The sequence below is a fragment of the Zosterops lateralis genome, assembly GCF_965231275.1.
Source record: "Zosterops lateralis genome assembly, chromosome: 1".
NCBI lineage: Eukaryota > Metazoa > Chordata > Aves > Passeriformes > Zosteropidae > Zosterops > Zosterops lateralis.
Genome location: NC_139762.1, coordinates 84120531 through 84192619, shown reverse-complemented (window position 1 = coordinate 84192619; position 72089 = coordinate 84120531). Strand labels below are relative to the sequence as shown.

The following is a 72089-nucleotide window of genomic DNA, read 5'->3' as shown; positions in this document are numbered from 1 at the left end:
ATTTCAAGCCATAGTCCATGCTTTTGTCCCTTTCTCCTTATGGGAAGGGGTAGGGGAAGAGAAGTGGCTTGAAACTTATTTGGAGTTTAATTTTCAGCTGGTGTTAAATCCACCACACACAATTTATGAAAACATAAGTCTTTGTTATTTTACTTTTTTAAAACCAGGCTATAAAACCAGCTCTTGAATCTGGTAAAGTTTCTGGCTACTTTCCAGAGAATTGACATTCCAGTAGGAAAATAGAATACCTTTACTATATCCATTCAGTGCAGGAATAAATTTAAGGATTTATTTCATGATTCCTGTGGGTTGCTGCACATGACTAGCAATATTTTTCAGAGATTTTGAATCAGGCCCAGTGAAGCAGATAAGTTCAGTAAAGAATTTCATAAGTGCCTCTGATTATTGTCTCTCAGAGTTTCAGTTTGTGACAGTATCGCTAACAAAAGGGGAAAAAATCCTTTTCTTAGCTTTTCACCACTATTATGTAAAGAAACTATTCAATACAGTCACATTCCAAATAAAATTAAGTGCTTCTAAAAATGGGGAAAAAAGAATTTTTTCCATGTTTAGCCATTATACATTTTACTAGTACTTTTTTTTGGAAAACTGACTGCAACTACAGAACAAAAAGTGTTTTGACAGGTAAACACTTCATTTAGGCTACTATTTAAATGGTGTTGGAAGGATAGAAGACATCTGCTGCTGGGGCATGGACTTCACTGCTGATATTTACCAGAAAGAGAGAAAAGGTCAAGAAATGTTGAGATTATTATTTTGTTAATCTGAATTTTATAGTCAAGAATAGCTTTAAGAAATGGGAAAATTGATTCATTTTTTTTCTGTTTAGTTACTGTTAATTGTAACATTTCGAGTATGGTAAAACTATGCTGTGTACATGAGCGGTCATTTTGAAGCTGTTAATGATACAAAGAAATTAAATTATTTGTTTTCTTTGGAAGAACACCATTCAAGAAGGAATAATTAATGAATGCATTGGTGTGGCCCTGACATATTTTAGACTGCATTAGACTGTAAAATTTATTTGAGACTTATATGCCTTACATTAAAAATGTGAATGCAAACACCTAACATACTGAAGCAAAAAAAAAAAAAAATAATGTTGCACACAGGAAGCTATTATTATTATTTTCCTGCTTGAGCACCTGATTCATTAGAAAAAATATGCTTTGCACATATGAATACCGGTTAAGGATGCTGTAATGGAAGTATGACACAACATAAAGTGGCTTTCCATCGAATATTTCCCTACTTATTGTTGTTCCCAACTATATATATTTAAACTCAGCATGCCTAAAGTAGTCTTTGCAAAACAAGGTCTTTACAGATGCAGAAAATATTATCTTTTTCTGTCACTGAATGGTCTAATACAGGATATGTCAGTTGAGCTGCCTCTGAGGAAAGCCAACAGCTTCTAATCACCTGAAAAAGAGAAGTCTTCTGCAGGAGGTGGTTTAAATGCATGATTGCAGTGTGATATAATGGAGGAAATAGAGCTAAATTAAAACCGTATAGACACTGCAGGAAAATTCATGAGGACACATAACATTATTGCCATTCGGCAATTCCATGGCATAAGAGAAATAAAAAAAGGCAGTTCCTATTTTCTTTAGGTCATATTAAAATGATCCAAAGTCGTTCTGTGGAAACAATACAAGGAAATTCCCTAAGGAAATGTAAAATCCAAGGGGGTAAAAAACCCCAAACATATCAGGAAACCTCTCTCCAGAATTAATACCAGCACATTCAGTAATCAGACCTGCAGCTTTAAATTGTTATTCTTTCTCTCATTTCCATCTCTACAAGACATAGAGAATGACCATTAAGTTTTCAATTGCTTTGCACAGCTATTTCTCACTTGATCTCTGACTTTTGTACCTTCATAATATTACATGAGAAAATCCAAATTATTTCTCCTGTGAATTATGTTCTGATTTTCTCTGTAATCTCACACTTATTAGTTTTGTTATAATTTTATTGCCTGAACAAAAATAATTTTTTTCTTTTGTTTCTTTTTTGCAGTCACTTGAATGTATGAAAGTGAGTTAGGTATTTTGTTGAATGCTTTGGTTTGCAGAAAATAAAATTATCTGCTATGTATGCTCAGATAGCATACTCAGCATTTGAGTGTTCAAAACAAGTGCTTGAAAATATCTGCATTGTATTAGGAAACACATTACTGGCACTACTAGTGGCACAAAAAGTTTTTACATGGAGATTCAACCTCATTTTTTAAGTATATATAGTATATATGTTTCTTCCTACATATTTGAATCTTTGACCATATATAAAATAGAATTTTGGGGACAAGTTCACTGAAAAAAAATTACATTTAAATAGAAATTTATGATTATAGGTTCCAAAAAGGTTACTTTCTGTGCTATAGAGCATTATGTTCTATAAAAAAAACATACAAGAGAAGCTCTATTGAAACTATATAGAACAAGAGATGCTGTGCTAACAAAAAAAACTTTCTACTAAAGCTAGTCTAGCTCTTAGTCCACAGAAAAATTACTTTAGAGAGGAAGGTTTAACAGAAATATCTCCTTTACTCAGAGGTTGTTTTAAAATGCCATCTCTGTGGTTTTTTTTTTTTTTTTTTACTGAAAGCACAGAAATAATCCAGTTTGTACCTCATCATATGATTTAAGAAAGTACTTAAAAAAATTAATACACCCTCACCAGTCTTTTTTCTTTCCTTTTTTTTGATGGTTAGTTAGTGATGGAATGGACCCTATGCAAAATAGATGGCTAAAAATCATGCTTTTGAAAGGTTTCCCAACACTTCTCCCAGTAATGATTTTTATATCAATCCTCTATTATGTAACTGTAGTAAAATGGGCAATAATCTCTATATTCTTTGCAAAATGTTATAAATCCTAATGGAAAGACCAGACTGCTGCTATACTATATATATATATATATATATGCAATATCCACAAAGAAAGAATTTTTATCCTAATATTTTTTCAATTTAAATTAGTTTAGACTTACATAAATAAATAAATAAATAAATAAAAGGTTCCCAATAAGAGGACTAAAGCACAGGCTGTCACAGATCCAAAAAAACATCTCTCCCAAAGGAGAAGATCTAGAAATTCCTGATTTCCTTGAAGGTGTATGATGCCTACCAAAACATTGCAAAATGGGTGTGTTTGCAAATACATAGACAGCAGTGAGTATACTGCAAAGATTGTACTTAAAGCCAGTGTCCAAAGCAGGACTTGTGGCATAACTGTGAATTTAGGAGGCAATGGGTATGGACTACACGTGTGTCAACTCATGAAACGCAAGCATTAATGTATACAGTACCCACTTTACATTTTGACAAGCAGTGTATTTGCATCCTGGGTGCTCCATGTGATTAGTGCAGCTCATACTCTCCACAGGAAAATGATTTCTCTCTAGAGTGTCCTCTATATAGTAAAAATAGTAGAAAAAAAAATGAAGGGGAAAGTGCTATAATAACTTATGGATATTGAAACTGTCACTAGGGTCTTTCTTATATTAAACAGCATGGATGATAGAAATCTGATTGTACTATCCACCAGCAGTAGAGATAGTGACTGATTCACAACAGTCTGGAAGTTTGTATTGAGCAAGACCCACTGGTCACCTACTAAAACCAGGAGGCATCAGATTTGACCTGAATGAAGTGAAACATCCAAATGATTTAAAAACTTTTATCAAAGAAGCATTAACATGCATGACAAATGTGACTTAATCAAGATCAATACTGACATTAGACAAATGATATGATGTCGCTGAAGAGTTGAAAAAGCAGAAGAAAGAAAAAGTGTAGCGTCAATTTGGCTTCCCCTCAATAGGAACTGCCACTTTAAAATCAGATGACAATAAAGCAACACAAGAGTTGTTGCAGGACAGAGGCCAGCTGACCTCAATATCAATGATAGCAGTGAAATTAAATTAAACTGAGAGAAAAAAGTAGTATTTGTCACAGTTGCAGAAGCCTCGTGAGTATACACTGTACATCTTGCTTGGACACTAAGTATGAGCCTGAGCAGATCACAGCCCCTTAGAGAACATTCCTGACAATCTGATGCCCTCCATACTGAGAAGTCTGCAGTGTAAGACCACAGAATGACAAAGGTCTGATGTGAAAGTAATACAGAATCCCAGAAGTGAAATTCCTGTAGCAATTTCCTTTGCACCATTTCACAGAAGGACAAAATATGAAAAAAAAAAAAATCAGATTAACAGATGGCTATGATACTAAAAGATTTTCCAAGCACTTAGTAGAAAAGCATTCTCTGAACAGTGTTAATAAACTATAGAAATCCATGAAAAAGGTTGGTCCCTGGACTACCAGAAATTAGTGTCTTCAAAGAGTTGTTATGTGAAGGATGGATCAGCTCTGTAAGATGTATTATGATTCTCAAGATTACATTTGCTGTCATTTAGTATAACACAGATGGGTACAATTCCTATGTTGTTAAGAAAGCAGAGAACAAGGAATGGATAGATTGTTGCAAAGCTCAGGAAAAAGACTGCATGCACCTTGTTCATGATACGTCACACAAGGCTGGCTCCAGATCCCAACACAATTAAAACCAACACAGGCACAATCATGAGATAATACTACGGCTGCAACTACAAAAAGTAAAATTCCAGGTGTGCAACAACTCAAAACAAGCAAGCACACAAACATCCTAATGCAGTTACTCAGCAGGAACATAGGTAATAACTACTCCAAACAACCTGTATTTACAGGAGGGATATTTTGCATCTCTTGGCAGTGAAATGGCAAAACCATTGTTCCTTTAAAAAGAGAAATTAAAAACACCTCTGATATAGCTTTGCCGTCAGCCTCTCTGTTGACATACTCTACTGAGACTGCTGGCAATACCATAAGTCTTTGAAACACCTGTTACTCAACCCACTTGAATTTACACCATGTGTCTTGTTTAATCCCCACATTTTGGAGTTACCATATTATTTAGTTTATATATTTTATATTTTTAACTAATTATATTTTTATGTGGTTATGTTTTAATAGAAAATGGGACTAAAAATACTAGAACTCCATTTTCCAGCAAGAAAAGAAGGAAAAAAAAGAGGAGGTTTCATAAGATACATCACTCAGACAATTATTTCTGAAATTACTATCTTGCAGTGTCAAATGATCAACAGAAACAAGAATAGAATCAAAATCTCATCTAAGAATGACCTTAATATGAAGATCTTTTCAGATACGATTGACCGTCTTTCTTTGTTACTGAGGTTAAGTACAGCTGAGCTGTGAAGAACAATTTGTTGGAGCCACATCCTGCATCCTGTCATCAGAGTCTCTTCCAAACAGGTGTCCCTCTTCTATGCTGAAAAACAAATATTCATCCAGCATGTTCTACTGTGTTCCAATAAGTCCTTCTGATCATGAGAGCAGCTGACTACATGGGGCCAGGAAACTGAGTAGGTTCTGTAAACACTTGTAAATCACTAGAGAATATTAAATCTGGCTTTCCTATTTTATCAGTACTCCTGACCTGTGTTTGGTATCTTCCCAGAATTTAATCTGTACCCTTGTTTTCCATTGTGATGCTAAATGTGATAAATGTGATATTTGCCATGTGAAACAGACACAAATGTGTCCTGAAATAGATTGCAAAGACAGGAAAACTGAAAAAATTCAATCACTGCAGCAAGGTGTACTATTGTAAATATGATGAGCTGGATGGTTGTTAATATCTGTAAGAACTCAAAGGAAGAGAGACAAGGTACAAGAAATACTGATGTTATGCTATGTGCTTTATTAAAGAGAATTTCCCCCTGAGTTTGTACTAACTCTATTCATTTCCCCTATGCCCTAAACCAAGATTTTCACCACATAAGCAATGGTGTTTAGAAGAAAATTTTATTACAGAAATAAGCATTATACAAGTGTGTCTTGCTTTCACTGCTTTTCAGCTAGGCAGTCCTCGCTACTCAGTTTCCTTATTCTGACCCCAGGGATTTCTAGCCTAATACAATTTAGTGAATTACAGAAAGTGTTTATAAATCTGTTTACAAGTTAGTGTGTTCAAATTATAAAAACATATGCAGATAATTTCAGACTACTTTGGGGAAGTGTTTTGTTCCTAATGTTAGGAAAAATATGAATAAAAAATAATCAGATTTTGATGAAGAATATCAAGTTTTTATTTAATCATTAATGTGGCCTCAATAGCAAGTATTTTGTGGGCTGCATCTGAAGATTCTCATTTACATATATATATCTTTTTTATGTATGTCAGATAAGACTGACTGAGAACCATATGGACTAAATTTTCATGGGGTAGTATAACCCATGGATGAAGCTTTATTCTAAGTGGAATAATGAAGAGTTTCAGTCAGCGAGAAATGAGTAAACTCAGCAAGAAGACACAAACTATTGACAGAGCTCAGGCTCTTCAAATTTCTACCTGAACTTGCCTTGCATTAGTTTTCAGTTTAACACTATACAATATCCTGGCAGACATCCTAATTCCAATGAGCACTTGGTCTAACAAAAACTGCATGGGCCTGCATCTGATTGCAGAATTAGTATCTACTGAAAAGCGAATTTTAACACTTTTTCAGAAAAATTGTATTGAAAGCTTACTGGGGGTGCCTTTCACTTTGTGTTAGGTTGGACATCAGGAGGAACTTCTTCATGGAAAGGGTGGTCAGGAACTGAAAAGGGCTGCACAGGAAGGTGGTGAGTCTCCATTCCTGGAGGTGTCCAAGGAAGGATGTGCCACTCAGTGCTCTGGTCTTGTTTATAAGGTGAGAATCTGTCACAGGTTGGACTTGATGCCTTGGAGGTCTTTTTCAACCTCAATGATTCTGGGATTCTGTATTAGTGAGGAGGGCAATACAAAGTTCAGGAAGCCTAGAAAAGAAGGAAATTAAAAAATATGAAAACTATTTTTAAAGAATTGCAAAAAGTGATTGAAATCACTTTTTGCAACACAGAGGAAAAAGTTGAAAGTTCTTGTTCTGACAAAAATGGGCAAATGTAAACACAGGACAAAAAAATTCTAAACTTGATTCCCATTGAAAAAAATATTTTTGTTCTGAAGCATATCTTTATCATTTTAAACTGCAAACAGTTTATGTCAACTTAGAACACTTCAAAGTATTTAAAAGATGACTTTCATTTGTTCAGAAGCAATTCTCAATACTAATTTGTAAGAAATAACCAAAGTCATAAGTTGGAGGTTTAATAAAGAATGTTCCTATGATAAATCATCTATTAAGTGTACATTTTCAATTTGCATTGGGTGTTGGTTTCCTCATGATGACACATGACATTTCCCTGATCATTACAGAAATCTTTATGGTTTTTTTTATTCTATACAATCAACTTAGTTCATTTTCTATGACTTTCTCCTTCCTGGTAAGATTTTCTATGAGGTTTTATAAACATTAGCATCTGAATTCAAATCTAGCCAAGTTTTTTGAATAATTCCATGATTAATTGTTTTTGCCAATTATAATAGTTTATAGATTTCAATTAGAAAAATTGAACTGCATACTATATTATAATAAAAATTAAAATGTCCTGCTTTGAAGGATCAGAATGTTTCAAGAACAATCCCTGGGTAACTAATAAAAATAAGTCTTCTCTTACTTTTTGCCTATTAGTTTTTTAAATGCAGCAATGTTGCTAAAGAAAATTAATATGCTGTGGGATGTGGAAGTTATACCACAAGATATATGGTAAAGGTAGCACAGGACTAAAGAAGTTCCAAAAGAATGCAGTGCATCACCACTTTTTCTATACAATTGAGCAAGATTTTTCTCATTCTCTTTAAAGTTTCTGACTGAATAACCATAGAGAAAGAGCTAGAAATTAATATTTCCTCTATGCCATAGTGAAGAGACTAATTTTCTTCAAACTATTGATAAGAGCTTGAACTTGTACTAGATTTGCTTTGCCTGAGAACCTTTTGCTATGTCTATTTGAAGGAGATTCTAATGCCTGTCTTTTCTATCTCTCTCACCCATCTTGGCACTGGTCGGCACTACAACACAACAGAATGCCAAATCATTGTCCTTCTTGGATGTAATTCCCATATTCTCTTAAAGACCAACTAATCCCACTTAACTGAAGGCAACCTGAAGATGACATCTAAAAAATAAATTTACACAGCCTGATACTTCTGTTTGAATCACCTCACTCTGTTTGACATCTATTCCAGGAGCAGGTCTGCTCAGCACAAAATGTAGCTGGTCAGCTTCAACTTGTGAAAAGGTTTTGGGATATAGTGTGTGGCCAAATTCATTTCATCATTACTATATCTTATGGTTCTGTAACACTGTACTGGGAAAATAAATTCAGTTCTTGTTTACAAATATAGAAATTATGGAAGGAAAAATATCAGGCAAAGGATGAATTCCATGGCTGGAAAAGAGAATTAGAGTATTAATCTTTTATGTGTCTTGTCTCCTGGGCCACCTGGATATGTTGACCTTATTATGCTGTATTTTACAACTAAAACAATGCTTTTATCCTAGTCTGTAATGAAGGCTTCTGGGTACATTCAAAAAACTCAATTATGCTACTATGAAGATATAAGACACTGGTATATAATTCTTACAGAATTATAACCCAATTACTTCTCTACATGTAAATAAAGCCTTCTGATTTAGTAAAACCTGCATTTGCCTAACTCAAATCACCTCTAAGCCTCTTCAATACTGTACTCTGCCTCTGGTTGGAACAAATTTCATATGTTATGTGAGGATTATATCTGTCATGAACTTTGGTGCTGCTTGTAGAAAATGATAGGACAAGCCCCATCCCACGTCAGACAAAAGGTCTGCAGCAAAGCATATTGCTAGTAGCAAAAGAAAGATTTTAGTGAACTGCTAAGATGGAGTGCCAGTCTGTCTCCTCTCAGTGATGGAGATGCTTCTTATCTGCTTTCTCAAAGCTTGACATGAATTAGTATGCCAGACACTCATACCAGCAAACTCTGCACAGGGTAGCATATAACATGTACCCACAGGTGACTGGTTAATATAATTTCCTTCATTTTCAATCAAGACATATTCAGTTTAATTTAGATACCTGTTCCTTCTTTGCCACTGGGGCCTGTGTCAAGCTTATACAGGAGATGCAGCAAGCTTTATTAGCATAGATATTAAAGTCACTCATTACAAGTGACATAGCAGAGAAAGCAATCCTGCACTTGCTCAGTGTCACTAGGTAGAGCTGTGTTAAACTTGATCTGAAACTGCTCTTCTCTATCTGAAGATATAATAGTTACAAACTATCAGCATCACTCCAGAGCAGCAACTTAAATGCATTATATGTATTTCAGCTGGTACTTTAGCCTGCAGAGATATTAAAAATTAAATAAAGCTGCCTATGTGTTTCTGATACTTAGTTTATTCTTCCTTAGCAAAAAAAGAAAAGTATCTTTCTTGTATTCACTGAAAACTTTCTTGCCTCCTTACAGAGACTTTGTTGCCATTGTGTACCATGGCCACAGCAAGATACCTAGATCCAGATTAGGAATTTATTAACTTTATACTTTACTAGCATCAATTACAAAGAATAAGAGACAGTCATGGCCTTAAAAACCTATAATTGCAGTGAACAGAACACTTAAACAAGTAGGAGAGGAACAGAGTATTAAGGGGGTGAAATTATCTGCTTGAAGTTACTAAACAAAGCACAACCAAAGTAATAAAAGCCTTCATGTCATCTAATTCCTTATCACTAGGTTAAGATGTCCTCCCTCAAACTGAAAAATAAAATGGTTTTGGCTGCCTGCATTTAATGACAATCTGATCAAACCACCATCCTCAAGCTGTTGCTGTTGCTTCTGTGTGTGGTAAGAATAAATGATGTTCTGTAAGTTTGAGGACTCCTTTTGTTAGTATATATGAGATGAAATTATATGGCACCATTTACATTTGCATATTTTATAATACCTTGTAACAGCTGAAGACATTATTTGTGGACACTCCTGAAGAGCGGTTAGAATAAAAGATCTGAGTCATGGACCCACCTCCCAGAGGGTTAGAAATTACTAGCTTTAGTAGGATGCCCACATGACATGTTAAGAGGAAAGCACTTGTATGATTTCCTTAAATAAGCTACTTTCCTTAGAAAAACCCTTTTTATAGTCTAAGAGTTTATGTTCCTGCAAAACCATCCAAATTCAACCTTTATCTTATGGTATTGCAGTCAATGTCTTGATGATGAGCACATCTTATATATATGTGTGTGTATATATATGTATTTATGGTATAAATATATACACACACAAGTCAAGAATGCAATGTCACTATAATTGAAGTCTTAAAATTCTAATAATTATTGGTCTAGATTGATTTTTATTAGTTATGATGCCTTAAGCATTAGCTTTCATATTTTCAGATTCTCTGCTGCATAGGAATGCACTTCTGATCCCCATATTAAGTGCCAGTAAGCTCTCTTCACAGAGTAGGGAGACAAATCCTTTTTTCTGCTGGAGAGCAAGGACAACTTTCAGCCCAACAGCATAAACAACGGTGGACTGAAGGGAGGAAACAAGAAGGATGGGACCTCACAACCTGAAGCTGTAATTGGACAATTAAACCCCAATATGCAAATGAACAAAAACTTATAAAAATGTAAGATCTCATAACAGATCAGCCATTTTGTGACCATTCTTGGTCCACTCTGGGTGTAGCTCAGGTCAGGCTCCTGTCCTGCCCAAGGTGGATCCTGGAGGCTTTTCAATAAATACCTACTTTGTTCACTAGCTCTGTCCAGTCTCTGTTTCAAATCAGCCATCCCAAGGCATCAGTTACTGTAAAAGAAGGCATTCTACAGTTAGAATGCTTTTATACAGGAAAAGTGTCAATAACAATAATATGATTATGCTTGTTACATACATACTTTTGGTTTCTGTCTCTTTTCTAGGATGGTGTCCGTGCTGCCCCTGCTTTTGTTCCTGAGGCCAGTGGTTTCATCTGATTGAAGAAGAAGGTGTGTTTGTGGGAAGAGGGGGAAGAAGAGTGTTGCAATAAATTATCACTATCTTCGGTCATTCATCATCTCTGAATTTAGATGATTACCCATAAAACCAGATTTGTCCAGCTCCAGGTCTGGATATATCCACCACTCTCCAAATTTTCTTGCTGTCTGAAATTACCTTTGTAGTGCCTGACAGTTACTTTTGATAATTCCAGAGGGATTTATTCTGTTTTAAGTATCAGAGAATTTGGAACATGATATGGAGATGGTTGAGCACACACATCAATACAGTTAATTTTTTTAGGGAGTTGATCTGTGCATCTGGTTGCAAGGGCAAAGGGGCTGTATAGCTGTATTTTCCCATTTGAGTATATAACCAGAGCATCCTTGAAAATTATATAAGTGTCATTAAGATTCCTTTAATCCAGTAAATGGTACCAGCAATTTTACTGAACTATTTTAATGATTTAAAATGAAGTCTCAGATTGCTATCTTCAGCAGGAAAAAACCCAGCAGACTTAGTTGTGTATGTTACTCTAGACACAGTTGCATTTTCTTTTCTTCTAAGGACAAACTCCTTATCTGTACATACCAGGTGAATTGTTTCCAAATCCTTTCCCAGGTGTGAATCTAGAAATGCAAGGTGATAGGTCTGGTCACAGTTAGAAACTTGCTTTGTCCCTCCTGCTCTGCAGTACCCTCAGGAATCAACATATTAGCAGATGATTCCATAGGTCCAGCAGCAGTTTTTGCCCTTGCTTGTTCTGGGTTTTAATCCTCTCGTCAGTGAGAGCAATCAAATGTCCTCTTGTCCCTTTTTCCCTCATGATGAAAGGGATCAGCTTGCCAAAATTGTTTCCTTCTTTCATGTTTCATCTAGCTTTCTACTTTTTGTTGTCAGATGTGCAAGGGAAACACAAAGCTAGATCTGTAAGACTAAACAAATCCTCTTTTTCTTTGCACTGTTAAAAATGCAAAGTCTAGAGGAATGTGTGCATGTGTGTTTTCTCTAAGCAATTCAGAGCTATGTCTAGGTCACTGTGTACTTAGAAGTAAATTTTACCAGATACACACTTGGTTCTTCCTCCCTGGAACTTTGTGCAGTAAACTGTAGGTACAATGAATCCGCCAGTCACAATTCACTCTCCATTCTGCTGCAGTGATTCCCACAAGCTGCGTTTTTGGGGTCTCAGCAGCAAGGAGTTCTGTTTTTATAGTAATCCCCTTGTTTCTGGTTTAGACGCTAACTATATGCATTGCATCTATATTATTAGAGACTTCTGGAAGATCTGATAAACACCTCTTCTTGACATTTTAGGACTCTCAAATGAAGTAATCAAAGATAAGAAGTTGCTATAAACAGTCTAACAGGACACTCTAATGGTCACTGAACATGCAAGTATGTTACTTTTAAAAGTAACTTACAGATAATTTTAATCATCAATCACTGGAAGAGTTATTGATTGACTATTCTTATAAATGAGCTAACTGAAGAGTGATGAAAATTTAGGAAGCATGCACACTGATATGAAAACCAGAATTACACTGATTATGAATAATAAATATGTTGGGAAAAAAATTAATCGGTTTTAGTCAGAAAAGCCTTTGAAATACGAGAGAGAACTAATGTGTCCCATAGAATCCTTCTGGATTCCTATGTAGAGATCATTGGTTACTGATGCATAATTCTGCTATGTGGCATTTGGGCAAACAAACTGGCTAAAGCTCTACAACTGAAGATGAGGAAATTTCAGATTTTGCTGATGACGGTGGTATGTTCTAAATACCAGTTCACTAATAAAGATTATACTTCAAGTGATGGGTGATAGGAGAGAAATAAAGAGGAAGAACAAAAAGGTTCTTTGAGTGTGAGAAAAGTTAGGTCATCAAGGTATATTTTAAATCCTGCAGATAAGAGTATCTTTTTCTCCAGCCAACATTATACTCAAATCAATTGAGCATACAGAACTATTTTTTCAGAGTATTTTTGGGAGAAATCCATGTTTTCCGTAATGCGTTAGACAATATTTCTGTAGTTTTTCTTGATAATATAAAAAAAAATAAAATCATAAAGCGTGCTTACTCTGAATATTTGCTGTGCACCAATGAAAAAGATGTCTCTGAAAATTACAGAAGTCATGCAAGGTTATGCACACATTGGGGTTTCTGAGTGACTCTGACTAGAATTTTGCTATTGCAGCCTGTTGTGTGCCATATTGCATTATCTTTTGTTGTATAGATACTTACTGGAGTGACTGGTTCAACAACTTGTTCAACAGACATATGAAGTCATAACCTCATCTGAATGCAGATATGAAAGAAACTAGAATAAATTAAAACCCACATCCTTCAAAGATACTTTGTATTACTTTATCAATAAACTCTTCATAGCCTGATTCATGTTGGTATTAAATTGTCATTGCTAATTTTTGAAAAGTAGAAAATCACTTTTTAGAGGTTTGGGTGTTGGGTTGTTGGGGATTTTTTTGTTTGGTTTTGACTTTTGTCATCTCTGAGCCAGGGGGGATCCTGCTCCCACCCAGCTCCCTCCCAGCCATCAGGGCCAGGTCCCATCACTGCATCTCGTGTGGCTTGATACCTACTACCAACACCTGGTTAGGAATAGCTACTCAGGAATAATAGTTGATATTTTTGCTTGATTGTTTGTTGTCCTCTTGTGCTGTGTGTTTCTAATCCCTGATGTGTTATGATTTAAACCTTGCAGATGGGCTATGTTGTTCTCCAAATGAGCATTTGCCTACAGTCTCCACAGAGGCCTGTGCCGACAAATTGCTGAAAAGGGCTGCACGATGAATACTGTAGAAGTGCAACAGCATAATCTGCAAGCAAGATGATAGAGCCCATGTTTATCTCCTTGAGTTGAAAAATTTACAGTGGAAGTTTGAACAGCTGCACTACTTTGTCTAGCCACCAGCGCTGAAGTCTTACATAAATCTTTTTGACTCAAAGAAATATTGGGAAATGCTTGCATTTTTAGTTCATGGAAAAAAGAGGGGAACACTGGAATGGAAATGATGCTATGGCACATGCAGTAAGGATTGTGGGTGGCATCACTTTGGAGTATATTGATAACCCATAATAAATAGAAATATAAATGTGATCAGTGAAGAATAATGAATAAATACACAGTGAAATATGCCTTGTTATCCGTTTAAAACTGACTTTAGGTTGTGTAGACATAAATATATGTATCTGTTGGAACATAAAAGGAAAGACAAAGAGTCATAAAGGAATAAAAATACAAAGACAAAATGCCCAGTCCGAGTACACTTACTTGTGTAATAAGCTCTACAAACTCATTAGAACTTAGGCATTTTGGGGGTAAAAAAATGACCCATTTTGGAATGTAATCCAAAATTTGAGAAGTTCCTGAATAGAGGAAATAATTGAATATTCTGTTTTAAAGATAGTTCAGTAAAAGAACGTTTTGAATTGTCTGTATTTCCTTTGTGACATGGAGATCAGAAGCCAGAAAGCCCTTACTGTTTTCTAAATCATTAATGGAAAGGTTGAAAAGCCAGAAAGCAGCCATATTCTTCCTCAGAGCTCTGATCTGAGAACCTAAATTCTGACCCTAATTACATACATACAAACATCTTCAAACATAAAGAGTTAGGAAATAACATTGAGTCTACAGAGTCACATGCTGACTACATTCAGGCTGCCTAACTCCTGCCACTGGATTACCTCTAGAGCACAAGTAGTGACCTAAGGTAATGGGGCTGGGGGGTTAATTTTTAAATTAATTACTGTATAAAATAATGCTAGCAGCACTGCTACCCCTGAAGTGGAGTAGGTATGGGGGTTTACAGCATTAGCCCACATTGTATGCCTTGGGGCATTCAAAAAAGTATGCTTGAATCTCCAAAATACATTATGGAATAGTGATGAAGTGCCACACAAATTGGAGAACAATATAAATGTTAAAACTTGGCCATACCACCTGTTATATTGGTCCCTGATCTGGACATCTCCCAAACCAGCTAGAGACATTGTCTCCAAAAGTTTTAAATGTTGTGGGTTCAAACAGAGGGTGCAGTCAAGGACAACCTCCATTGGCTCTATTAGTGGTACCACGGTTGAGCTGTCCATTTGCAAAAATAGACACATGGAGCTGTCTCATTGGGCTGTTGGACTTTTCATTAAATTGGCATATTTCACTAAAATGTCTTGCCCTTCAAAAGCCCAACTTTCAAAAATACCTTTTTAACCACTGTTAAAAAGGCTCATTGAGGAAAAAATAGGAGGTTGGTGTTATACAGAGGAAAAACGAATTTCTCTGAGGAAATCAGATTGTACAATGGTTAAATAAATGGAGTTGCTTCTACATCTCCCTCATTGAAGAGCTAGGCAGTAACACAAATGGTTAACAAGGCATAGGTTTGAAGCTAAGTTATTTCCTAGTGGGAGGTTGTTAGTCAACAAAATTTTATACTGTCATAAATTCCCAGCTGTTAATGATCCCAGCATTATATGATGCAACTGAATCACTTCACTAAGAACATATGCACTATTACAGAGAAAAACTGTCTTTAAAATAGAATTCTCAGAACTATCAATAGGAAGGGTAGTCAAGGCCTGGTCTGTATGTATATCCTGTATCCAATTGACAGAATTTTTCTTCCAGGCAAAATATGAAGGTTATATATCTTGAAGGCTATCACACTAATTCCACAAACAGAAAATTTAGGAGCCATAGCAAGTCATTCACATCCTCTTGCCCCTGAAAATAATAAATTCAACAGTAATCAAAATGGCCAGGAAAGAAGCAGAAACTTCATGAAGGGAAAGAAAGAAAGATGTAGGACTGCCTGATCTTGCACTAACCATGTATCTGAGGCTGCTGAAGGGGTATTTTTGGAGTAAAACACGAACAAACAACAACCCACAAGCAAACAAACATATTCAGAAGCTGCTGAAGGTCTTTCAGCCACGGGAATACAATGGATACAAATTAAACTAAAAAACAGTACCAGGGACACTTTTGATTATGTTGTTCTATTTTATTTACCATTTGGGAGAGAGTTAATTTATAAACTCTTAATCCTTTATATTGCAGGAAACGTCACAAAAAAGAGGCAGTTGATCACGAAGGCAGAATATTGTTCACCCAAGAAACTTTCATGCTATCTACTCTTGCTTACACTCAGTAGCAGAATTAAAATTGGATGAAAAAATGGTTTTTACTTTCCTTTAGTCTGTCAGCACATTTGTAACAGTATTGGTTTTTGCTGCCTGTCTTGGGAATGTAGGACTGGAAATATCCGTAGAGAGCAACTGTATAATAAAAGTTGAATCAACAGAACCTGACTTCCACACTACAAGACTAGAACTTAAAATAACCCTATGACCTCATATTCCTTAGATGTTTCTCTTTCTCCGGTGCTTTTAAAGTGCAGTAGAGGGGATCGTGGACATGTTTGCAGTTTCTTCTGCCAGTCTGTCAGATCAGCCTAAGCTGTAAAAAGGAGTGACGGAAAGGGAAAAGAAGGAAAGGCAGCTTGTATGGATACCAGAGCCAAACTTCTTCTTCAGGAGCCCAGGATGTCAGTTGTGTCCAAGCCTACAAGTACAAAAAAACCCACATAATACTTGCATAATTCTACATCATAACAGCCAGATCTGATAAATTTAAAAGGAGAGACCTTCAACAAATAATGGCAATGCATAGATGGATTATGACAAAATTTGAATTAATAATAACCACATCAATAACAACAATGATGAATAATAAGCCAAAAATAGCAGCAATAATAATAATAAGACACTTTTACATTGTAGCTACAATTATTACTAAATGACTTAACAAAGCTGTGGTCCAGATTATTAGATCTTTGGTCTGTTTTACATGCAGATAAAAACATGGAACAAAGTATAAGAGGGTGATACAAACAAGTAGACGATACTAGCGTTCATTCTGGAGTAGGGTAAAATTTTGTATGTGATTAGTAAAAACAGCATAATCTGGCCTAGTCTTTCGGAAAGATGTGAGGTTTCCCAAAATATCTCTGATTGTATCCCTTCTAATCTAAATGTATGACCTGACTCTTCTTTTCATGATAATGATCAAGGCAAAATATAAAGAATATCGGTAATTTCTCCTATTATTTATTATTTTTAGCTTGGGGTAGAATGCAAGACAGATAACGAAAAACTTAACAGTTCTATAAAGTAAAAAATTCTATACAGAAGCAAAGTACCATCTCCTCCATCCTCTATTTCAGCCTAATGCTTTAGACCCCCTTCATACAAATGCACACAAAAGTCTGCCCAGCCAAGTGACTAATGCAGACAATTTTTAAAAATTTGATTGTTGATGATCCTAGCTTAATTTTATTTTTCATTTAAAAGAAATATTTTAGTAGACTTTAATCAAGGGGGAAAAAGAAGATTTTTACTTTCATGACCCTTGCAGAGATATCACCTTGAGCTATGAATCACTGTTCCTGGTCGATGTATTGCATTTATGCTAAACAAAAGCATTCATAGATACACTATAGAAAATGCAGAGCTTTGTTTATTTGTTGTGCAGTGTTAATTTTCTTACCAAGACAATTTCTTTGATAAATATAGATATACTACATATATAAATAAAAAACATCTGTACGATTATACATGAATGTAGAAATATGTGAAATAGATTCATAGAACTCACTGTCCTAACTCTAGTCGTTTGCCTTTAAAAAAGTAATTTTCTAATATATTTCAAATTAAAAACTGGGTTGGTTGAGGTTTTTTAGTCTGTTTATAATTTAGAGATCGGAAGATTTTCCTGTTTGGCAATAAACATCTAGAATAATATTTTTCTTCAAATACTTTAAAATATTTTTTCATACTCTTATTTTTGGCATTCATTTTCAGGCATTTTTTTGTCATTTTAGCTGTTAGATTTTGTATTCCAGTGTTATACAAAATATCATATTTGTTCTAACAAGAAGAATGCATGAAAGAAATACAGTTAATGTTGTCAATGTTTAACTTGTGGTCTCAATGATCATTTTAAGGTATGCTGCCATAAATCCATGGCCACTGAACAATGTTTTAAGGAAAAAGTGTTTGATAACTGTAATTTACTTTCCAGCTATTCATTTAAACTGTGCACTTCCATGGAAAATTTTTAATTATTGTTATGTTAGCTGGCTAGAAATAAAACCTGAGAAATGGTAGTAGACTAAGTAAAAAACTGTACTTAACTGTGTGTATTTCTTTATGAGATCATTTCAAATTGTGTTACCTTCATAGAACTTCTTATTCTCGACCTTAATTTTGTACCATGTATTTGACATACAATGATAAGAGAAGAAAGTTAAGCAGAACTTTCTAGTTAATCCAAAAGTGATTTCATGTAGCAATAAAGTTTATTTTATACAAACAAATATAAATATAAATATTTTTCTGTTTAAATGCATAAGTTTGCTAAATTGAAACAGATGAAAAATGTCTTTTTGTATTTGCAAAAGATACTTCATAGTCTACTGTGTTTTCAAACTGTAGTTGCAAAAGCTTTTGTTCTTTTTATTTACTTTAATTATGAAGCTGAGGCACTCATTAAAGAATAATAATTTAATATTAGATGACATAGCTTCAGTCTTTTAAGTGATCTATATTCATAGTAAACTGAGCTCAGTGAAACTTTGCCAAATTATACCCAGGTAGAATAAAAGAGAACCCATATTTTTATTTTGTGATTGGTTAGCAAACAAGTTTTCTTGAATGTATTGTTTCCTTCATTTCTTTGGTGTGATACAGCATCTGTACATCCTACATTATAACTCTGCTTCAAAAGCAAAAAATCTGGTGGCCCATAGGTAATCCCTTGGGCATCTCTCTGTGTCAACTGTTACCCTTGTTCATGCAGACACACTAATGGGAACAATGGAAGCACTTTTATCCTAGTATCCCACATGAACTTATAGTGCCATTTGACCTAGAGTAGTTGAATTAGTCCCATCTGCATGACTTCATAAATTACATAGCAGCCTGGGAAAATATCACTTGATTCCTGAAATATCTGTACTTCTGATCTGATAAATGTACATGTGAGTATGTATTTTCCCAGCTCTTCCAAATATACTAGTCAGAAGATTTGACATTGTAAAGGATTACAGTCACCATCACTTCTCTGAAAGTTGTCTTCACAGTGAGAGCATCAGAAATGACCACAAATGGTAGTCTGAGAGAAGCTGGGATTTTGGGGGATTGATGTTTTGGGGGTTTTGGGGAGTCGATATTTTGGGGGTTTTGGGGGGCGGGGGTTTTGACTTGCTTGGGTTTATATGGGTAAGGAAAGATCTATCCATGTTACATGTGTCAAAGTGCTTCTTGTTTTTTCTCAAGGTTAAAAAGGGTGGAACTAGCAGACTGGTCTATTTGCATATAGCATAACTTGTCAAAGATAATAAAAACATCGTGCAGTTTCCCGACATTCTGCAATCATTATCAACTGCATTTGCATTTCCCATCAGAGATGCACCCAAATGTGTGGAATTGGAAATAGTTTTTCAGAAATCTTTAAAAGTGAGATAGCCATGTTCCATTTAAAAAATGAACTTTGAAAGACTGGCCATGGATTATGCTTTGCATAATCAGCCTAATGGATTAAGAAGCTCATTTACAATATAAAGAATCTAAAATGGGTCTGATAAAGCCCTGATTATTCTTATAGTTACTTCTGAAAGAGATGACATCTGTTTCTGCCTGAGACTAAACCTATGATTTGGACCCAGCAAGTAAAGGAAAATGCTGTCTTAAAACAAGTTTTAACAACATGTGAGGTTGCTTTCAGGTTCTGTAAAACATTGTTTCACAGATTGGAGCTTCTAGGAAAAAAAGTCAAAAAGAAACTTTGGTCTGTTTGCGTCATTTATCGTTTACCCCTCTAAAGCATTGATTTTCTACTGTTTCATGTTTGCTTGTGCTGCGAAGTGAAAGTGCAATGTAGACACAGAATTCACTCACATGAAATAATGAACTACTATGTAGCATTCAAATAATACACAGGGAAACTTAAGGACCTCTAATTACTTATCATTTTAAATCTAGTGAAATAAAGATACCTCGATAGACAAGGAAATATGAAGTGCTGCTTTTTCTCTCTAAAGTTTTCTTCTTATAAGAAAAAAAAATTTAAAATTAATTGTTTTAAAACATCAGGCATTCACTTTATTTGTCGTGTTTAAAGAAAAATTTGCTGCAAATTGCCATGCATATCCACAATGCTGGGTGTTGGTTTTTTCGGGAGGTTTTCAATATCAAGCTTCAATGAACATCAACCTCAGTTTTACAGGTAAACTTTGAAATTAAATTCTCATTGGAAAAATTCTGCTATTCCCATATCAACATTAAAAGGTAGTTGAAAATTATATTACCAATTTTTAACTTCTCTTTTTCTCTGCTCAGGATAGAGTCATAAGGAACTCTGAAAGAACAGAAAAAGGGATAGAATATTTTAATTTTCAGAGAAATAAACTTTTTGTAATTTTGAAAAATTCCAGCTACTCAGAATGTTTGGTTTCAGTGTGTTTGGGGTTTTGTTGTTGTTGTTGTTGTTTTGTTTGTTTTTCAATAAAACTGAGGGCTTTATTTCTTGCTAATTGTCAATAACAATTATCAAGATTTATTCTTGATATTCATCTCTCCACAAGATGTTACATAACGAAGTTTGAATCCAGACACTTAAAATCAATATATGGCTGAAGGAGACTTTTTGATAAGGTTTTCTTGAGAGACAAATAAGGAACAACCCCTGGTATATCTCTCAGGTATAGAAGAAATGATAGCTTGAAAAGTTTTATATGTCAGCCCTGTGACTGAGGAGTGACATAATGTGAATCAGGAAAATCTCTTTGCTTTACTTTTTTAATTAAGAGAATACAACATATTTGACTTTATGCCAGCAGCTTTTATTCTCCTGCCTAATCTTATGGAAACAGATGATCTAATTGTTTCAACCTTTGAACAAGGAGTATTTAGCAATGTAGCACTACTTGGACTTCAGGTTTCTATACATCATTTTTTATAATGTCTGCACTACTAGAAATATTCTGTTGTTATTTAGATCATTTAACCTCTAATGTGTACTAATGTTGGTTTATAGCCCTACAACAGGTCTCTTTGTTGTTTCTTTAACTATCCCTTATATTACACAGATAACAAAACCAGACCAAAGCCAACCCTCCCTCCACAGTGGAATTTCAAGCCTATTCTGACATAATTATTAGATGTTTATTTATAAAATAGTTCCCATTAAGATATTTACTTTTGGTTGACACATTCTTTTTCTGAACATTTAGTGGTGAATCCATGAAATCACTCAAGAATTTAAACAAATCAAAGCAGGTTCCTTTAGGATATTCAACATTCGTGTCAGCCAGATGTTCACCTCAAAGGATTTTAATAATAAATTGTTATGCAGGCAATTACATTTTTCCATTAAATAAATTAAAATAGTAAAAGTTAAAATATTTAAAATTAGCTGTATTTTACATGGTTATTAAGAGCACATGTTAATTTCAATTGTTGTATCTAATGGTTATAACTATACAGAATTTGTAAGCTATTGTTAACAAATTAGAGATCTCTTCTTGGGTCATCCAAAGAAATTGCAGTTACTGTAATCATTTGGTCTCTTTTATGTACATTTAATTGCTTATGGTGAAAATCCTGCTAGGAGGAGTAAGGCAGCCCAGCACCTTATAAAGTCTGGATCTCAGTGATACAATTTCATAAGAAATGTTAGCAAACACAGCTCTAAACCGGCAGCAAATGTGCTGATGTCTTCTGTGAAAATTCCTTCCAGTGCAAAAGCGCATTTTCTGCAAAATTTATAATAACCAAGTGCCGGAACATACTGTGAGCATGTCACGTGATTCAAAACATATAAGCAGGAAATTCAATAGCTCCCTACTGTCTTCTTGGAAAGAACTAGAGAAACAAGAATTTAATTTGGTAAAATCAGATGCTAAATTCTACATCAATTATGTGTAGTTGAACTATACATATATTTATATAACTATATATATGCATATATATATAGTTATACATAACTATACATTATATACTATAATAGCATGTAGCATAACACAGCATGACATATATTTGCTGTTACATAAAAACCCTATGAAAACTAAAACCACAATGATTTGGAAACAAGCATAGGAAGAAAAAAAAAAAAAAAAAAAAAAAAAAAAAAAAAAAAAATTAGTTGTTAAAAAAAACCAACTAGGCAGTACTGAGTCAAATTTAAACAAATATTTGCTTATACCAGACCATTATATCTGTGTCTTAATGTGAGGAACCTCTTCTTTTTTTGTTTTCATTTTTTTGTTGGACAAAAACAATTTAAAGTTAGTTATGTATGGAATCTCTTAAACAAGCTGTGTCATCATAGCACAAAATGGAGATCTGATAACATCAGCTGACCTGTATTTTCAATCTTTAGTTAGGGTACTCTTCAAAATCTGGAACATGGGCATATTCTTTACTCTTTTATGTGAAAGCAGTGATTATCCTTGAATCAAGATTAAAAGTAGAAATGCATAATAAATCATGCATTCCTTTCTCTCCCTTTATCCCTTTTCTTCAATTCCAAGCATTAAACAACAGATTAGGCAAAGAACTGTTGGGATAAGTATTTTCTAGTCTATTGATCAGTTCTTTTCTTTCAGTGACCAGACACTCTCAGAAGATGTTGTCTTCTGTTTTACAGTCAACCTGGTACAGATTAGACAGTCACAAAAAGTTGATAATTGCCAACACAGTTGCTCTTACAGCTAATCACAAGCTGAAATAGTCATTAATTCTCTTCTAGGTTGGATAATGAGAGAGATTTTTACTCCAAAAAAACTTTTTCCCTTACATATTCTGTCTGAACTGATAGAGATTGAAGGGAGTTGAAGTTCAGTTCATAAAGATGAGTTCTTTGAGCAACTTTTTCTCCTTTCTTCTAATATAAATGTTAAGCCTGATGGAACTTTGGGAGAGATGTTCTGCCAAATGTCTGCCATTGCTCAGTTAAGTTTTTGCTGTGTATTTCCCTCAAGGCTTCCAGTAGTCATTTCTGGAGAGCTATAAGTAGTGCTTTTCTTGATGGAAAGTGCAGAGACTTGATTTCTTTTGCAAGAGAGCTTTTGAGCAGAGTGGCTAACATCTCCATTCAGATTCCCAGCACAGGCAAAAACTTCCCATCTCCATTCTTATGGATCTACTTAGGCCTAGTTTCTTCACAGCAGACACAGAATAAATTGTTGCTGATAAGGTTCAGCTTTAGCTTCAGCTAAAAAGACCCCTTGATTCTGTTTACTTTGGAATAGCTGCCTAACTTCTTTATAATAGCAATAAAGTCATTCTCCAATGGCCAAAAGCCAGTCCAAAGTCCGCATTAACGTATTCCTTCAATCATTGCCTCTCATGGTGCCAACTGTGGGCCATTTTTCCACTGTCTGCATGATCTAACAGCTTTGCTGAGCTCCTTGGTCTGTTATCAACTCCCATACAAGGACTCACACACATATACAAGCGCAGAGAGAAGTGTATATACACACTAGTTTCATTCCCTCACTTCTTGATTGAAATCTTTTTTCTAAGAGATTGTGTGAAGAAATCAATTCCACACTCCTATCAAATCTGAGCAGCCATGCAGCAATTTCTGACAAGTTTCCATCTTCTCTCTGTCATGTTAATTGCACTGTCATTCATTTCATGGCTTCCATTGCATGTTGTGACTTACATTTTCTTCTTGCAGTTTGTGACACTTGGTTTTCTATTATGTACAGCTCTGAAGTAATTTTCCATATCTGTCTATAGTGAGAATCTGCTAAAGCGAAGGTTATGCTGAGGGAGTTGTAGCAATTGGACTTTTATTTAAGCCTCATTTTCCCAGCATGAGTTAATTAACTGCTTTGGTGTTTTATTAATATTTTGAATGTATTGCAGCTCTGAAGTCAGAACTGTCAGTTCTTTGCAGCATTACAGAACATGTGAGTGGACATCTGAAGGATTTTTACATTTCTAACATAGATCAGAAAACTCTCTCACCTGTGAATCATTATTTTAGCAGTATCTCTACATATTTAAAGATTAATGATTTTTGAGAGTTTTTCTTTATTTCCTTCTTTTTTTTTTCAATTTGAAATTTGTCCATAAATATCTTAGCAGAATTTTTACCTTGTAGAAACACCTCAGTAATCCCAGTTTTGCATCAAAAACCAGGAAAGAAGTATCCTCAGCAGCCCATCTGTAAATGGTTTTTTTTAATTAATATTTTTAAAACCAGGGAGAGTATTTAATGAATTTTGAGCATGTGATGTCAGGAATCTGTAATACAGTTCCCAACAAACTGATTTTCAATCAATTGATTCCCAATCAACTAATTCCCAAATAACTGATTTTCTTACCATAGTATTTGCAGTCAAAACCTGTCACGCAGTAAGTACAAGTGGGTATCCTTTCACTTCTATACTTGCCATTACTTTCAGAGTATAGATCCATCACTAATACCACTTCAATGAAATAATCTGATTATGGAATCTGATTTCTGAGTGATCACTGTGGTGTTGCATACAGCCCCCCACCCTGCACTCACCATATCCATGTATGACATGAGTGTTTTACATTGGCTTACCTGCATACAAAATGTGAGGACAAATTGACTTTTTCCGATAAATTAACAATTCTTCAGCATTGCCATCCTTAGACATTTAATAAGAGAATGTCTCATATAAGTTACAATAATCCCATTAGATATTTTTAGATTAGAATGTGCTTTGGAAAAATGCCCATCTAGTTTTTTAGCTTCAGAGACACAAGGAAATATTTCACGTGCTTTCCTGAGGTTGTCTGGCTAAATGTGACAACTTTCAGTTCAGTGACAACTTTCTTGTGTGATTTAAGACAAGTCACATATATACTATCCTACTAGTAAAAGCACTGTAGTTTTCTGGATTTTGAGGAGCGTTATAGGCTAAATCTATTATAGAAGGCCAGGCATTGAGTTAGGTAATAGTTTGATAATTAGGACCATATAAATACAGGAGTGCATAATTTCCTTTTTCCCTTCTAATAGCTTAGCGAATACACAAAATCAACAATAAGACTAGATAAGACCAGTCAACCCTTTAAAAAAAATCTTTACTGTTCTGAATTAGAATATTTAATAAATAAATATTGTAAAAGTTATAAAGCCTCAATGTTTAGAAAAGAGAAAATTTCAAATTTTACCCTTCAGATTTGAGAAAAGTATGACCTGACTAGCACTCTGTTGAAAATTAACAGACATTCTTAACTGGCAAACCTGTTTTGCTATTTGCATGTGGACACATTTGTACTCTATGCCATATCATAATGTATTTCCTTCACGAGTTATTGACCGAGTCAGATGATGCCTGAGATTTTGGCTCATGAGAACTGAAATGACTGCAGCATATCAGCAGGCAGCTTGAGCTTCACATTGTGACTGCTTAGAAATCAACCTGAGTCAATCTTTGCTGTGGTCCTAGATCAAGGAAAGGCAGCAAAAACAGGAGGAGGACTGGTGAGTAATGCAAACTGGGTAATTGACAAAGCTGTCATGTAACCCCTGCCACGTTTCTGCTACAAGGATGCAAAACTATACTTTACCCATTCTTTGCTTCTGTAAAATGAAGTAGGAGTCTTAAATGGATTAATAGGAGCTTCTGAGGTTTGTTCTTTCTTGTCTGTTTTTCCTTTCAGTTTATTGGCAGACGTGCCAGCTCATTTAAAACCACTGTGTAGTCCAGCCTGAAGATGCCAACTGTCAATAATGGACATGCAGGAAAAACACAACGCCAAGGAAATCATGCTATGAGAAAATTTCAGAGCCTCCTCATTCTTTTATACCTATGCAATTACTTTACTCCTCCCAATACATGTAAAACATAGTTGAAATAATCCTTTACTCCAAAACCAGAGTTTAATATATGTTTTTTGTATGTATACTTGACCACAAGAGGAAATGACTACATTGGCAGAAATGGGTGGAATGATTCAATTCCTCTTTATGTGGTAGCAGGTTTTTCACATTTGCTACTTACAGTTTCACAGTGATTGTAGCCACAGTCTCAAAAATTTAAAAGAAGGTGAACTCTGTTTTTTCAGCTTAGAAGAGAGTGTTTAAATATACCTTTAAATAGATCAGGACAGGAGCTGGTTCACCTGAAGGCTAGACAGGGGAACTAAATACTCAGGCTAACTAAATAACTAAATACTCAGGGGAACTAAATACTCAGGGAACTAACTGAATACTCAGGCTTTAACTACTTTACAACAAATAGCTGACTTATGAATCTCTTGTTCTTTAATGTTAAAGCCTCTGTCTTATTACTAATAATTTGGCAATGTTATTAATAAAAATGTGCTTTTCACTTAAAGTTATTCCTCTGAAAATTTTCAACTAACTGTGCTAGAGAGGTGAAACTGGAATTAATCTTTGTAGAGAATTTGAAACTTCTGCTTTTCATACTATGTGGAACTTTGCCCATAACAACAATTCCCCTCTCTGACAATCTAATTTTATTTTTTTTTTTCAATGAACATAAACTAAAGAAGCCGAGATACACAGGAAACTCTCCATAGTGTTCCACATTGTTTAATAGTCTGCTGAAAAAAGAATGGGGCAGGTCTCCCTCTTCTGATTCTTTTTCAGAATGGTCTCTGATGAGAATATCCTCTAATTAAAGAATCTGAGAAAATCAAGGTTTAGACAAAAGAAATTTTTTTTAACTTTGAAAATATTTCTGGTTCTTTGAAAGACCTCAAGATTTAACCTTCTAGAAATGTCACTGATCTCTGACATGAGAGCAGGATATTCATCTGCCTTAGAAAAAAAATGAGATAAAAAAGTATGAAAAACCAGCTCTATATATTGACCTTGACAAATAATTCAAAAGAAAAAAAAAATCCAGGAGTACTAAATCAAAAAAGTATGTGGTTTGGCACCTGGATATTTCTGTTTAGTGAGTTATCATTATGAATTTCTAACATAATATTTTCTTCAGATAAAATATAAAAGGATGTGTGTTTTTTGAAACAGAAATCCTATGAAAATTAAGACTCAAAAGGGAATTGAAGACAGAGCCAAACCCACACATAATATATTAGCAGTCAACATGAAGATTGTTTGAAGATATGATATTAGAGGCTCGGAACACTTGTAAAAGGGTTAGAAAAAAATATTTCTTGAAAATAAGCAATGTCCTCTGTTTGACAGTGCTCATCTCTGAATGCCTGCATGAGTTATTGACAGTGTTTGGAAGCAACAAGATTAAGTGAGTTCTCTCTGTGTTTTCTGGGCTTTCCTTCTACAAAACCTCTCGGTGACAGAAAGTTCTCCTTGACTAGACGGTCTCCCAAAATATAATTTAGGTCATCAATGACCTGATATGCTGAAAATAGTATTTAGAGAAGTTGACTTATACTGAGGGAGATTCCTTTACATTCATATGATTGTATTACTATCTTTTTTACTTTGATAAAGAAGTATTGAAATGTTTGATTTGAAGAGCTAGGATAGGTTCTATAAGTAAATTATATAGAATACATAAGATATATTTTATATAAATGCAATAGTCTAAGCAAATTCCTCAGAGAGTAACTGTATTTGGACATAAGCTTAATAAACTCATCAATAACTACAGTCTGAGACAATATTAAGATAGAGAGAAATGGAGAATAAATGGGAAAAGACAAAAAATAATTAAGTACAATAGCAAAGTAAGTGCTATTTTTTTAAATCAAATTACAAAAAACGTTAGATACTAAGGATTAAAATCAAATACTTTCAGCAATTTAGTAATAGCATCTTTGTGCTTCTGTAATGTTTCTAATACAAAATGGTGATGAGAACATTCTCTGATAAGAATAAATATTGTCAAAAGTCTCCTGTCATTAAACAAAAATTTCTTGGATAATTTCTGAGCAATTATCTTCTAGAGATACATCATTTTATGCAATGTGTTACTAAGTTTTATAAAATGTCTGAAAGTCAAATGTCTGTGTTAGTCTGAAAAGCTGATAAATCTTCATTAAGTAAATTCCAATTCTCTCTCAGAGGAGAGGTTAATAGCTTCCTCATCTCAAACAGATGAATTTATTGTCAAAATATTTAGCTCAGTATTACTAAGTTTCAAACAAGAATGAAAGGAGAGAAATCCCATGAAATCAAGTTTCTTGCAAGTGTCTCTTAGACAATAACATTTAATGAAAAATAGACTTCTAAGATTAAAAATAAATTAGCCGCAACACTGTAAATTTCCATTTAAGCATTTTTAAAGCATTTTTTTTTAAATGCAAAAACTTTTACTTCACTGCTTTTAGTGCCTATAAAATAATAATTGAAAGCCAACTTAATATGCAAATTAAAAGTGAGATTTAAGAGCAGGCTGTAGTCATGACTGACATGAATAGCAAAAAATTTCTCTTTCCATTAGCAAGAGAATATATCTTGTATAGACTACAGTAAAAAAAAAATCATTTCACAGTAAAAAAAAAAATCATGTAAATATTTTGGTTTTCACAAAGAAAGCTCTCCAGTTTGCCTTCCAATGGTCATATATATGGCCAGAGCTGTAAGGGGAGTTTCAAAATTTTCATCTTCATAAGGCCCAATGTTAGATTCAAATGTTTACATACATCTACCAAGGCCAAAACTGTTACCTGTCATGCCAGATCAGATAATATTTACCAGATTGCAGGAGAAAGACCTGGGTTACCTCTCAGGTTCAGGCTGGATAAAACCACATAAAAAATCCTATGTCACCTTGACTCCAACTACTCCCCTTTCATGCTTCCACTTTAACTGCTGTAAAAGAGAGATAGAAGCACAGGGAACACAAGGTAAATTCTGACCTGCAGAAACTACAGGTGACTCCTTCAGTGGTCTGATTTAGACCTTTATTTTTGAATAACCTTGCTGCATTGTGTTATGTATTGTCCAGCTAGGTTTATATGTGGCTAAACAGCACATTATAAATAATTTACTGCAGTGGTTCGGCTTTTTCCAATGGGTGCAGCTCCGGCCAGCCCTGCCGCCACCACATCCAGGGGCTCACTTTGCCAGAGGCGTGGGCAAACTCGACCAAGGTGCGGATGGTGCGCAGAATAGAAAGGCGGGACTCTCAGAGGTGCAACAAGGGGATGCGTGTCCCCGAGGCAGCGCTCCGAAGAGAGACGCTGGCCTCAAGATGGCACGGCTTTTTATTAGGTGGGTTCAGGGGTGGGATTGCGTGGGACCAATTAAAACTCTTTGCCAACGTATAATGAGGGGATGCACAACTTTTGAACCAGTAACAGGTAACTTGGGGAGGAGGAATACATGATGAGGGGGTGGGGAAGTTATATAACTTAAAGATTGACAGGTAACCGAAAAGTGGTAAACAACTATTATGGGATGGGGTTACCAGGACAACCAAGATTTTGGCGGGAAGGTTTGAGGGGGGGGGAAGGAAAGTCTGAGGGAAGGAGAGAAGGAGAGGGAAGGAGAGGCCATCTTAAACAATAGTAATAAATACAAAATTATAAAACACAAATTATAAAACCAAACTGGAGCAGTGAAAACCCAATTGGAATTGAATTTAAGCACCACCACATCTCCCCCTTTTTTATTTTTTTGTGATGGATTTTAGTATTGTCTGTTCGGGGGATAGATTTTCTGTTCTGTGAGCCACCTCTCATCATCAGTCTCCGGTGAAGAAGTCCTCTGGGTCAGGGTATTCCTCGTCTTCCCATGACGGGAGCTGCTGCATCTCCATCTCTTCGACGGGAGGAACACTGGCCCAGACGTTGTTCACGCTGAGTGACGAGGTGGCTGCAGTGATGGTCTTTTTGGTGACTCGTCGGATGATGCCAAATGCAATTCCAATTATGAATAACAAAAACAAAATTAGGAGTCCTGTTTTTACTGCAGAATTGACCCAGCCTGAGAGTCCCCAGTTTCCAAACAATTGGTCAAACCAGTCCTTCTGGGGCTCTCAGTTGGTATCTGACTGGTCTCTCCTGTAACTTAAAATATAACAAAATAAATTAATTAACAAAAAGCCAGTGAGGAATGGGGAAGGAAGGAGCGGACCTCTCTTCCTCCGGACCAACGGGCTTCCTTTTTCTTCGCCAAGTGACATTTTTCACTTGATGATCTGATCCTTTGGAGGCCCTAGGAATGTAAGGTTTCACCCACTTGGCCGGCACCCATTTAAGTTCGGTGGGTGTCGATACGCAGGCGTACCCGCGACCCAAAGTGATTAAATTGTGTGGACCTTCCATTCTCATGGTCTCCGGGTCCTTGACGAGAACTGGCGGTTTGGACTCTAATTTTAAATTTGGGTTCCCTCCAAAGTGCCTAATTATTGGGGGATTCATAAGTTCGAATGAACAATTTAGAAAATTAATTGTGTATAAGGCCCTGGCTAATCGAATTTGGGGTGACTCCAATTTCAGAATTTGTCCCTGTTGATTGAGGACTCTTTTGATGTTTTGGTGGGTCCTCTCCACAATTGCTTGGCCTGTCGGGGAATAGGGGATGCCAGTCTTGTGTTCTACTCCCCATTGCTGGAGGAAGCTGCGGAACTCCTTGGAAATATAGCTTGGCCCGTTGTCCGATTTGATGACTTTAGGGATGCCTAGGAAAGAGAAGGCTTGGAGAAGGTGTTTAACAACATCCCCTGCTTTCTCCCCTGGGTGGGCGGATGCATAGACTGCTCCAGAAAAGGTGTCCACAGACACATGGACGTACTTCAGCCTCCCAAACTGAGGGACATGAGTAACGTCCATCTGCCATACCTCGTTGCTGCTCAGCCCTCGGGGGTTTACCCCGGCATGCAAGGTTGGGACTGCATGTCGCTGGCAGCTGGGACACGTCGCCACAATGGCCTTGGCCTGATCTCGGGTTAGTTTGAACCCTCGGACCAAACCTGGCACATTCTGATGGAACAGTTGGTGGCTGAGCTTCGCCTGCTGGAAAACGTCAGGCAGCGGGGCCTTCGCGACAGGGGCAGCAAGAGCATCAGCCCTCCTGTTTCCCTCCGCTATGAACCCTGGCAAATCCGTGTGCGACCTGGTGTGCATCACGTAAAACGGTTGCTCTCGGTGGGAGATCAGCCTTATTAGCTTCGAGAGCAACTTAAACAGAGCAATGTTAGTCACTTCTTGGAGAACTGAGTTCTCCGCTCTGGACACTACACCTGCTACGTAACTCGAATCGGTTACCAAATTAAATGGTTCAGAGAACCTTTCGAAGGCCCTGACGACTGCGGCCAACTCAGCAATCTGAGGGGATCCTTCCACCTCAGCAACGTCAGACTCCCACTGCTGAGTCTGAGGATCTTTCCAAGTCACCACTGACTTGTGGGACCCTCCGGACGCGTCTGTGAAAACTGTCAAGGCTTCGAGCGGTCTTTTGCTCTGAACACTCCTTAAATTTAATTTAAATTGAGCATCCGAATTAAAAATTTTGTGGGCAGGCCGATGGATTGAAATTTGACCAGTGTAACTGTCCAGGGCAAACTGAAGTGCTTCGTTCTCTTGAAGCAAGTGCTCTAACATTGCCTTTGAAATTTGGCCCGAATTCAACCGAATTGGTACGTGGATCACCTCAAAGTCGCAACCAGCCAGTTCCCTAATGCGGATTCTGGCCTTCCGGATCAATTCAGCCATCAACTCCTGTGGGCGTGTCATCCTCTTGGACCTGTGGTGGCTGAGAAAGACCCATTCTATAATAAGAAGAGGATCTCTCCCGCCTCGGTCCTTCCGGGGTATGCTGGTCACCCCATTGTCCCATTGGAATATCATTCCATGGAGGTGCGGCAGATTCCCTAGAATGACAAAGCGGAAAGGCAAATCAGCATGGCATCGATTTGCCTGTCTGGTGGACATCAACTCTTGAACCTTTTCCAGTGCTTTCTGTGCCTCCGGGGTGAGTGACCTAGGGGAACTCAGCCCCTCTCCCCCTTTCAATAAACTGAAAAGAGGTGCTAGATCCTCGGTAGTGAGACCCAGCCAAGGCCTCACCCAGTTCAAAGCCCCACACAGCTGGTGCACATCCGCTAAGGTCTCAATTTTGGTTCTGATTGCCAATTTTTGCGGAACAATGGTCCGCTTATTAATTTCGAGGCCAAGATATTTCCAAGGTGGCATCTTTTGAATTTTCGCTTCCTGCAACTCAAACCCTGCAGCAACCAGTGCAGCCACTGTCAGGTCAAGCGCATGCGTCAACAAGTCGTCGTTGGGGGCGCACACGAGCACATCATCCATATAATGCAAGATGATGGCCTGGTGTGCAGCTGCACGCACGGGGGTCAGCAAGGAAGACACGTACCACTGGCAAATGGCGGGAGAGTTCTTCACTCCTTGGGGAAGAATCCTCCAGTGATACCTCTTCCTTGGAGCCTCTCGGTTGATGTTAGGAACCGAGAACGCAAACCGCGGAGCATCGTCGGGGTGAAGAGGAATTTGAAAAAAACAATCTTTGATGTCAATCACGGCCAAATTGTAATTTTGGGGCAACATGGCTGGGGAAGGCATCCCTGGTTGGAGAGAGCCCATGTCCTCGATGACCTCGTTAATTTGTCTGAGGTCCTGGAGAAGCCTCCATCGGGTCTTATCCGATTTTTGTATTACGAACACCGGGGTGTTCCAAGGAGAGGTGGTCTCCTCTATGTGACCCTTCCGGAGTTGCTCTTCCACGAGCTCATTCAGCGCCTTTAACTTTTCCTTAGAAAGCGGCCACTGCTCCACCCAAACTGGAGAATCCGTTTTCCAATTCAGTTTTTGGGTGGGGCGCAGTTCAGTGACCGCAGCCTGAAAATTTTGTGGAGGGTCAGGGAATTCAATTGTTGCCCCCCACTGGGCCAGGACATCTCTCCCCCACAGGGGTGCTTTGTAGTTTAAAACAAAGGGCTGGATATTTGCCAATTGCCCATTGGACCCCTTAATTTGCACCATGTGCTTTGATTTTTTTGCCAATTGAAGGCCTCCAACACCCTCAACTTGCTCCACCACTGTCTGCAACGGCCAACGTGACGGCCATAGGTGTTCTGGGATCACCGTTACGTCCGCCCCCGAGTCAAGGAGACCTTTAATGGTGGTGGTCTCCCCGCCCACCCTTAATTTGCACACCTCCTCAGGTCTGTCATGTGTGATGTACACGACTGTGCTTATCTGGGGGTGGCAGGTTTTGCAGTCGCCCTCGGGACACACCCTTTCAGGGAGTGATGGTATTGCCTGGGCGACTATCTGTCCCTTTGACAGATAAATGGGTGGACTCGTGCAGCGAAGCCAGAGTTCAAACCACTCGGGATCCGCAGGAGTGGTTTGGGGAACAATCTCAATCTCTGGCGGGGTATGTTTACAATCCCCCACGACCACATATGTTGTGCCAATTTTGTGCCAGGTACCTCTATTTTTAGATACCGCCACGCGGTGCCATTCATCATCACGGATCCACAGGGCATCAGACAATTGAAGATGAAAGGGCACTCCTTCGCTTGTTGTTGTCAAGGACTTTCCTGCGAAAGGAACAGGCACATTCGGGTCAGGATCATCAGGTGAAGGACTCCTCAAAGGGGAGTCCCTTGTCTTGTCCGGTGAATTCCCTCTCAGAGGGCTCCTCTGCTGCCTCTGGGAAGAAAAAGTCAAGTCCGTTAAAACGTCATGTCCGGTACAACTCAAATCATCATTCCCCATTCCTCCTCCCCCGGCTTGGGCCACCCGATTGGGGTCATCGCACTGGGTGGCTCCGCGCTCCCTTATTCGTTTTTTTGTTGGGAGCGTCCTCCCCTCCCATTTCCTCCTCCTCCCTCTTTGGCTTGTTTAAATTCCTGAAACTCCCGTCTCAGGGGACAAGCCTGCCACCAGTGTCCTTGCTTGCCACATAAGGCGCAAGGCCTGTCAGCTGAATTTCCAGATGGACGCCTCCCTTTTGGTACCATGGCCGCGTTGTTCTGATGGATGGTTGGGGTCTCTGTGGTTGCTGCATTCACCGCTTTCCGTCGCTGTTCCGGCCTTTCAGGTTTTGCTGATGTCATCAGGGGGACCACCTCAGTTACCACCTCGACATAGTCCTGTAATGTCGGCTTGGGAATCCGTGGAAGGGTCAGCATGGCCTGTTTGCAGACTTCGTTGGCGTGCCTGAACGCCAGCGATGTGACCAGCCTCTCCCTTGCCACTTCATCCTCTTCCTGCTGCTCTATGGCTACCGTTAGCCTTTCCACAAACAGCAGGAAGTTTTCCTGAGGTCCCTGAAAAACATCTGAATACGATTCCATGGGGCCGGAAGGCCGCATGGTGGAAAACGCTTTCACAGCAACACGAGCAATTTGCCTTAACAACGGCTTTGGGAGACTTTCAGCTTGTTTCTGGGGCATTGCCCATTCTCCCTCACCCATCACATGTGACAGCGTGATCCTGTTTCCATCATTGTCCACAGCTGTGTCAGGGTCATCTGACTATCCTGGGAGAGCGTCCTGCAAGTGCCTTTTCCAGGTTGCAAACCAGAGCTGATACTCAGTTCTGGAATGCAAGCACCTGAAAAGGTACTTGATGTCATGTGGGACAACCTCACTCCCGGTAACTTGGCCATCTAACAAACCAAGGAAGTACGGACTCATGCGGCCGTACTCCTTGAGGGCCTTCATGAGTTCCCTGACAACATTCTGGGACAACTGCTGCCACTTTGCCTCCTCATGCCCTCCCCTACCCCTCCTGTAGGTAACTGGAGCGATAGAAGGGACATGGGGACCATCACTTCCTGGATCCCACCCCTCCCCCTCCTTGCCCCAAGCGTGGGAACCGAAAGAGGGGGCGTGGGAACCGGGAGGCAGTGGGCGGGACTTGGGCGTCACCAAGGGGGGTGGCTTGCGACGGGAGGGGGGCGTGCCAGGGTCTGGGAAAGGCACGCCTTCGGAGGAGTGGTTTTGGGAGGAGACTCGGGAGGAGCGGCAGGTGGGGGGGTCATAGGAAGGGGTTTCAGAACAGTGACAGCCTCGGGGAAGGGTGGAAGGGGACAGAAAAGGGTCGGTGGGAGAAAACTTGGGGGACTGGGAAGGGGAAGGGAACGGGAGCGGGGCCATGGCGGCGGCGAGCGGCGCCCCCGGCAGCGGGCTGGCGGGCAGGGCGGACAAAGAGAACGACCGCGTCAGGCGGCCGCCGCCATTCCGCGCCTGTGCCGCGCGAGCGCTGCGTGCCTGCGCCTCTGCCGCATGGCTGCCACGCGCTCCTTCCGCGTGGACGCCGCATGCGCCTGACGCATGGGCGGCGCGTGCCCCTGCCTCATGGACACCGCGTGCGTTTGCCGCATGGAAGCCGCATGCCTGTGCCACGCGGTCGCCATGCGGTTCTTCCGCATGGACGCCTGCCACGCGGTCGCCGCGCGGCTCCGTGCCTGCCGCGCGGGCGCCGAGCGGCTTTTCCCCCGCGCCCCCCGCGCGGGCGCCGAGCGGCTCTGCGCCGGCATTTTGTGTGCATTCTTCTACATTAACACTGAACCGAACTCGGGGTTTGTTTAGGGAGGTTTGGGGAAGGGAAAAGTCCTCGGGAGCGTGGCCAGTGCTCTGTCGGAGGTCCCGGGCAGACTGCCCTGTCTGTCCCGGGCGGGGGGGCTGCATTTTGAAGGAGCCAGGGCTGGCGGGCTGCGCGCCCGCTGCGTCCTTTAAAATGCCGCGGCGGGGAGAAGGGGAGGGGGACACAGGGCGGGAGCAACGGGGGGAAACAGAGCTTTCTCCGGGAGACTGCTCTTTCTGCACTCCCTTCATATTTTTCACGGCAGTTTGAATTTGCCGCGACCAGAACAGGTATTTCGCCGCATTTTTGTCCCCAGCGGCAGCTAAATCGGTAAGTTTTAAGATGACAGGGCTCCAATATCGGGGGTCTGTCACAACTTCCGGATTCGTTCTGGGGAAATGCAAATAGAGCGTGCGCACAAAACGCTTCAATTCTCCTTTAGAAAACTTAACCTTATTAAAACTCAGAACTCCAACAAAACAACAAAAAACGTCTTTCTGTTCTGCCGAGAGCCTGGCACCCATTTTTCCTTCCAAACCGTTCCGCAACACAAAATAAACTAAAAACCGAATTCCAGCACGAAAAAACTCCGGTCAGGCAGCCCCCCCCACTGCCTCCGCCCCGAAGGTGCCTCGTAAAACAAAAAAACCCGCTTTAAACCCCGTCTGTGCCCGTGCGCAGACAAAAAGCGGGGGGGCTCCGCGCCGGGATCCGCCGAGTTCGCCGCGCCTTCCGCGGTCCCGGTCTAGACCGGGAATCGAACTCGCGTCTCCCGCGCCCGGGCCGGCAAAAAGACGAGCACGGCGCCGCTCCGGTCCCGCGATCCCGGTCTCGGAGCCGTCTCCGACCGGGATTCGAACCCAGGTCGCCGCGGCGAAAGCGCAGAGCTCTAACCACTACACCACGGGCTCAGCCGTGTCGCTCCTGCCTCGCGGCTTCCTGATACCTGCCCGCGGCGCGCCCGTGTCGCTTCCCCCGATACCCGAGCGAGCTGCTTCCCGCTCAGAGCCGCGAAAACTTAAAACATAAAACAACAAAACGAAATAAAAACAGGAACCGAAAGTAAAACCCGAGAGAGGAAAACAACCCCCCCCCGGGCGCCGCGCGGCTGGTCCCCCCAGGACAGTGTCTCTTGGGCTGGACTCCCTTTTTGGGTAGGGTGAGGGCAAGGGGCTCACACGCTTACCCGTCCCTGGTTCCTGCGTGGGTACAGCGGTTTGGTCTGGGGTAAATCCGCACTGAAGAGGACTCCGCTGGGTGCTGCGAAGCTACCCTCCTCTCCCTCCCGGGAGCGCACCTGAAGGCTGCTTCCACTAGGAGGCGCGACGACAATGAAAAATCCGTAAAAGGTCCCGACGGACCGGATTCGAGCACGTGGCTCTCAAATTGAGGGCACAGCGTCAGAGCCGTCGCCGTCGAGCTGCCAGTTCTTCGCCCACGCGTGACAGCCCCACGTTGGGCGCCAGCTTGCAGTGGTTCGGCTTTTTCCAATGGGTGCAGCTCCGGCCAGCCCTGCCGCCACCACATCCAGGGGCTCACTTTGCCAGAGGCGTGGGCAAACTCGACCAAGGTGCGGATGGTGCGCAGAATAGAAAGGCGGGACTCTCAGAGGTGCAACAAGGGGATGCGTGTCCCCGAGGCAGCGCTCCGAAGAGAGACGCTGGCCTCAAGATGGCACGGCTTTTTATTAGGTGGGTTCAGGGGTGGGATTGCGTGGGACCAATTAAAACTCTTTGCCAACGTATAATGAGGGGATGCACAACTTTTGAACCAGTAACAGGTAACTTGGGGAGGAGGAATACATGATGAGGGGGTGGGGAAGTTATATAACTTAAAGATTGACAGGTAACCGAAAAGTGGTAAACAACTATTATGGGATGGGGTTACCAGGACAACCAAGATTTTGGCGGGAAGGTTTGAGGGGGGGGAAAGGAAAGTCTGAGGGAAGGAGAGAAGGAGAGGGAAGGAGAGGCCATCTTAAACAATAGTAATAAATACAAAATTATAAAACACAAATTATAAAACCAAACTGGAGCAGTGAAAACCCAATTGGAATTGAATTTAAGCACCACCACAATTTACTTGACGTTGCTTTGCCTTGCCAATCATTGCATAAAAATGCTATGTGTCCTGGAAGGTTTTTTTTCAATTCATTAAGTAATTAGGTTGGATAGTTGTAAAAGTCAGAGCAACACCAGCCTCTAGCAATGCTTGTTACATAAATGAGTCAACACAAATGTATTTTTAACAGCAAACACAAATTAACACAACATGGCATTGTTCCCTAAATTGAAGATGATCTCCAAAGTTATTGTCTTCTGATTATTTTTTGTCTCTAGACTGCAGTTTTGTAGATGAGGTAGGCATTGATGTGCCAGCTGTATGCAGATACACTCTTTCATGTGAACTCTCTCACTATTACATTTAGCACTCAAACTGATAAGAAATTATGATCTTACCAGGTCTTGTTGTATACAAGTTTTCTTTATGACCTTTTGCTCTAACGTTCTTTTTCTATGCATCTTTCATTAGTTCTCCATTTGCATCTGGAAATATGTCCTGAATCATTGGATGATGATTGTTCCTTTAGCTAGTATTCATTTTTCTACGTAGTGTGATGGCCTCTAAAGTAAAAAAAAAAAAAAAAAAAAAAAAAAAAAAAAAAAAAAATTACATCATGTTGTAAACTCATAGCATGTGTAAAGACAGCCTAGCTGTGATTATTCCTCTTGATTTGTATTACAGTAGTAGCCAGCAAATGTAATGGTGCCAAGAGTGCAGGTACAGATAAAATTCTAGTTATTTTTGCTGAATTTCTGTGAACATTCATCTCCCAGCTAGCCAGGAAAATGAACTAAATTCATTTCTCCACCTCACCTACACTCATCAAGTTACATTTCTATTTCCTGTTGTCTGTCACAAGCTCCTTTTGTGCCTTTTGTTCCTCTCTATAGCATCACCAAATCAAGTGAAAATTCGCAGTTCTTAGGATCAGATTTGTTTTGGTTCACTAATATGTAAGCACATGACTTCTAGTCTCACCAATGTTTTTTAGGTACACATGAAAAAGCATTAGCATAATGAAATAAATGAGAACAAATTTAGGAAAAATCTTGTGCAGGACAAATGTCTAGGAAGGGGGCAGAAATTACTTAGCTTTCTTCATTAATTTAGTCTTCTGTTCTGTTCTGGTTTCTGTTCATTTGCTTTTAAAATGATTAATGCCTTCAGTCTTTTTGCTATTATAAAGAATGTTGAAAGCCTGAACTTTAAGCCTGAGATAACAATATGCTTAAACACACTCCATAGACTACTGCAGCTAGGCTGATTGCCACAAGAAGACTGATGCACTTACTTCACCTAGCTTGTAGTCCAAGATTCTGGTTGTCAAAATGTATACTCACCTTCCACCAAAACTGACATCTAACTCTTTTTAAAAATTATTTTTGCTTGAAATGCTCTCTGATTCTGCTTCTAGACCTTCTCTAGAGCATCTAAAGTCTCACAGTAACAATATTTTATCTCACGTTTCTGTATTTCAACCATAGAATCATAGACACATCCAGGTTGAAAAAGATCATCAAATCCAACCCTTAACCCAGCACTGCCAGGTTCACAGCTAAACTATGCCTTTAACTGTTACATTCACACACCTTTTGAAAGTTTCCAGAGTCGGTGATTCAATTTCTTCCTTGTTCCAATGTCTGACTGCTCTTTCAGCAAATGTATTTTTCATAATATTGAATCTAAACCTCCATCGGCACCATTTGAAGCTGTTTCCTCTCATGCTTTTACTTGGGAGAAGTGTAGATTTACTTTAAAAAGTAGATTTCAGTTTTAATGCTCATCTCAGCTTATTTTAGTTATTTTTCTAATACTGACATTATAAGAGAGCTGTATTACAGTCTTATTATAGATACTAAGTTTAACACCTGCAATAAATTTGCAGATGACACCAAGCTGAGTGGTGTGGTTGAAACACCTGAAGGATAGGATGACACCCAAGGGACCTGGACAAGCTCAAAACGTGGACACATGGAAATATCATGAGGTTTAATAAGAACAAGTTCATGGTGCTGCACTGGGGTCTGGGCAACCCCCAGTACCAGCACAGGCTGGGGGATGAACAGATCCAGAGCAGCCCTACTCAGAAAGACTCACACGTGGATGAGAGTCTGGACAAGACCCAGCAATGTGTACTCACAACCTGGAAAGTCAAATGTGTCCTGGGCTGCATCCAAAAGAGTGTGGGCCGCAGAGTTGTGGTAGGGAATTCTGCCACTCTACCCTGGTCTCCTCTGCTGAGACCTCACCTGGAGTGCTGCATCCAGCAGTATTAAGAAAACTCTGGACACTTGATATGCAATATGTTCTCCACAGTCAAATGAATCTCTAGGGAGCATTAGAGACATCTGACAATTGGCAACAGTTCTGATGTACAGTTGTCTACATCAGAACTACTTGTCTAGTTCTCTATCCTAACTCCATTCCAACAGATATCTCCTCTTGCTTATGTTAATATCTGGAGGTCGTTCCTGTGCTCATACTCTTTCAATACCTTCCACCTTGAGGAATAGATGGCATTTGCCATTCTTAAGGAACACCCCTTTTCCCTTCCTACTAAATATAATGTCTTAAGCTATGTATGTTGCTCACTATGATAGAAGCCTTTGGAATGAACAGCTGAGAGAGGCAAAGCTGATGCCTCCAGATTTCTCTCAGATTGCTTCTAAATGAGAAGTAAAATCCTCAATGAGTGGTAAGATCTTTTAAGAGAGAATTTGGGTAGAATATATATAAACAGGTTTTTTGGGGCGTTGAGTATATTATTAAAGATTGAATTTGAAACTCCAATATTAAAAATGTCTGTTCTCTCACACATGACTTGCAGATGCTTTTGATATATTAAAATATAATTTTCATATTGATTTCATTAGCTACATAATAATGGTTTTTAATTTTCCACTGTCAGTGAGAATTTCATAATCCTATGTTCACAATGTACTGGCATAATGATGGCTTACATAAGTAGAAGATTCATTCTGGTTCAACATTCTGAACAATTTTGGTAACACAGATATATCTGTACCTAAGAGACTTATATATTTGTGGTTGAAGTTTAAAATCAGACTTTCGTCATGAATGAGAGGTTATGACAAGATCAGCTAATGTCTGTAGCTTAATTCTGACCATATTTGTATATATATAACTGGAGGCACTGAAAAATAAGAAAGATAGATCTAAATAAATCATATTTTTATCTTTGCATCCAAACCAATGGTCATATTTCACTTGCCAATTTTCACCTTTAATATTTTATTTGTAGCTATATTTATATATACACATATATTGGGGAATATGTAGGGGAAAATGTAGGCCACAGCTCTCTCTGAGAGTACTCTTCCTTTAAGAATAATTAATCAAAGGGGCAAAAGTTCACAGTTGTGCTGCAGTGAGACAAATCTAATACAGACCGAGCAGCAGCAGTGACTGTAGGTAGGCATCCATCTTGCACAAGTAGTAAAATAGGGTTCTTCACATCTATTAAGTCCTGACAAACTACCTGTTATAATCATTGAAAAACTGTTTTGATCTGAAATGCTTAAAGGCATCTTTGTGCTTGCATATTCAAAACACTTATTTGCATATGCAATCATAATCACCAATTACTTAAATTTTCATGTAATTATATGCACATCATGGTCTTCGACCCTTGGAAATAGCTTAAAACCAAAATAGCTGTCAGAACCCCAACTCTACATGTTTTTTTTCCTAGAGGTTATCTTGGATTTTCAAAAGGAATTTTCTTTGAAGCCATTTTGTTGGCTTGTTAAAATAGAGAGGGGGCATTGATGCAAAAGAACTTTCTAAAAGTGATTTTTCTTTTCCAAAAATCTCATAAATCATTAAACATATAAGGGCTATATTTCTGTATACAGAAATTCTATGAATAATAATCCTGTTAAGTAATCCTGTACATTGATCCTGTGCTCTTGCCTGCCTTAAATCTGATGTTGATGATTTCCTTTTTGTTTGGTTGGTTGTTTTTTCTGAAGAGACAAATGGAAGAATCTATTCTCCCTAATGCCAGGCCCACAAAAAATTTCCTTTTTTTGCTCAGAGGTGTTTCTGGTATTGATTGAACCATAAAGAAGGTGGAAATACTTCTAGAACATTATGTGCCATATATTTATGCCAACATTTTAAACTCACATACACAGAAAGAAATATCCAGCATTGTAATATGAACAGGAATCCTTTCTTTTTGGGAAAAGGCATGCAAAATTCTATATGGCTCATAGAAAGTGTTCTGTTCCTTTGTCACAATATGATGTTAGAAAATTATTTATTTATTAGTTTATATAACCCACTATGATGCCCTGAAAAAGTATTCAGGGAGTATTTATTCATAATCTCACAGCTACTGTAAGAATTGTTAACCAAGCTGTATTGTTTTCTGGATATTTGTCGTAACCTACATGATTTTATCCCTCAGTATTGTTAACAGAAGGAAGAGAACTGACATTCAATATATAATCATGGTTTATCAAGGCTTATAAATTCTTTGTGACAAGCTTTATAATTACATACAAGTTCTAAAATCATCTCATTCTATAGGTTTGACAATTTGAACATAAATCAGGGTGAATTTAACAAATAGAGTTGAGAAACACAAAATAAACAATGTGATTTTTTTTCTATAAAGAAAAGAGACAATAAAAAAGAAAATATCTCACTTGCCCTATGATGAAACATATTTTCCTATTGTCTGTGCTTTGGAAGAGCTTATAATGTTACAACTGACATAACAGTGAAAGATGTAAGCCTACTGAGGAAAAGTAATGTAATATAAAAGTAATGTAAATGTAAAGTAATTGTAAAAGTCACATTGTCTATGGGGGGTCCTTGTGTTTTGACGCATTGAAAAGAAGGTACAAATTTTGAAAGCTGATGGAAATCTGCATATAACAGTGTAAAGAAAGATTAAGTGAACAGGAAATGTCCCTTACTAAATATGCTGACTGCATTTTCTGAACAAAGTCACAGGGTAATGAAAAAGTGGCAAAGAAAACATGAGTTTTTCAGTAAATCCTTTGAGCATGTGATATGGAGTTCCAGTTTATTATTAGATAGCCTGAAGTGGACTACTTGATATAATTTATACTTTTATGAACTTGCATTAGCCTTCATCCAATGTTCAAAACAAGAATGGAGAAGTATACTGAACATTCTTTCAAAATCTCTAAATAGGCTTCCCTTAAGGGGCAGAAGTTTTTACTATACAATTTAACTGATGCAGTTAGAATTACCATTTAACATAAATGCTACCTTATTATCTATATACTGGTAAACAGAAGTGCAAGGCTTTTCAACCTAGTGGAGCCTTGCATAAAGAGAAATCATAAAGGTTATGAGCTCTTCTTATCAGGAAAAATGAAGCTCACACAGGAGTCAAATTCAGAAGTGCATGTTGTCTTATCTTAGAAAGTATATTGGAACATCTTGGGGTATATAGAAATTGCAGGGCTGATTGATTGAGAGTTCCTTTCCATTTTTAAATTCAGGAGATTTTTTTTTCTGATTTTATGGTCAAAGTTCCCATGTATACATAATTAATACAGAATTCTTTGGGAAATATATTACTTCTTTTTACTGCAGTCTCTAAAAAACCCTGAAATATAACTGACAGATCATGACGATTGTATTAGGTTTGTAGACAAGATTCTCCACCCATATAATTCCAGAAAACATTAGCAAAGACTTCCTTAGTCATCACATGCAGTGTAATATACCCTACCTTTTACTGAAAATAGTAATATCATTTTGTGAGGAAAAATATTTATTACATTCTGGTTGCCATTTAAAATGTTTCAGCAGCTTTCAAAAAAAAAAAAAAAAAAAAAAAGAGTTAGCATTTGGTGATTCATTGTTGTTCTGATGGCAGCCCATAATTTTTTCTGGGCAAGCATTACACTGTGTATTACAGTTAGACATCTTACTACTGAGTATGATTCTTAAAAAAACCCTCAGACAAAAGTTCAGACTGTGTTACTTTACCTAAGGTGCAGGTATATGAAAACAAGTGCTTCAGACTTTGTTTAAAAGAGGAGATATTTCTCATTGCTCTTCTTGAATATGAAGCTTTTCAAAATCAAACCCTAAAAAATAGAAGAATCTGTTGCAAAAACAGACTTCTGAAATAACTAAACATCAGCTGAGAATTATGAATATTAAAAATAACTATTCCTTTAAACTTGTTTGGAGTTAGAAACAACTGTGTTGATAGTTCTTTAACTTTATTGCAAAGCACATCATGAGCAATTATATCACACATGATAAATGCAGCAGTGAAATATTATCAGTTGGCAGCTGAGGCTTTTACAAACACAACGGAATAGCAACATGAAAGGGACTGGAACTAACCATCTGCTAGAAAAGACTAAGTTACAAATTTAGTAAAGAAAACCAAGAAAACAAACTTTACAATGCAATTTAATTTACATCTCTATATTAATCTTCTGGGACATGCATAAGGAGTATATGAAGTAGATGATGAATTATAAAAAATGCATAATTGTATTCACAAACCAGTTAGTTTTGGATTCATTGAACTTTAATCTTGATAAAAACTTATGCTTTCTATGTATACTGACATAGACTGCTCGTTGACTTTAAGAAGGCAACCCATATTAATTTGACAACAGAATGCAACAGTCCAGGTATTACCTGATATTATTCAGAAGATCTGTGAAAATATACACTGGTCTCAGTCTAGGGCAAGCATTCCAGCTGGAATAAAATCTACCATAGAGATCAGGAGATGTGAGAATTACCATTGATATCTTCAATTCCAGAGAGCTATCCTGAAATTTCCAGTGTGAACAGAAATTACTATAAAGGTTAAACAGCAGACCTTCCCTCCTTAAGAGAACAGAGAAATGTTGAAGATGGGAAGATGAATTTTATATTTGCCTAAATGTAGGACTTGTAAACTTTTAAAGAAAGTGGTATTATTTTATATTTGTGATATAATTTAATATAAGCAAAAAACAGTTGCTGAAGAAAGCATCAGTCTAGGGCAAGACTGAGAGCAGGACACATCTGAGCAGTACCATATCCTATGAAAAGTAGTCTTCAATCCATGGTCCTGATGTTAGAAATCTTACCTATACATACAGCTCTCTTTTCTCAGCTTTATATTCAAGAGCTGAAGGCATCCTCATAATTGTCTCATTCAGTTGATGAAAAGTGCCCTCTGTGTGTGTCTGAATTTACTTATTCAAACCTTGCTCACGACCTTCCTAAAGTCTTGAATTTAAATTCTCCCCTGATTTCAATTCTTGGTTTTAGCTCCGAGATTAAATTTTAGCTTGATGCACACTTAGCAAGCGCACCTGACATTTACAATAAATAAAGCAGCTAGTCTTTCCCAGGTCACCTTGTAGAGAATACACGATAATGAAAATGACTCATACTTAAATAACCCATTTTAAAAGTCTTACTGAACCTGATAATTCTCCTCTGAGGTCACTGCAATTGCCTTGTACACAATATAACAGTTCCTACCCCCCCTTTCAAACAAAACATGTAAATGTGTCATAGTGCAGCATGTAAAATTTCATAAAATATAAGGTTTTAACTTCATAACAAACCAGGTTTTAAAATATTATACAAAAATCTCATCTGCTTATTTTATTCATGTTTCATGTGATATATACACTTTTCACAATGACATTAGCAGGTTTAGAAATTTTCTTGAGAGGCCATTCAGAAACTATATAAAGAAGAGTTTCAAGGTCTAGAAGATTCATGAAAGGATTCATTAAATTACAGATCCAAACACTCACAGTATTTATTGCTTTCATATTTACATATCTAACTGGAAACATCTGGAACTGATTTGCAAGGATGTTGAACACCCATAATTCCACTTACAGTTAGACAGTTAGTGACTGGCAAACTGAAAATCTAGCTCTATGCATACAATCGTCCAATCTTTCTGTAGATCTTTTGTCACCAGCAATGAGTCTGCAAATTTCCACATCCATTCAATAGCATTATTGTAGTGTGTGGTGTGTCTTTATTTTCCTGGTGTGTCCTCATAAATGAAGTCAAAAATGTCTTAATTTTCAGCCAGTGCTGCAGCCTTATTCTCCACATACTGTGGAGCGATGCCTAGAAAACCTGAGAAAAGCATGGAAAAATAAATGGGTTTCCACTCTATTCCAACCTGATCCAGGAAGCAGCTGAAAACTAAGCCTTTCATTTCTGTACAGCACCAGCTGGATAGATTTCAGTTCGGCAGAATCTCAGGTGTTGAGCACCAATGACATTTCCTTTCTCTTCCCACCCTAGCCCAGGGAAGCCACACCTCCAGCCCTTCCAGCTTCATGGTAAACAACAGTTCTCCTTTTGTACTAAAGACAGCATGCCTCTGTAATCAAACAGATGAAGTGAAGAATGAGAATCCTAAGTATCTGAAACAAGAGTCCAAAATTCTGTTGACGTTTTCAATTCAGATTTGGGGAGTTTTCTGCTCTGTCAGTTGCAATTTGTGTGCAAACACCTATGAAGGTGGTAATCACCCATATTTCTTCAGGGATGGATTTAAATGGTATCTGTGTACCTGTGTAAGAATAAATACATAACATTTCTCTCATAGCTTTAATGGGGTGACTTTAAAAAAAACCAAAAACACCAAAACAAAACAGCTTTAATGTTTCTTAGATAATACACTGCTCTTTTAAAAGAAAGACAGTGCAATTCTGCCTCAGAGAAGAGTAGCTCATTTCATGCTAAGCATAACTATTTCCACCAGGCAAAAGTACATTCTACACATCAACAAGCCTTCCAACACAAAGACCCACCATTATCCACAGCTTTCCATTAGTAGGTAGCATCCTATCTCACTGTTAATGCTTATGACTGAATATTCAGTCAGGAGGCCATTGAGAAGGACTAGTGTCTCTTTCTTGTGATGGAGAGTTAAAGAAACACCAGTAGTGTCATGTTCAGTACAAATGACAGAAGCTCCTGTAGAAGAAACATGGCAGGAAAAGGAAGCTATGTCTTTCACAGAAAGTTTCCTTAAGGCATTAAAAATGAGCAGATTTTCAAGTAATTCCTAATATTTTTTGCTGTCACCTTGTTGGGAAATTTCATTTGGCTAATGGATGACTTAATTCTTTCCTTGAAAATTTAAAATTATATGAGACATGGCAAGCTACAAGAGTTAGCAGTAAAATAAAATGTTAAATACTTCTATGAGGATGAATTTTTAAATCTCGGTCTGTATAGTAAGGAAAAATGAAACAATACTGTCCACATCCTCAAATCTATTTAAATAAACATGTTTTAAGCCAGTACTGAAAATATATTAGGTTTTTCATACTTAGGGTTTCCACCATAAAACACTAGGAGCTCTGTTAATGAGACTCCAGGAGAAAAATTACAAAGATGTTCAGATGTGAATGATATTTTATGACTTAAAGCATTATGTTTGTTAGTGGGAATTTTTTTCTATATTCTATTCTATTTTATTCTGCTTTTGCAGGACCTGGTGTTCTATAAATGTATAGACAAACATATCAAGTTTAATAAGCCCACCATCTTTAATAATGAAAATGTATAAGTATTCTGACAGAGATAGTTCCCACTACATTCTGAAAAAGGAGATCAGAAAAACACAAATACAAAATGTCCCTTTCTCCTACCTTTAATCAGAGATTCATGTAAATATAGGGAACTTAAACTGACTTGAATTTTCCATCAGAAGCTACTTTAAATAATTCTCTTCTCTTGAGAGCTACATAAGAAAGCATATCTTCCACGCACAAACTCCTCTTTCTGTTATCAGCAACAAACTTCCTATGCTTATAAGTTTTGACTAGATAGATTTATTTTTAAGAAATGCAGCTAATGGTCAGGATCTTGATTCTTTGACTGAGACTAAACCATATCTCCTCCATAGTAAATTTGTATGCCCATATGTGTCTGCATCTGGAAGAACTTGACCCTAAACAAGGGTCGTATTGATAATAGATTACTTGTAATAAATCCTAAAAGGTAGCTTTAAGAATTTTGTTTTATGCTAAATGATAACATATAAATAGGAAATTTCAAAAAGGAGATTGCCAGGAGAAAATATGTACATCTGTAAACTCAAAACATTAAAGTGCTGAAATGTAAACGCATTGAAATAGCCTATAAATGGTTTAGCATACTTTATATATCACATGGACATAATAACAATAATAGTAATAATAACAACAGCAAAAAGAGCAATAAAAAATAGATCAGATAAACAAAAAATGTTAAACTAGTATTGTATAGCCAATCTTCATTGATTTTACTGAGCACATTGTGCTTAATATCAACTTAGGAATTAATATTTAGTCTCTCTTTGTGTCAGGAAAGACCTTGCCTTTATAAGCCAGATGTGTTTGTGTTTTGACGCAGACCTTAAGCTCATTTATCAAAAGAGGATCATTGTTTCCATGAAATTGCTCAGATAGCTGTAAATGTAGCACCATAATAAAGAATCTAAAATTAATATGAAGTTTTTCAGACTTGACTCTTTAAATTCTAGAACACTTGGTGTCTGCATTCTTAAGTTTACTTAAATGAAGTCTCATATTTAAATGGCCATGTAACTGCAGAGCCCCTTATTGGTCTCTTGCTTGATTTCATGTTGAAACTATTCAGAGCTTTCTTTAGCAGTCTTCAGAGAAACCACAAGGCTTAAGTCGTGCTTAGCAGATCAATTAATTAGTGAGCTTGTGTTGGATCCCCAAACTAGCTGTTCATCTTCCTCATACTATTATGGGATTCTGTTTTGCAAGGTATGCTCTCAAAGTGCCAGTGGATACTCTCGAATTCTGCGATATAATAAAAACATCTCCAGCCACTCGTCTTGGAGATATATCACTGTGCTGACAAAATAATTATCGTATTTTAGTCTCAAGAGGGAAAAGCATGAACAAGAGAGATTATAAACATGTTTCCAGATAAATGAGGAAACAAAAGGAGATAAAAAGAATTTGTAGAAAACAATAGAAGGAACAGAAAAATAATTGCACAAAAAGGTTATATGGAAATTCTGGAATGTGGGTAAAGCACCAAAAGGAACAAGTGGCTTAAGAGCAGGAAAGAAGAAGAAGAAGAAGAAGAAGAAGAATACAATACAAAGTAGGAAATAGATATTTCTCTAACACAAGAAAGTATACCCTCAACAAATTGGCAGATGACACTAAGCTGAGTGGCGTAGTTGAAACATCTGGATGGGATGCCACCCAGAGGGACCTGGTCAAGTTCAAGAAATGGCCCATGGAAATCACATGAGGTTTAACAAGAGCAAGTTCAAGGTGCTACACCTGAGTCAGGACAACCTCCAGTACCAGCACAGGCTGGGGATGAATAGATCCAGAGCAGCCCCACCCAGAAGGACTTGAGGGTGCTGGGGGATGAGAGGCTGACCCAGTGATAGACACTCACAGCCCAGAAAGCCAAATGTGTCCTGGGCTGCATCCAAAGCAGTGTGGCCAACAGGGAAGGGAGAGGATTCTGCCTCTATGTTCTGCTCTGGTGAGATCTCATCTGCATCCAGCTCTGGGGGCCCCTGTACAGGAAGGACACGAAATCTTTGGAGTGGGTGCAGAGGAGGTCACCAAGCTAATTAGAGGGATAGAGCATTTGTCCTATGATGCACAGCAGAGAGAATTGGAGTTGTTCATCCTGGAGAAGAGAAGGCTTTGGGACACCCTACTGGAGCTTTCTGGTACCTGAAGGGTGCCTACAGCAAATCGGGTGATGGACTTTCTACAAAGGCATGTAGTGGCAGGAAAAAGCGAAATGACTTTAAGATGAGAGTAGGTTTAGATTGCATATTAGGAAGAAATTATGTATTGCAAGAGTGATGAGGCACTGGAGGCCCAGGGAAGTTGTAAATGCCTCATCCCTGAAGTGTTCAAGTCCAGGTTGAATGGGTCCCTGAGCAACCTAGTCTAGTGACAGAGGGATTGGAACTAGATGATCTGCAAGGCCGCTTCCAAGACAAACCATTTTATCATTCCATGATACTGAAAAAGTGGCCTTCTTTAATACTATTTGTAACTATATTATTGTTGTTCTACTCACAAAAAAAAAATATTATAAGTTTGTTTTATGTTTTTCTCATCTGGGTAAAAGGGATGAAACCAGACACTTTATCTGGGAAAAAGTGAAAGAAGCTTGACATTTCTATAGATAATAGATATTACCATTAATTACCATTAATGGATATTGCCATATTATAATTATCATTATAATAGATACTACCATTAATATAGTAAATGGAATTGAACATGACAAACTAGAGAAAGAAACCTTCCTATAATTATGTTGTCCTAATCATCATTCAAAAACCAAAGTAAATATGACAGTGAAAGTTCAGACATTGTGTTTGCACTTTTTCACACCCTAAGTAATAATGCTGTATTGACCAGCTCTAGAAAGTCTTGTAATGAAATGGGGATGTAAGACTGAAACATTTTTCAGGAAAATACCTTTGTGTTGAAGATTTCAAAAGGCTTCCCCAGAGCACCTGGTTCTGTACAGTATTTAAAGGGACCACCTGATCTTAATGGTCTTTTAAATTTGCACAGGGAAGGAAACAAATGTTAATAACAGACACTCAGCCGATGCAGATGCGATAAAACTGCCCATAGGATTAACAGAATGTCCTCTTCCATACCTTGTCTTCGTGAACTTGTGTAATTTATTTGGCAGCACTCAACCCTGACCCTCTCTAGCCTAACTTATAAATTCATACCTACTTAACAAATGCTTTTTACTGCAGGGCTTAAGGCTCAAAGGTTGATGTTATAAACATTGAACATCAATAGCCCTGTATTTAGTAAAAAAAGATTACTTCTGTCTGATAAAACAAGGGGTGGGAGCTGCAAGGCAAAAGAAACTGGATAGGAAAAAATGCCAAAAGTAAAGTTGTGGAGAGGTTTGAGTCCAATATCTGACTTTCCTAGATGTCCCCAGTTTTTCAGATTACTCAAAGAAATGAAAACCTTTCAGGAAAGACTGGGATATCTTAAATTAATATTTTCCGTGCAGGAAAATGTTAAAGTTAATTTTGCAGTTTTTTTCTGCTCAAAGTAAACAGAGCACTGAAAGGCTTTGTTTATAAACTGAATTATAAACCCCTTCAAAAATAAACGTGAACAAAAGTTATCTTGAGTTTTGGTCTTGAATCAGCATTCATAGGTAATCCAAAGCACAGCAAAGCACACCTTAATCTACTCTTATTTGATGGAAAAACAACAAAGATTACCATTTCCTCTACTATACCCTGAGATAGTCTGCCCTTTATATTCAAGAAAAAAGGTTAGTTGTATAATCTGTGTACTGAATTAGTTAATATAAAAACTGCAATAAAACGTATAAAACTATTCTCAATGCCTCAGACTGGTAGAACAGCAAAAGATTTTGACATACTATTTTTCACTTGTTTCTGAGCTAACTGGTTCTTCTGATTAATCAAATTTGTTCATAATCACTTGTAGGTCAGTAAAGCTCCTACAAATGTCCTCTTTGAACTAAACAGATACAAAAAGGAGAAGGATGAATATTCTCATGTTTCTCATGGTGATTTGAGGTGTGTTTGTGTCTTTAAGTAAAAACACTTTCATATTATTCAGCCCATTACAATAATTTTAAAGATATACTTCTGATATACTTCTCCTTGATATACTTCTGATGTGATCCTAAGTACTAAATTTTGGAATCTGACAACTAGGGTCAGTACAGAACAGGCAAACTTTGCTTTCCTTCCCTAAGACTGCAGCTACTGCATAGAGTCAATTTCTCACTATAAATTAAAAGAAATGAGCACCTAAATGAATCCAGAAATTTCAGAACGGTACTGTGGCAGAGCATTGGTTAGACCAGTCTAAGATAATATGGTGCTGGTGTTAGTCAAATAACTTCGAAAATATATGTTGGATTGATTTTAGTAACTATTGAAAGATGAAGAAATGAAGATTTAACTTAGTGTCAGTGTATTATTATAGTTTATAAGACATAAGAATTCCTAAAAAACCTCTTAAGATAGTGATTTTGAAACAGCCATGTGAAAAGAAACAATAGGATTAAAAGGAAGATTGTTTCCCTATTGCAAACATTTTTTAAAAGAAAAGCAGTAAGACTGATCAGCTTCAAGAATAGAAGTTATAAGAGAAAGGGATTTATGAATAAATGTTATCATTTTATAACATTTCTCTGAGTCCTAAACTTTATCAGCAAGAATAGTCTTTCATAAAGATCCTTATAGTTGTTTTAACTATTTTAATTAGCTTCCATGTATTATTGAAAATGTTTCCTCTTTGATTACTTGTAGAGAAGTGTCTCTTTGCCCATGTAAAGAGATCAAATTGGCATTTGCTTCCTATCTCCTTCAGAGCATTCAGATAGGGATAATTGCATTAGTTCCTGTCTAAACAATGTTTCAGACTAAAACCCTAGGGCCAAAATACTAGGTCTTAATTGGCTGCACTACCTACTCTAGTCATGTAGACAAATTAAATTAATTACAATATTTTGAAAATGCTTCAACAACAACTTTTAATCACGAAACAGGGAAAAAGCCTCAGGAATTCCACAGAAGCTTAAATATAAGCTGTCTTTGGAGAGCCAGCTATGGTACTTTGTATAAAATACTGCTTTTGCAAATAAGATGGGAGGTGAAAATAGTTCTGTTAATCCTGGATGATTTTGCCATTAGAACAGCCAGTTTCATGCTGGTTTGAACATTAGATTTTTGCATTATGAGCACTGCAATGTCCTAGTTTTTTCTACTTCTCAACTAATTAGCCTATTCATGAGGCAAGTGTCTTGTGGTTATAGGAATCTGCACCTGCACACTTGACCATTCCTTTGACATCATAATTCTAAAATATACAAAATAAACATAATTCACAATGCTGTCTACTTCCATGAACCTAGGCTTGCCAGACAAGTGGTATAGAAAGCCATAATTTTTACGTAAAAATCTGGAAAAGGGATTTTTTCAGTTTTTCTTAGAAAACAATTCATAAGAGATATTTTTGAATATTATACCAATAGATATCAGTAGGACCTGTTCAAATAATTGTCCAGGTTTTAATCTGAAAATTCTTGATCCTTTTATTGTTAAGCTGTTATTATTAAACATATCAAAATTTTCAATTATATGTTTATTAACTTTTTTAAATTACTTGCCAATGTGAGACAATTTGATTCTGGTTTCTCATGGAAGCAAAATGTATGTAATAATCCTGCATATGTATAAAATCTTGACTTATTCTCTCAACATCTGTTGGTGCATTTCAACCTAATGGGGCAACTGGATAGAATCCTCATTGGCAGTAAAGCTACAAGCTTCCTTAAAGAAGATGGATGAAAACACTCATATGTCAGACAATTTACAAAGGAAATAAAATTTATACATTACCTAATACAAAAAATCCACAACAGCCAGGTACAACTACAAAATCATTAGCATCAGTGCCAATGAAACCTGAGACGTGAGCCCACAGGGCATGTGTTAACTTGTTCTTCAGCTCAGGGAAATTCTTGCTCTCACTTTGATACCTTGTCAAATTAATACATGCATGAGTTTTCCATAACATAAACTCACAATGTTGTTGTTAAGAAGATGACAGGTGGCTATTAACCCTGAAAGTCGTATGTTTCTTATGCAAAGCAGACAAAAAATCAATTTGCAAAATCATATCCTGAATTTTTGTCCCAGAGAAGTTCTTTCTACTACCTTGTAAAAAATATTGTGAAAAGTTTTGAAATACAAAGAAAATAAAAGAAAAAAGAACTCACAATAGCTCAAGAGGATTATGAAATTTTGTTGTTGAGTGTAAGTCTATAAGCATAATGGAAAAGTGTTGAAAACCTGAGCTGTAGCCTTCTTAGAGCACAACTGATCTAAAGGTTATCAAGTTACAAGACCCTCAGAGAAGGAAATATCTTAGCACCATGACAAAAAAGAGAAAAGACAATCTGTGATTTTAACATAAAACACTGTTTTCATGAGCTAAGGCTCCTTTATAACATACAAGTATGACAAAGTAGGGTGGTGGATTATGTCTTTAAATGAAGTTAAGCAAATAAACAAGCCTGGGAAAAAATATTCTGGATCAAAAAAAAAAGGAAAAGTGCATAGGAAAATATTCAGTATCACAGTTTTATTTTCTTTTCATTTTCGATTTTACATCACATATGTAAAAAAGCATTATACAAAGAGCTTCAGGCAATTGATCAAGTGCATCATCTTCCCCTTTAGCTTAACCTGTTCACTAGTGATAAGACCTAGTTTAGACTTTAGCAGTTTTCCATCATAATAATTCTTATCTTATGGAAAAGAATTCACAGACATAGCTTAATGTTTATTGCTTTTATTTCCAATGCTAACTGAAATGGATGACTCCCAGTAGTGTCTCCCAGAAAGGTATAACTAATCAGTTTTATAACAATTACAATATATGCTTAATGCTTTAAGGGGTAGGATTTTAATTCTACAGTTATCATGGGATCACAGAATATGCTGAGTTGGAAGGAACCCACAAGGATAATGAAGTCCAACTCCTGGCCCTGGGCAGGACCACCTCCGATAGTTACACCATGAGACTGAGAGCATTGTCCAAAGGCTTTTTAATCTCTGTCAGGTTTGATGCTGTGACTGGTTCCCTGGGAAACCTGTTCCAGCGCCCAACCATCCTTTGGATGAAAAACCTTTTCCTGATAGCCAACCTAAACCTCCCCTGACAGCTTCATGCCATTTCTTGGAGATCTGTCATTGGTTATGACACTGAAGAGATCTGTGTCTACTGCTCTACTTCCTCTCACAAGGAAGTTGCAGACTACAATGAGGTCTCCCCACAGTCTCCTCCTATCCAGGCTGAACAGACCGAGTGACCTCAGACACTCCTCATACAACTTCTCCTCAAGGCCCTTCACCATCTTTGTTGCCCTTCTATGGACACTCTCCAAGAGTTTAATGTCTTTTTCATATGGTGGGACCCAAACCAGCCCCCAGCACTCAAGGTGAGGTTGCCCCAGCTCAGAGCAGAGTGGGACAATCTCCTCCCTTACCTGGCTGTGATGCTGCGCCTGATGCACCCCTGGATTCTGGCTGCCAGGGCACTGCTGGCTCATAATTAACTTTCCATCACCTATAGCATCCTTTTTAACCAGGATGCCCAGATCCCTTTCATGATGCCACTCTCCAGCCTCTTGTTCCCCAGTCTGTCTGTACATCCAGGGTTGCTCCATCCCAGATGTAGAATCCAGAACTTTCTCTTGTTACTCTTCATATGCTAGGTGATTGCCCAGACCTTTAATTTGTTAAGGCAATTATTGTGGAGAGCTGAACTCAAGCTACTCTGATATGTAAAGAATTCATATTTCAGTAGGTGTATGATAATTGTTCAGTCTGGTAGAAATCTCAGGAGATAACAAATCCAAATTCTGCAAAAGCATCCATAATACTCATCTCACTTCCAGAGCTGATTGCAACAATGAATGGGAAATAATGAAAATTTTGGAACTACTTTAATCCTCTAGTTCTTTTTCTGAATATAGAAGAGACTAATTAATTTAAATTAATGAATTTTATTAAAACAAAGATGGGCTCAGACTACTTTCTTCTGACATTGCCATTTACCAAAAATATATGACACATAAATAACACAGTGAACAATATATATCCTAGATTAAACTTCTTTGATTACTGTGGTTTTGGTTATGGATTTTAGTACTTAAAAGAGCAGGCTGAAATTACTTATTTTGTATATACAGTATTGTTTCTTATTGTTTCTTACAGGCATTGCAAGAACTTTGAATGAGCCCATATTTTTAGTAAGTGCCCAAAAGTTGTAATTATACTTGAGAAGAGATTCAAGTCACCAAAGTACACTTGTTTAAAACTGATACCCCTGTTCTAGGTAGTTGTCTATTTTCTCTGAAATAAATCAAGAAATGGAGACATATTTTCCATTCTTTTTCAAAAAAAACTTAATAGGACAGTTGCATTTCACTAATAAGACAAAAACTTAAATTTTGGAGAGCAACAGATAAATGAGATTGATCATACTTTAAGTAGTCAAAACAGATAGTTTGGCTTTAAAATATTCTTAGAATGAAACAAAGAAATCTAAGGTCTAGGGAGACATGCAATTTTCTCACTTGAGGAAAGCCATCATATTGAATAGAAATCTGTGCCTTATGAAAAAGAAAAGAAATTGTAGAAAAAATTGCATGTTTAAAAGACTATACTTAAGTGTTTAATTACACTTTCAGATTATTTGTCTACTAAAGAAAATTTAAGTTATAGGAATATTTCAGATAATAAATTAGGGGGTGGGTACTGAAGTCCTAGGAAAAGCTTAAAATTATAATTGAAAGGAAATGTGGCAATTCTATATGAAGCAATAATATTTAACACGTATTATAAAAAAAAAATCCTTTTAAAGGTATTTTTTACATGAAAGTTACCAATATAAAATAAATGTAATAGTTCCAAACTGTAAAGGAATAGCTGTAAAATGGATGACACTATTTCTGATTCCACAGATAAATCCTAGCCTTGAAATAAAAACAAAAAAACACCGCTGTCAGGTTTGATATTTTTAGCGCATCTCTCATGGTATTTGATTTAGAAAATGTTTTATGCGTCTTAAAAAATCAGTATCTAAGATCTTTAGATTATCTGAAAATATAAAACTTATTTTGTGAGAGGGAAATTTCAATTTTCCTGCCTGCAAACAAAATCTTGAAATGAAGAAACTTGAAGGTAAAAAAAAAAAAAAAAAAAAAAAAAAAAAAAAAAAAAAGCCAAATAAATGAAACCCAGTAGTCTTGTTAAATTCTCATCCTTTCTAATCCAGTCTTCTGATATTCAGATGCTTTAGTTGTGATTCAAATGCATGTGCATCTGCAGCAGTGAGCAATTTTTTTCAAGTATAATCTTTTCCTATTTCTGTTATAGGAGAATCAGAAATTCTGAAGGAATACAGTGGAGTAATAAAGACTGGCCTGGGAGAACACGAAATTATTTGTATATTCGAGGGTCTGTTCTTTCAGTTCCTCAAACATTTTTGTCCAGGATTGAGAGTTTTGGAAAGGTCAGTTATGAATCTCTTCAGGAAGCAAAGGAAGATAAATTGCCATTTTTAACATCCTGAATGCTCTACTAACTGAATGACTGAATGAAATTGAAAAGATACTATCCCCATGGATTTCAATATGCATGTTTGTGTAGATCTCAGTCTAGTATATTTATGTATTCACTGATGCAGGTTTTATAGGATCCACTAAGGATTGTGAGACAAATTAAAAACCAAAGAAAAAAAAAAAGAGAACTAGAATACAGTGATACCACTCTAATATATATAATTTAAGCATTTAAAGTTTGGGCTTAGATGCAAATATAAATCAGTATCTAGATGCTTAACTAACATTAATTCCTTAAGGAATATTATCCATTAGCAATACAGAATGGATTTGCTTAGGTAACAGAAAAATAGGAATAACAAGGTGTTTGTCTTATCTTTAGCCTTTTAAAAGAGATGTGTTTTTCTCTTTGTTCCAAAGATTAGAAACAAGTAATGATGTAGTAGTCTCTGCTCATTTCATTGTTCTAGTCATTAAAATCTGGAGATCTGCAAAAGCAGCTCTAGCCATGTGTTCACTTCTAATTGAACAGAGGATATTCTTATAATATCTATCTTCCAATTTGCATGTGTAGGTAATGATGTCAGTTTTACACTGACAGTTAACAAGCATAATGTGGTGTTAATCGAATGACCTTTCAGCAATAAGTGATTGAAGAATTAACTTCTCCAGCCTTAAATCACATTTTCACTGAATAAATTAAGTGGAGAAATATCTTTCCTAAGTATCTTCAAGCACTAGAGCACTACTAAGAATTAAAAGATCCAGCTATCTTGAGAACAAATTAATACTGTACTTTCTGGAATGGCAAGGATATGAGAAGAAAGGGAAACTAATTACTCCACAATCATTTAAAAAAAGCATAATATTCAAAAAGCAGAATAGCATTACCAAAATGAACACACACATACATACATATAAAATCTGAGAAAATGTTTTCAACCTGAATTTTTGCTTATTTTATTATAATGCAACATCATTGATATTTATAAATTTGCACATAAACTATTGTTGTGAATCCATTTTATTTGAAATCAATTAAGTTTTGGTAATATCTATTGCATTATTTCTATTTATTCCTAAATACAGTTTACAACAGAAAGAAGCAGGGAGCATAAGACCTCCCCTCCTCTTTTTTATCTTCTTCTTGCTTGGTGGACATAAAAAGCAAAGTTCAGCTCACTTTTTTCTTAGTTGTTTTCATGCCTTACCTGGCTAGTATTGCACCACTCAGTTCTGTTCTCCATGAAGCAATGACATCTGTAACAGATTATAAATGAAGTTTTCTTAAGAAATAACAGTAATATTGATTACATATATGCCCATTTTTTTTTTAAGTAGGATATTACTATGCTTAAGGGAGAAAGTCAGATTATACTTATGAGAAGAAACTATTCTAATCATAATGAAAATGCTGGATAAAGAATGATACAATAATATTGTGTTTTTCCTTCTGATAAAACCTCAAGCTTTTGCTAACAAGGTAATTTTACTGTATACAGATCAAGAAAAACAGTATATAAATTCTACATTGATATAGGCAGATGATGTGTTCATAAAACATCATTTGGCCTAATAGACTTTCTGTCTGATGTGTGTTGCACAATACGAGTAAAATGCATCTTGCCAGACCATGCTCTTCAGTGTTCTCCAGTGACTGCTTGGCAAGAGGTTGAAAAAATTTTATATGTTGATGCTGTTTGACCATTTTTATTTTTTTCTGCTATCAATTTCCAAAAATGTAAATACAGATGTAATTATGAAAAAATTCTGATTGTTAATATATGAAAGTCTGATTCAGATCACTAAATATCAAGGAATACAATAGCTGATGCTTTTGAGTATAATGCCTCTATCTGCTTTTCCAGATAGCTGTAAAAATGCTCATGCACAGATAATGACAGCCACAAAATAGCTGGAAAGCACTTTATATTTACCCTGAAAAAAATAAATTAAGGTCTCAGGCAGCATAATAGTCATGGTGTCAATCATTAAAACATACATCACCAAATCCCTCTATTGCAGAAAGCTGTCCTAGATTGCAGTACAGAGTAATTACTTTTTGGATTTGTAAGGACTAATAAACTGTATTTCAGCTAGTTGTTCTCTTAAGCATATTTCACAATTAATTATGTATACAGGTATTATAACATCTCTTTGCTTCTTGTTTGTCAAGGTTATCTTATAACTTTGGAGATGTTATGAAGAAAATGAGAAACAATTAATTGAAAAAAATAATTTCTCAACACTTGCCATAATCTTTAAATGTCATATCAATAGCTATAGGCAATGAACTTCGAGAAACATTGTTACTCTCCTTTTCTGTCATTAATAAACTGTAGAAGGACACTTTATACTCTCAGCAACTGTTTGCATCTCTGGACCACTCTCTTCAGTCTTGCTCACCATCAGCAATGTAAGTTTATAATTAAGGATGATCTATTCAAGGTCCTTTCTGCATATCAGAAATCCCAAAGCATAATTAATTGGAATGAACAGAGCATCTGGTTACTTGTGATCTTATAGTTTCAATGTATATGATATTTAATTAAAATAAATTCCCTCCCTCCCTCTCTCATAGGGGAATTAGCTCATTAAAATTTTCAAAAGTGAGAATCAGTCCTCCAGCAAATATTAACATTTGCAAAGGAGCAGGAGACTGGCTGGATAAAGCAACCTGTCTTCTGTGTTATACATTTGTCCCCTGGTGCTGGATGACACTGCTACTACTGCTCATTCATCTTAACCTTGAGGTATGAATTTTTGACGTTCCCCCAAAGCTAAGTTGTTTTACAATACTTTTTAAAAAAACTTCGCATCATGGGTCTTTTTGAATTCTCCAGGTAAGTACACAGAGAATTACATAATTCTGCCAAAGTTAATTAGGTATTATGCATCTAATTAGCAAATATTCATAAACTAGACAATCTTCCCCTGTCTTATGGTCATAATTTACTCACTAGGTTCTTAAGTATTATCTACTTATCTCCATCTAGGCAGGGACATCTTGTCTCTTTTGAGGAGCATACACACACATAGTCCAGCTACATGTGCGTGAGAGCAAGGTTGTTGATGGAATCTATCTGGACTTTAGTAAAGCCTTTGAGACCATTTCCCACAGAATTCTCCAGGAGAAACTGTCTGGTCATGGCTTGAATGGGTGTACTGCTAGGTGGGTAAAAAACTGGCGGGATGGTCAGGCCCAGGGAGTGCTGATGTTCAAAGGGTTGTCATGTATCGGCACAGACTTCCCAGGGAAGTTGTTGCATCACAGTTTTGGAGGTATTTAAAAGACACGTAGATGTGGCATTTGGGGATGTGACTTAGTGGATTCGCTAGTGCTGGGTAAGTAGCTGAACCCAATGATCTTAAAGGCCTTTTAGAACCTAAATGATCCTATGGTTCTATGTGGTATGTGTTATCTGAATTTTTACTAATGCGTTTGGATTTTACACAGCTGGATGGGGGTGGATCAGACCATAATTCTAACTCCCTTACCTTGCAGCACATGGGAATTGTACATGCATTTTTGTGCTGCTTTCACTTTGTCAGCTGACATCCAAAGTGTCCTTTTCCTTTGTTCAGGAATGTCAGGACTCCTGCATATTAGTCAGTACCTAAGATTTAAGGAACTGAGGTGTTCTTGTCCCTACAGACTCAACTATAAGATGATCCTGCAGATTTGACCTTGAGGGGTAGATGGGGGAGCAGATGGCCATATCTTCAAGCTTATTTCTCAGATTTCATCTGATATAGTCCAGGTAGTCAAGCACAATACTCTGCATCCAGCTTGCTGTCATTTGAAGCACTGGAGTGCTAAACAACTGACCTGTCACACTTTCTGCTTCCATCTCACTGAGCCATGAATTAAACAGACACACATAAGATCAGTTTGACTTTATTGATATCAAATAAATCCCAAAGTGATGTTCAGATAGAAGAGACCTAATACCACAAAAAGTGCAATGATGTCAAAAGCTTTGCTCACATTTGATTGCACCGATATGAACATGTCAGGAACACTGTCATATTCCCCCAAATTTGACACAATAAGTAAAACACTTCATAGTTTAATATTTTTATTTCCCCCAAGGCTCCTATGAAATATTAAGTGTTAGGAGTTGCTAAATCTGGTAGCCTCATAGAGGCAGGGCTGCCACAACCGAACACCTCAAGGTCCAGCCAGTAGTAGAGCTGAGCAGGAATTTTTAATTAGCACTCATACAAAAGCAATATAAACAGCATGGGTGCACATGGCCAACAGGATCAACACAGTCACTCTTAGCATTTGGGCTAATGCCAACACCAACAGAATCATCCTGGCCTCCTCTCTGACTGGTCATGATAACACCCATTAGTGGGAAACATATACACCTATATACTAGAGATACTTCAGCTAACTGGCCTTAGGCACTCAGTTTACCTAATGGCCTAATCATTGGATCCTCCCACCTTCAGTTGCTCCACACGGGTAACACACATACAAACAGTTTTCTCAGGCTTGGACCTTCTTGTCCCTCCAGTTGACTACCACAGACCACAGTTCATAGCACTTTTTTTCTGGGATTAGGGAACCCTATGTTTTATCAGAGCAAACTTGAAAACCTACCTCTACACAAAGCTGTTAGATAACAGCTCTATCCACACCTCAATTTGAAAACATTTCATATTGTATAAAATTTTTTTGTATAAACATTTTTTTAACAATTATTCATTATCAATATCTACAGCTGGGTGACTTTTCACTTTTCCAGTAGATATGATGCCTTTTTTCCATGTTCTCCACCTACCTACCTTATCTATCTAGGTACCTGACTGGAGTTATAATTTCCATTTAGCAGTAACACCTTAAAAATTCAGTGATCTTAGCTGTGATTGCTACATTACTTGCCCTTTATGAACAGGTTCTTATGTTATGAAGAGAGATCAAGGAATACAATAATGAAGTAATGAAGGAGTCCTGGTCAGAGCTAATATAAAAGTCATATCAGCTAGGGCTTTTGTTGAGTGGTGATAACCAGTTATAAAAAACATCACTGAAAACTTGATGCACTCATTTTCTGAGATTTCAACAATACAATACATTTATCTGGTACAGTTCTCTGTTTTTCTCTGCTCTGTCACAACACCAGTCAGGAATGGCATTAAGAAGAAAAAGTCAAAACCAATTTATACAGTATTTTAAACCTGAGTAGAGTTTAAGTGAATGTGAACCATGAGATTTTTGCAGTTCTGTTTTAGTGTACATGGTCATATACAGATTTATGTATGTGCATACATACTCTCAGGTGCTGGAATATATACAAATATATTAAAAATGGTCTTTATTTATAAAAACCTTCTTATATTTAAATATTTACATGTAAACACAAAGATTTTGGTGACAAGTATGACTATTTTGACTTTTCCAATCAGTAAACAGAGTGTGCTGTGTTTGAGGAACTGCAGATCAATTTAAATAATGATCAAGAATCTATCAACCATACACACAGCTGTTATAACTTTGCCTTCCCCTTCTGTGTCATGAAGCTCTGAAAATTACTTCAGTAATACTTTAAGGAATTTACAAGGAAAATTTTACTTCTGCCTAGACATATGGCTTAAAGAAAGAAAGGACTGCAAGACATAGCTGTTTTTCCATAATATTTCCAAAACAATATCACAGAGCAATAAGCAGAGATTTTTTTATATTGTTTCAATAATTTTGCATTTACTGTGTATTCAGATATCCCATCAAAGTAAAACCACACTGAAGATTGAACTCTGATTGATATTTAACTTTAATATTTCAACATAGTTCATAGGAAAAAAAAGAAATGCATTATTCAGTTGAACTTAATCCATTTCAGACCAAATCTTTGGCCTTTTCAGGTAAATTCGACACCCCCTTTTTAACTAAAAAAACTTTTTTAACTTTCTTTCTCTCTGTTTTAGAGTGACTTACAAATGAACACTTTTATAGTCATTTACAGATTAATTTTTTGTATATCCTTAACTGTTGCACCAAAGCTTGAAAAATCGGTCTTGCTAGTCATTATTATCGCTAAGGGCATGCAATATATGCTGAATGAAAATTCCTCTGGATAAAAGTTTTGGTTTTTTATTTTTTCAATAGGAGTTGAACAGAGAAAATGAACTTTCTTCTTTATAGCCATGTGAATACTTCTACTGGGAAAGCAGGGCTTCTACTAGATGAAGGACCCTAGCATCTCTTGGCAAGCCCCAGAGTGCCAACTCCTCAACTTTTCAGACACAGAATGTCCCTCGGGCAACACATCACTCCTTTACAGCCTGTTGACAAAGGTGGAAAGACTGAAGGAGCACATCAACACATCCCCAAGTCTCCCTACAATGCTGGGTAGCAATGTGGTCCCACAAACATTCTCATTCCCAGAAATGTAAGTGTATCAAACATCACTCAGTATACTGTAATTGATAATATAGCATAAAAATGTCTAGGATTCTAGTTATGTACTCTCACAGGCTTTAATACTTACATGTGTATTGTTACGATCCTAAAATTTTTTCTTCGTTACAAGCCAGAGAGTCTAAATTTGTTACTAAAATATAGCAATTTTTATGTTACAGTCTCAAAATAAACTTTTTAACACTTGTTTCTCTCTAGAGCTAAAACTACTTTGAGGAGGTAAACCACTGGCATTCCTATAGCCTCTGCTTTAAAAATTCTCAGTGAAGAGTCAAGGTGATATATTCTGAGTATAATATTAGTTTCCTTCTCTCACTAATCATATTATCCCACTAAATATGTATGCTTCAATTAACTATGCAAATACTGTAGGCCTGGGTGGTTTATTTGGTGGTTTTATTACATTTTGATTCTACTAATTATAGACTACAGGGTGACAATATTTGTAACATATGAATAACTGTTGAAGACACAGAATAAAAAGTTCACCTGTAGAGTAGATTACTACTTCTTGCTTGCTAAGCAAGTAATATACTATGTAGATCTATATCTGCATATTTTACCCGATGTAGAATGGATCTTTTCCTTCCCAAAGACCAAACAATATCTTGGCAGTCATTCCTTAATCAAATTGAATTTTTCTAGCCATCTTTCCTGCAAGGCAAGTTCATAGCCATCAAATGGCCATCATCTTCATTACAATGTTTCCCAGAGTATAAAATACTTCCCAAACCCCCCAGAATCCTCTTTTCTGTTATCAAAATTCTAGGTGATAGCATCATCTTTACAGTACCAGCATTAAGTGTTTTGATACATTCACAGTGCTGAAAAACTGACTTAAAAACAGTCATGTAAGATTCATATTATCAAGGACATTTTGAAGAGTCGAAAAACCTTCTCCCTTCTAAATGATATATAACTCATAAAATTGAACAAATACAGTTATACCTTTCCAGGTTATGTTTTCAAGGACACCGAACTGCTATGAGCAAGTTTGTGGGTGAATTTGGTCCAAATAAACACAAGAAACAGTATGAGAAAGAAACTGCCTCTCAGAAATACAAATCAAATTCGCAAATATTGTACAGATACAACCTGAAAGCCTATGTACTCTACATGGTGCTATTACTCTAGAAATAAAAATGGAATCCTAAGATTGAATTCTGGTACGGTCTTGAAGACATCTAATTGAAATATATAACATAAGCACTGTGATTGTCTTGATTATTAGGCTTACAAAGAAAAGGGTGCACTTCTGTTTTCCATTAGAATTTAAATTCAAATGAAAGGGTTAAAACCCTGCCATTTTAAGACCATATGCATGGATTTTCTGGGAGTCTTAATAAAGGGAAGGGATTTTATGCCACATGTTCTCTCTGACAAGAGTGAAGGTTAATACTTTATGTTATAGGACACTCTATCCTCAGCATCACCTACAGCAGGTACTTGTAAGTTAATATTATGACCAATTAAGGAAAATTAATACAAATGATAGGACATATGGCTCTGGCAGACATCTGGCTAGAATGCATGATTGGTCACAGAGAAACATGGAGTTAGCTAGAGAATTAATTTCAGTTAGATAGATTCTTGTAACTCTACTGATTTCTCTGTTCAAGGTCTCAGCTGGTACAAGATTTATCAGATATACAATGGCAATTATCAAGGTATTAGGAAAAAGTAAGTTCTTATGTTCATACTTTGCTAGATATGCTGTAACTGTAGGAGCCCCTCTTGGTATAAAAGTGGGGTTTTTGATAAAAAAATAGTAACTAATTCTGTGCCATATTCAGTTTGCTACTGCCTCCTACATAATACCTCTTTTGAATAATTCAGGTACCAGGCATCCCCAGAAAATCAACAAGAACTGGCTTTTTTCAATGGAAATCTTTGAATCTCAGAGGAAAAAAAGACCAAAAAAGGTAATCTCTTTTGGCCTATTGCTGAGGAAAAAGCCACAGGGTCTGCTCTGCTATCAAAGTAATCTGAGAAACACTGTCAAAATAATCCCTGTAGGATCTTTGCCCTGGAAAATCCTTATTGTTTTTCTCTATGAAGGACTTTTACCAGCAATTTTTCTCTTGTCATTTGTTGCTCTCCAGAGTTAATTGTGTGATACCATACTCCATAGTTAATATTACTATCAACCATGATCTTCGTGTTGCTGCAGTTATAGACAGTATTGAAACAGTTAATTTATTGGATGAGCTGCCTATGTTTATAGCAGTTCTTAGTACTTCAGAGAACTGCTTCATATATCCGTGTCCTTACTGCAAATTGGAATACCTTTTTTGTCTACTATAGACTACATTAATAGAGTCTTAAAGTATTGGTAAGTTTTGGAAGGTATCACTTACATTATAGAGAAATTTTAAACCAGTTTCATTCAATCAGATGAAAGGCCTATCAGACATAATATCCATTCTTTGATCATAGCAAATAACAGAAACTTGCAGAAGGCATTATGAATTGAGCAGGTAGGTAGAAATACCAGTTCTCTGGTGAGAACAACATCCTGGGTTACATCCATCTGCAGTTCAAAGATTCCATAAATCACAGGTCATATTTTTGTATTTAGAGGTCTGCTGTACATTTTTTTTAGCAAACTTTTGCTGATTTTTGAAGTCTTGAAAATATGTAGCACTTAGAATGTCCTTCAGGAAGGATTTTCTTGTCTTACCTACATACAAAGAAAAAAAATATATTTTGCTTGTTTTGAATTTATCCCCTGCTAGTTTTGGTTTAGGTTTTTATCTTTATTATTCTTAAATAAATGAGACATTGTCATGTTCACGTAATCCATTAAACATAATCTTTTTGACTGTACTAGAAGCAGGATCACAGCACCACTCCTGTGGTGTGTTAAAAAAAATGTGCTTATTTGCAACATGGCTTAGACTCATAAATAATCATTTAGGTACCAAGCACTGCAAGAAACATGTACCTTATTTGACAGTAAATCAATACTAAATCTTGATATCTTTAGTATCATTAAAAAGATATCTTATTTTTATCTTATTTCATACTCCAAATATCAAGTTTCTATTTTCTTACCTGCTATTTTTACTTAGGTGTAACCAGTTGATGGACTTGCTGTCCTTTCTTCTGATGATAATGACATCTACTGAAGCTGGCATTGCTTTTGCTAAGGAGATTAATAAACATGAGGCTCTGTGGTTTGTCTTTGCACTATGAAATTACTGAAATAGCCATCCATCACTGATGGATGTCTAATACATTCTATGAAGTGTAGTGGTGTGGGTTTGGTTTTATCAGTTTTATGTATGTATTTGTTCCTTGTATTAAGTTCATTTTTATAAGTTATAATGGTTTGCCCCATGCACCCATGTTCCACCCTCCTTGGTTTCATCCCAACCCCAGTTCTATGTCAGTCAGAAGTTATCCAGCCCCTGGGCCTTGTCTGTCACTTTGGGGTCTCTCCCAAAAGTCTGGAAAGTTCCAGGAAAAACCCCAAGTGATTGGACAAGACTTCAGCTGTCTCCCCACCTGAGTTATTGATTTGTTAGTATGTATGTCATTTATCCAGAGAGCCTTGCCCCTTTGGCCCCTGATTTGTCCCCAGTTAGACCCATCCCTGAGTTCCTCCCCCCAGTAAAAGGTGCTGCATTCGGGGGTTCAAGGAGATTCTTTTCCCTCGTTTTTCCCCCGCTGCTTCTGCTGAGGGGTGTCTGCTGGGGCAGATCCCCTGATGAATAAAGCCAGCAGTTAACCCAGAACAGCCTCCTCTTTTTTCCTGCTGTCGTTGCTTCACTCCTTCAAGCAAGACAAGAACTCACAGGGTCGGTGAGGTTCACCCTGTTACCAATCCGTGCCCCTTTACTGTTGAGGTGTCAGGGCTGGCCGAGGCAGAAAAAGACACCTCAGCAATGAAGCTTACTTTGGATGTAGCAATGCTTCAGTTATGCTACAGAGGCAGTTAAATGATACACAGCATCTTTTAGGAATCGTATTACAGTATTAATTTCTGAATAACTGTGAACAGTTCTGTCTCTCTGCTTCAATAATTGATTCTAATCATTGAAAATAGGCCCCTGCCATTCCCAGAAACATATGAATCATCAGCATATGTCTTTTGTCCAAGAGTTTTCCTTTCATCATAATTAAGAGAATGTGAAGAGTACAGAGTTCTTATGCAGAAATATTTTCCATTTTGGGTTTATTAAGCTTTTAGTGCAGGAACTGTTCCTGCTGAAACTGCTTGTTGAGTGTGTTTTATTTTTGTTTTATTTGGGTTTTGGGGTTTTTTTGGGGGGTTTTATTTTGGTTGTTGTTGATGTTTGGGTTTTTTTGGTTGCTGGTTTTATCTTGTTGTTGTTCGGGGGTTTTTTGTTTGTCTTTTGTTGGTTTGGGTTGGGTTTTTTTTGTCTTGGTGGTTTTTTTTTTTGTTGTTGTTGTTTTTTTTTTTTTTTTTTTTTTTTTTCCAGGCACTAGCAGGGCTCCCAAGGGCTTAGTATTTTGGCCAGTCCTGTTTAATATCCTTATTGATGATGTAGGTGAGGGGATCAAGTGCACCTCCAGTAAGTTCACAGACAACAGTAAGTTGTGTGGGAGTGTTGATCTGCTGGAGGATAAGAAGGCTTTGCAAAGGGATCTGCACAGGCTGGATCCATGGGCTGAGGCCAATGGCATGAGGTTCAACAAGTCCCTTGTTGTCTCTGTTTCTCAGCTTTTCAGAAAGAAAAGCTGGAATGTAGTAGGAAACACAAGACAGGTCTTATTTCCCTGCAAACATACCATGGGCCTCTTAATGTAATGAATGACTAATGCACATACTGAACATCTGAAGAGCAGGAAAATGCAGCCGCCGGGAGTAGGATGACGAGCTGTTTTCTGTTTGTAGCAGCCAGCTACTCAGAAAAATTAGAGTCCACTTTATGTTCAAAAGAACACATTCTGAGCTTGATCTATGTACAGGTTGCCAATAGTTCTGAGCTGTATTATCTCAGAACACTCAGAAAAATACTATGTCTCTGGCAGACAAAGCAGTCCTAAGTACTTTAGAACAGTACTGTCACTGCCCAATGCAGAAAGCATCAAGCTGTTTTCCCTTCTTTATGTCTCACACCGTGCAGAAGGCAGAAAAGGAGAGGAGCTCTGTGCACTCTATTTACTTGGTCCTCCATAAAGTGTCAGTAATCTGCTGTATTTAGTTGCCACAAGATCTATCTCAATAAAGCTAAATTAAAAATTTCACTGAGAATTTTGCATTCATTCATGTCCTCTTACTGATATTTGACTTCCCATTTTCACAATTTAATTCCTCTGTAAGCTCCTGGATTCAGACGTGCTCCAACCACCACCTTTTACTTTCCATCAGGATACGAAAACTAGAGAATTACACCTTTATTTTTTTGTGCCGTAAATTTAAGGAAATCAGATATCACCAAAACATCTATTGTGTAATTCCTTAATTTTAATTAGAGCCAGACATCATGAAAAAAAGACCATACCAGAGGCATTTGAAATGTGGAAAGAAATTATATGTTATGTGGGGAGAGAGTGATGAAAGATGATGACAGTATCTTCACAATGGGTTGGACCAAAACCAGAGAGAAGAAAACCTTGAAGTGTACGCTCCTAAAATGTTCTGGGTATATACTAAATTTGTATTCTATTTTTAATAGTTTTTGAAATTGCTTTTTTTTTTTTTTTTTTGAGAAGAAATGTATGAATTTTTTATTCTCCAAGTTCTCAATAAAGTCTGTAGCTACTCATGAAAAACAGGAAAAAAAAACCTATAATTAAAATCAACAAAAGAACATCATTAAAATCAATAAAACCAAAAAATATCATTTAAGATGCAGACAATTTTCTGAAAGCTTGAAATTCTAAATATTTCAGAAAATCCATTATTTCTAATTCTATCAATAACTAAGTATTTCAATGAGCTTACCTGTGTGTGTAAACTGTATTTTCATAATTACAGCCTAATTATTTTGTGTCAAAACACATTTTAAAATTATTTTTATCCTTTTTTGGGGAGGTTATTATTTTATTTTGTTAGTCTCTTATTTTTGTCAGGGGAATGTAACAGGTTTCTCAGACAGTGGGTTTTTTTTCAGATGCACAACAGTGCAAAAGCACCACAGATGTCAGAATGGTGTCATTATGGAAACAAATTCTACATCTCCAGTGGAAACACTCTTCACATATTTTTTGCTCAAAACCACTGCCTGCTGTCTGCTCCAGCTTGCCCTGAATAATCTCTTAAATTTCCACCGCATCTGAGATAGCTCTCTGTCTTCACAAATCAATGTGCTGAGATTCAATACATTTTACCCTGGGCACATTTATCTTATAACAACAACTTCCTGTTGTGAAGCAGAACTAAGGGGAACCATTTGTCTGTGTGCAGTTAAGACCTTGAAACACAGACTGCACCACCCTCAAAGCCTTTACTTGTTTGTGAGCAAAGCTCCTGCTTCACAAACTGTGACTTCCCTTTTTATTGTGTAATTTAGGAAAAAAATGTTGGTGACTCGTTTCTTAATTTATTGTGCTTATTATATTCTACCACCAGCTGCCAAATAATTTGTAGAGATGCATTATCTTTTTGTGAATGTGCCCTAAGAGAGAGACAAACGTAGAAAGACTGTTTGTTAAATGCATGACAAAGAAAAACAAACACCGTCTTCTGGAAAACAATTAAAATAGATCATCTCTCTTGGGTAAAGATTAATTAGAGAAGGAGTAAAAGTAGCATTTTTATTTAACCCCAGGAAAAAAATGATTAATTAATACAATACTCTCAGTACAATACAAATCAATTTAATGTTTAATTACATACATTCAGCATAGTTCAATGCAAAGTCTGGTTTTACTTTCAATATTCAGATCCTCCTCCAGGATTGCCTTTCAAACATCTGCAAACATTTCTATGCTCACAGTTTTGATTTAGACTCCTCTCTATTTCAGCTTCTTAACTCAAAACTGGGGTGTTCTGATTCGGGGACCTCTATTTATCTCACTGATTCAGTCTTGGCACTTGGAAGGGAATCCGTAGGTGTTTCTCTGTCTAATTCCCCTGTGTTTTATTAGACATCCCATAATACATGGCAGGGTGACTAAAACTTCAACTATCCAGGAAAAAGAAATGATGTTAATGTACTATGTAGAACACTACCAGAGTACTCACTGACAGGAGAGGAGCTCTGAGCTTCTTTTCTTGGTTATTTCACATAAATTAGGACAAGGTATTTGTAGCATCAGTTTTGCAAAGATTGAGAGGTCTTCTATGGTGAAACTCAACTAGAATTTAGGGGGCAGGATGGGATATGATGAATTCTTTTGAGTATAAATTCAGAAAACTGCTAGTATAAATAAATAGCATAGATTAAAAAGCAGAATGGATGTAAACATGAAACTAATTAAATCACTACATCTGATAGCCCAAAAACAAATTTAATGAGGTTCACATGAGATGAATCTCCAGCAGAGCTTCTTGGAGAAACAGTTTTGTAGCACAATTTCCAGGAAGAGTCACTCTTCCTTAGGAGAATATTTTTATTTGAAGAAGTTGGTGCTCAATATTCTAAATTCAGATGCAAAAAAATCCTTCAGAGTCAATACCAAATGGCGTCACAGAAGATGAATATTGACAGCAGAAACATAAACTCATTGGAATCTAATATGCTTTTAGTTCAGGAGTTGGACTTGATGATCCTTGTGGATCCCTTCCAACTCAGGATATTCTACGATTCTATGAAAAATCACTTTGTATAAAGCAATTTTTTTTTTTTTTTTTTTTTTTTTTTTGCTTTGCTTTTGGATGCAGAGTGCCTGAAGAAAGTGTATACAGATTCTTAAATTAAAAGTAACTGAAACTGATAAATTTATTTTAAAATTGTACAGTGTTCTTAACCGTCAATACCCAAAAAACCTTCGTGTAACACTTAAATCTTATTATTCTGCTCTAGAAGGCAATGGTAATTTTATTGTTCCAGTGCTGTAATAATGCTTATATTACTAACAAAGATCTTTGCTTTTTAGGGAAATATCATCTATATATGTATGAAAAGTATTCCACTACAGTGATGACTTTTAAAACCTAATTAGAAAGTTAAAGCTAAACCAAAGCAACTCTATTACTTTGTATTTCTTTTAATGAAATTTTGTATCTTCATTTCCGTGGAGCCCAAATATAATGAGGGTGGTAAGAAGGCTTATTATTCTCAATATCTCAGTAATTAATTATCATAACTTTATTAGTGATGATTTGTAATCCATCTCATTATTTTGAATCAGTAATGTAATTAGTGTCAATATGATTTCTAGCAGGTGAACTCCAGGTTAGCAAAGTCTTAACAGTTTATTTTTCTTTCCTTTAAAAACTTAATAGTCTCCTCTTTGTATTTCTTTATACACATGTTTGGGGTTTTTTTAATTTACTTGACTGACAACTACAAAAATCAAAAAAGACCCATTTAGATAGCTTATTTTTCTATTATGGAATAATTCTCCTGACAACAGTAGCTTCATCAATGACCCATTGAAAATGAACCCATTAACAACCTCTTGCAAACAAAGTTTTTTATCTGTCATACTTATAAGTAAATTTTCAAAACAACTCTTTTTGTCTTGGTTGTATTTTTTAGTCTCAAGTCAAAAATAGATGATATTTCACGATTATGTCATCATGATAAATAAAGAAAGGAGGCTGATTCTCCCATTTGGGTAATTTCTCCAGTCTGGATAATTTCACAGAATGGCTAAGGTTGGAAGGGAGAACTTGAGGTCATCTAGACCAACCTCCATGCTCAGTGTCCACTAGAGCACATTACTTAGGATTGCCTTCCAAGTAAAAAGGAGACAAACACTACACTAGTCAAATTAGAAAGCAACAAATTAATTCTCTGAATTTCTAAAATATTACATCATTATTCTTCTAACAAGACACCTTTTAGCTTCCTGCATTGATCCACTAAATGAAGGAAT

The 72089-nt window shown here is 37.1% G+C and overlaps 1 long non-coding RNA gene across 2 annotated transcripts; it reads left to right on the top strand.

Moving 5' to 3' along the window:
* The first annotated feature begins 25392 nt into the window (after nt 1-25392).
* Nucleotides 25393-66337, top strand: LOC310913667. Of its 2 annotated transcripts, none has more exons than XR_014590864.1 (4): nt 25393-25523; nt 62823-63105; nt 64971-65056; nt 66206-66337. It is a non-coding gene; the product is annotated as an uncharacterized lncRNA (long non-coding RNA). The 2 variants fall into 2 exon arrangements; XR_014590865.1 differs by lacking the exon at nt 25393-25523 and adding an exon at nt 25853-26014.
* Nucleotides 66338-72089: the final 5752 nt, after the last annotated feature.